We start from the raw sequence: 72,089 nt of genomic DNA, 5'->3' as shown, positions 1-72,089 counted from the left end.
TTAATTTTGAGGAGTTCCCATTTATTTATTTCCTTCTTCAGTGCTCTTGCTTTAGGTGTAAGGTCCATAAAACCGCCTCCAATTGTAAGATTCATAAGATATCTCCCTACATTTTCCTCTAACTGTTCTATGGTCTTAGACCTAATGTTTAGATCTTTGATCCATTTTGAGTTAACTTTTGTGTAGGGTGTGAGATATGGGTCTTCTTTCATTCTTTTGCATATGGATATCCAGTTCTCTAGGCACCATTTATTGAAGAGACTGTTCTGTCCCAGGTGAGTTGGTTTGACTGCCTTATCAAAGATCAAATGTCCATAGATGAGAGGGTCTATATCTGAGCACTCTATTCGATTCCATTGGTCGATATATCTATCTTTATGCCAATACCATGCTGTTTTGACCACTGTGGCTTCATAATATGCCTTAAAGTCAGGCAGTGCAAGACCTCCAGCTTCGTTTTTTTTCCTCAAGATGTTTTTAGCAATTCGGGGCACCCTGCCCTTCCAGATAAATTTGCTTATTGGTTTTTCTATTTCTGAAAAATACGTTGTTGGGATTTTGATTGGTATTGCATTGAATCTGTAAATCAATTTAGGTAGGATTGACATCTTAACTATATTTAGTCTTCCAATCCATGAACACGGTATGCCCTTCCATCTGTTTAGGTCTTCTGTAATTTCTTTTAGCAGTTTTTTGTAGTTTTCTTTATATAGGTTTTTTGTCTCTTTAGTTAAATTTATTCCTAGGTATTTTATTCTTTTAGTTGCAATTGTAAATGGGATTCGTTTCTTGATTTCCCTCTCCGCTTGTTCATTGCTAGTGTATAGAAAAGCTACAGATTTTTGAATGTTGATCTTGTAACCTGCTACTTTGCTGTACTCATTTATTAGCTCTAGTAGTTTTGTTGTGGATTTTTCCGGGTTTTCGACGTATAGTATCATATCATCTGCAAACAGTGATAGTTTTACTTCTTCCTTTCCAATTTTGATGCCTTGTATTTCTTTTTCTTGTCTAATTGCTCTGGCTAGAACCTCCAACACAATGTTGAATAATAGTGGTGATAGTGGACATCCTTGTCTTGTTCCTGATCTTAGGGGGAACGTTTTCAATTTTTCCCCATTGAGGATGATATTAGCTGTGGGTTTTTCATATATTCCCTCTATCATTTTAAGGAAGTTCCCTTGTATTCCTATCCTTTGAAGTGTTTTCAACAGGAAAGGATGTTGAATCTTGTCAAATGCCTTCTCTGCATCAATTGAGATGATCATGTGATTTTTCTGCTTTGATTTGTTGATATGGTGTGTTACATTAATTGATTTTCTTATGTTGAACCATCCTTGCATACCTGGGATGAATCCTACTTGGTCATGATGAATAATTCTTTTAATGTGTTGTTGGATACGATTTGCTAGAATTTTATTGAGGATTTTTGCATCTATATTCATTAGAGAGATCGGCCTGTAGTTTTCTTTGCTTGTAATATCTTTGCCTGGTTTTGGTATGAGGGTAATGTTGGCGTCATAGAATGAATTAGGTAGTTTTCCCTCCACTTCGATTTTTTTGAAGAGTTTGAGGAGAGTTGGTACTAATTCTTTCTGGAATGTTTGATAGAATTCACATGTGAGGCCGTCTGGTCCTGGACTTTTCTTTTTCGGAAGCTTTTGAATGACTGCTTCAATTTCTTTACTTGTGATTGGTTTGTTGAGGTCATCTATTTCTTCTTGAGTCAAAGTTGGTTGTTCATGTCTTTCCAGGAACCCGTCCATTTCATCTAAATTGTTGTATTTATTAGCGTAAAGTTGTTCATAGTATCCTGTTATTACCTCCTTTATTTCTGTGAGGTCAGTAGTTATGTCTCCCCTTCCATTTCTGATCTTATTTATTTGCATCCTCTCTCTTCTTCTTTTTGTCAATCTTGCTAAGGGCCCATCAATCTTATTGATTTTCTCATAGAACCAACTTCTGGCCTTATTGATTTTCTCTTCTTTCTACGTTCTTGATGAAGTTCTTCGATGCACAAAAGTGTTAATTTTGAGGAGCTCCCATTTATTTATTTCTTTCTTCAGTGCTCTTGCTTTAGGTTTAAGGTCCATAAACCGCCTCCAGGTGTAAGAGTCATAAGATATCTCCCTACATTTTCCTCTAACTGTTTTATGGTCTTAGACCTAATGTTTAGATCTTTGATCCATTTTGAGTTAACTTTTGTATAAGGTGTGAGATACGGGTCTTCTTTCATTCTTTTACATATGGATATCCAGTTCTCTAGGCACCATTTATTGAAGAGACTGTTCTGTCCCAGGTGAGTTGGCTTGACTGCCTTATCAAAGATCAAATGTCCATAGATGAGAGGGTCTCTATCTGAGCACTCTATTCGATTCCATTGGTCGATATACCTATCTTTATGCCAATACCATGCTGTTTTGACCACTGTGGCTTCATAATATGCCTTAAAGTCAGGCAGCGCGAGGCCTCCAGCTTCGTTTTTTTTCCTCAAGATGTTTTTAGCAATTCGGGGCACCCTGCCCTTCCAGATAAATTTGCTTATTGGTTTTTCTATTTCTGAAAAATACGTTGTTGGGATTTTGATTGGTATTGCATTGAATCTGTAGATCAGTTTAGGAAGGATTGACATCTTAATTATATTTAGTCTTCCAATCCATGAACACGGTATGCCCTTCCATCTATTTAGGTCTTCTGTGATTTCTTTTAGCAGTTTTTTTTGTATTTTTCTTTATATAGGTTTTTTGTCTCTTTGGTTAAATTTATTCCTAGATATTTTATTCCTTTAGTTGCGACTGTAAATGGGATTCGTTTCTTGATTCCCCCCTCAGCTTGTTCATTACTAGTGTATAGAAAAGCTACAGATTTTTGAATGTTGATCTTGTAACCTGCTACTTTGCTGTACTCTTTTATTAGCTCTAGTAATTTTGTTGTGGATTTTTCCGGGTTTTCTACGTATAGTATCATATCGTCTGCAAACAGTGATAGTTTTACTTCTTCCTTTCCAATTTTGATGCCTTGTATTTCTTTTTCTTTTCTAATTGCTCTGGCTAGAACTTCCAACACAATGTTGAATAATAGTGGTGATAGTGGACATCCTTGTCTTGTTCCTGATCTTAGGGGGAAAGTTTTCAATTTTTCCCCATTGAGAATGATATTAGCTGTGGGTTTTTCATATATTCCCTCTATCATTTTAAGGAAGTTCCCTTGTATTCCTATCTTTTGAAGTGTTTTCAACAGGAAAGGATGTTGAATCTTGTCAAATGCCTTCTCTGCATCAATTGAGATGATCATGTGATTTTTCTGCTTTGATTTGTTGATGTGGTGTATTACATTAATTGATTTTCTTATGTTGAACCATCCTTGCATACCTGGGATGAATCCTACTTGGTCATGATGTATAATTCTTTTAATGTGTTGTTGGATACGATTTGCTAGAATTTTATTGAGGATTTTTGCATCTATATTCATTAGAGAGATTGGTCTGTAGTTTTCTTTTTTTGTAATATCTTTGCCTGGTTTTGGTATGAGGGTGATGTTGGCTTCATAGAATGAATTAGGTAGTTTTCCCTCCACTTCGATTATGTTGAAGAGTTTGAGGAGAGTTGGTAATAATTCTTTCTGGAATGTTTGATAGAATTCACATGTGAAGCCGTCTGGTCCTGGACTTTTCTTTTTAGGGAGCTCTAATGACTAATTCAATCTCTTTACTTGTGATTGGTTTGTTGAGGTCATCTATTTCTTCTTGAGTCAAAGTTGGTTGTTCATGTCTTTCCAGGAACCCGTCCATTTCATCTAAATTGTTGTATTTATTAGCATAAAGTTGTTCATAGTACCCTGTTGTTACCTCCTTTATTTCTGTGAGGTCAGTAGTTATGTCTCCTCTTCCATTTCTGATCTTATTTATTTGCATCCTCTCTCTTCTTCTTTTTGTCAATCTTGCTAAGGGCCCATCAATCTTATTGATTTTCTCATAGAACCAACTTCTGGTCTTATTGATTTTCTCTATTGTTTTCATGTTTTCAATTTCATTTATTTCTGCTCTAATCTTTGTTATTTCTTTCCTTTTGCTTGGTTTGGGATTAGTTTGCTGTTCTTTCTCCAGTTCTTCCAAGTGGACAGTTAATTCCTGCATTTTTGCCTTTTCTTCTTTTCTGATAAAGGCATTTAGGGCAATAAATATCTCTCTTAGCACTGCCTTTGCTGTGTCCCATAAGTTTTGATATGTTGTGTCTTCATTTTCATTCGCCTCTAGGTATTTACTAATTTCTCTTGCAATTTCTTCTTTGACCCACTTGTTGTTTAAGAGTGTGCTGTTGAGCCTCCATGTTATTGTGAATTTTCTGGCACTCCGCCTATTATTGATTTCCAACTTCATTCCTTTATGATCCGAGAAAGTGTTGTGTACGATTTCAATCTTTTTAAATTTGTTAAGACTTGCTTTGTGACCCAGCATATGGTCTATCTTTGAGAATGATCCATGAGCACTTGAAAAAAAGGTGTATCCTGCTGTTGTGGGATGTAATGTCCTATAAATGTCTGTTAAGTCTAGCTCATTTATAGTAATATTCAGATTCTCTATTTCTTTATTGATCCTCTGTCTAGATGTTCTGTCCATTGATGAGAGTGGTGAATTGAAGTCTCCAACTATCATGGTATATGTGTCTATTTCCCTTTTCAGTGTTTGCAGTGTATTCCTCACGTATTTTGGAGCATTCTGGTTCGGTGCGCAAATATTTATGATTGTTATGTCTTCTTGTTTAATTGTTCCTTTTATTAGTATATAGTGTCCTTCTTTGTCTCTTTTAACTGTTTTACATTTGAAGTCTAATTTGTTGGATATGAGTATAGCCACTCCTGCTCTTTTCTGGTTGTTATTTGCATGAAATATCTTTTCCCAACCTTTCACTTTCAACCTATATTTATCTTTTGGTCTAAGATGTGTTTCCTGTAGACAGCATATAGAAGGATCCTGTTTTTTAATCCATTCTGCCAGTCTATGTCTTTTGATTGGGGAATTCAGTCCATTAACATTTAGAGTTATTACTGTTTAGATAATATTTTCCTCTACCATTTTGCCTTTTGTATTATATATATCATATCTGACTTTCCTTCTTTCTACACTCTTCTCCATACCTCTCTCTTCTGTCTTTTTGTATCTGACTCTAGTGCTCCCTTTAGTATTTCTTGCAGAGCTGGTCTCTTGGTCACAAATTCTCTCAGTGGCTTTTTGTCTGAAAATGTTTTAATTTCTCCCTCATTTTTGAAGGACAATTTTGCTGGATATAGGAGTCTTGGTTGCAAGCCCTACTTTTTATTATGATTAAAACTTGTAAAAAAATAATATCTCAATCAAAGCATGATTATTAAACATCTAAAGCTCATGCTTTGGATTTTTTTTTCATAGAATTAAAGAATTTTTTAGAGAAGCTGATAGGTTGTGAGTTTATCATCAAAAGGTCACAGAATCCCATATTCTTTTAATTGCAAATATCTCCATTAGGACTTTGGAACACTCCCGCCTTATTGTTATTAAAAGTTTTTATATAAGTTGAGTAGTAGCTGATAAAGGACAAGAAGGAGTATAGACAAGTTTTAATATAATATAAAATAAGAGCTAACATTTACTGTGGGCAGATTTATGGAGATTATTTCATTTATTTCAAACAAGGTCCTCATAAGGTAAGATACCATCACTAGCTTTACTCTCTAGATGAGAAAACTAAGATTTAGAGAAGGTAAGCAATTTGTTCAACATCATTGTATGACTCTAAGGAAAATTTTTCTATAAAGGCCATATTGTCGTAGCTACTCAATTCTGCCATTGTAGGGGTGAAAGCAGCAATAAGCAATAGTTTAAATGAATGGATCAGGCTGTGTTCCAATAAAATTTTATTTACAGAAAAAAAGTCCAGCTAGATTTGACTAGCAGACCTAGCCACTGTGAATGTTGTTTCCTGTTCTTAGGTGAGAACAGGTTTATGCTATTAAGTTGTGAATCACATAGGTTACTCTTCCAAATAAGTACAGTTGGAAACCTACAGAAAAAATTATAACCAAGTTGGAGCTATTTAAAATATAAACTTGTTCATTTAGCAAATACAAGTTCTGTGTATACTAAATACCATTACTGCTGGGATTGTGAAAATATGATATAATGGATATGTTAATGGAGGTTACGGTGGGAAAAAAAGGTAAACACATAATTACTGTTTTAATACAATATGCAAAGTGCCATATAATAGAAGCAGTGGTTGGATGCCAAGGGAACATAGAGGAGGGGTAGCTAATATGGCCTGGGGAACTAGGGAGCTTCTGGTAGAATAGGCCAAAGATTGATTTTTTTCAAGATGGCAGAGAAGGGAGTTCTAGGATTCAGTTTGTCTTCCAGGAAAGCTGGTTAATAGCCAGGAATTATCCAAAACAACTTTGGAGGGCTCTGGCGACCAGAAGAACACCATACACCATCTAGGGAAGAACAGAAGGAAAAGTCTGATAAACTGCAGTGAAGATAAGCGAGTAGATTCTTCCATGCTGCAGAGGCTGGTGTCCATCCCCCAGAGGCATAGCAGGCTGCCTCAGGAGCCACTCCCGGCCTAGAAATAGAAGCCATTTTTCCCAAGAACAGTAGAGAGTGACACTGAGCACTAATTGCAGCTTTTTATTAACACATTCGGAGTGCTGCATTCCAGCTCTGAGAATAGCCACAGTCTCAACCCACCCAGGACAGAAAACAGCTGGCAGTCTCCATTTCAACCCTGTCCCAGACAGGGGTGGAGATGGGGCTGATCGAGAGACACAGTAACTTTTCAGAGTGGTAAGGAACAGTTGGCTGGATGGCAGCTCTTCCGCAAGAAAAGGGGGTAGCATGAACCAGCACAGTTTGTAGCTTTGATTACAGAATTCAGATCACAGGGTCTAGTATCTGACCACAATTTTCAAACTGGCAGCCACTATTTCAACCACATGACCAGCAATGGCACAGTCAGCTGAGAATTAAAGGCACCACCACCTTAAGTCTGTGGTAAACAGTTGACTGAAGAGCTAGGACACACATACCAGAAAAACACAATTTTGGTGGAACCATCATAGAGAAGATTGGCACCCTTACAGATCTCCTTTCTGTGTACTATGGAACTGACCTACACCCCCTTCATGGGTCCCTGGGCCTGTTTTGACTGGGAAATGCTGACTTGGGAAAGTCCTTTCTGGGGGATCCCCCTCCCAGAATTAGCCCTCCAGGTAGAAACAGATAGAGAGAATGAAATGAATTAAAAACTTATAGAGGCAAATAAAAAACTAACAGAGTTGATCAACATTCCCGGAAGAAAAATAGGGGAAATGAAGGTTTCCCCAGTGTGTGTGTGTGTGTGTGAAACAATTGAACAAACAGCACAATCTCAAAAATTGTACCATATATCTAGGGCAAGAATTAGATAAATAAGAGCTAAAAAATTTGGATTAGTTAAACCTGAGCTATGCTAAAGATCTAAAATAAGTTGATCCAAGTGTCAAAGAAGAGCTGTAGCACAAAGCCAAAGAAAACCCTGGATAAGAGAAAGACACTGGCTTACAGAATAAATTCATCAAGAAAATCAGATGTCTAAAGACCAGCAAACAACTACAAGCCATACTAAATAATAGGAAGATATGGTCCGGTCAAAGGAATAGAATAAAACTTCAGATGAGATACAGAAATTGAAATAACTAATAAATGACATTCAAAAAAATCTCCTAAATCAATTAAAGAAGATGAAGAAAATAAGGATATTAAGAAAATACTGGGTGAGCATAAAGAAGAATTTGATAGCATGCAAAAACATAACAGAACTTATGAGAATGAAAGGCACAATTGAAAAGAAAAAATTACACTAGAAGCATACAATGGCAAATTTGAACAGGCAATAGAAAGGATCAGTGAACCAGAAGCAAGGATCAGTGAACTTTTGAACTGTTACAGTCAGAATAACAGAGAAAATAATGGAAAAAATGGAACAGGGTCTCAGGAAATTTTGAATGACAGCACAAAGAATATAAATATACATATCACAGGTGTTCCAGAAGGAGAAGAGAGGGGAAACTGGGGCAGAAAGAATACCTGAAGAAATAATAGTTGAAAATTTCCCAACTCTTATAAAGACATGAGTATATGTCCAAGAATCACAATGTTCCTCAAACAGAATAAATCCTAATAGACTTACTTCGAGATACATACTAATCAGAATATCAAATGCCAAAGATGAAGAGAGAATTCTGAAATCAGCAAGAAAAAAGCGATTCATCACATTCAAGAGATGCTCAATAAGACTAAGTTTCAATTTCTCATCAGAAATCATATCAATAAGAAGGCAGTAATGTGATATATTTAGGGTACTCAAAAAGAGAAACTGCCAGGCAAGAATTCTTTAACTGGCAAAACTGTCCTTCAAAATTGAGGGAGAGTTTAAAATATTCACAAACAGAAACTGAGAGAGTTTGTTAACAAGAGATCTGTCCTACAAGAAATACTAAAGGGAATGCTACAGGCTGAAAGAAAAAGACAGGAGAGAGAGGCTTGGAGGGGAGTGTAGAATTGAAGATTATCGGTAAGGCCACCTAAAGGGTAAAAACGGGGGTGAGAATAAGATATGACATATAAAAGCCAGAGGACAAAATGGTTGAGATAAGTACTGACTTTATAGTAAAAACATTTAATGTTAATAAGTTAAACTCCCCAATCAAAAGACACAGATTGACAGAATGGATTAAAAATATGATCAATCAAAATGCTTTCTGCAAAAGACTCATCTTAGAGCCAAAGACACAAATAGGTTGAAAAAAGATACTCCACACAAACAGTAACCAGAATAGAGCTGGGGTAGCTGTACTAATATTGGACAAAATAGACTTTAAATGCAAAATTGTTCAAAGAGACAAAGAAGGACATTACATAGTAATAAAGGGGAAAATCCACCAAGGAGAAATAGCAATCATAAATATTTATGCATCTAAGCAGTGTGTCTCAAACTACACAAGGCAAAAATTGGCAATATTGAAAGGAAAAATAGACATCTCTACGGTAATAGTTGGAGACTTCAATACACTGCTCTCATCAATAGATAGAACATCTAACAGAGGATTAATAAGGAAACAGAGAACTTAAATAATTTGATTAATGAAGTAGACCTAACAGACATTTATGGAACATTGCACCACAAAACAGTAGGATATACATTCTTCTCAAGTGCTCATGGATGATTGTCCAGAATAGACCACATATTGGGCCTCAAAGCAGGTTCAATAAATTTTAAAAGATTGAAATTATACAAACGCTTTTTCTGATCATAATGGAATGAAGCTGGAAATAAAAAGCAGGTGAAGAATTGGAAAATTCACAATTACATGGAGGGTAAACAACACACTCTTAACAGTCAGTCAAAGAAGAAACTACAAGAGAATTCAGTAAACATTTTGAGACAAATGAAAATGAGAACACAATGTCTTTAAACTTTTGGGGATGGGCAGTGTAACAGTGGCTTGGTGGTAGAATTCTCTCCTGCCATGCCAGAGACCCGGTTTGATTCCTGGTTGCCTGCCCATGCAAAAAAAAAAAAAAAAAAAAAAGACCAACTAATGAGGATGCAGTAGAAGTAGTGCTGAGAGGAAGATTTATAGCCCTAGCTAAAAGTGAAGACCTCACTGCATACCTGGAGGAACTAGAAAAAGAACAATAAACTAACACCAAAGCAAGCAGTATGAAAAAAAATTATAATCATTCAAGCAGAAGTAAATGAAATTGAGAATAAAAAAAAAGAATCAACAAAACCAAAAGTTAGTTCTTTGAGCAAATCAATAAAATCAACAAACCCTTAGCTAGACTAACAAGGAAAAAAAGAGAGAAGATGCAAATAAATAAAATCAGTAATGAGAGCAGTGACATTACTACTGACCCAACAGAAATAAAAAAGATCATAAGAGGATACTATGAACAACTGTATGCCAACAAACTAGACAAACGAGATGAAATGGACAATTTCCAAGAAATATATGAACAACCTATACTAACCCTAGGAAAAACAGAAGACCTCAACAAACCAATCATTAAGTAAAGAGATTGAAATGGTCATCAAAAACCTACTAAGAAAAAAAGTCCAGGACCAGATGGTTTCACAAGTGAATACTACCAATTATCCAAGAAAAATTAACACAAATCCTGTGCAAAATCTTCTAAAAAATCGAAGAAGAGGGAATACTACCTAACTCATTCTATGAAGCTAATATCAAAGCTAATACCCAAAGTCCAAGTACCCATAAAGACATTACAATGAAAGAAAATTACAGGCCAATTTCCAGAATGAACACAGATGCAAAAATCCTAATCAAAATACTAGCAAATCAAATTCAACAGCACATTAAAATAATTATACATCACAAACAAGTGGGTTTTATCCCAGTTATGCAGGAAACACAAGAAAATTAATTAATGTAATACACCACATTGACAAATGAAAGGGGGAAAACACATGATCATTTAAATTGACATGGAAAAAGCATTTGACAAAATCCAGCATTCTTTCTTGTCATAGAAAAACTAGAAGAGAAGAAAACTTCCTCAACATGATAAAGGACATAAAAACTCACAGCTAACATCATACTCAATGGTAAGGGACTGAGAAATTCCGCTCTTAGATCTGGAACAAGACAAGGATATTCATTGACACCACTGTTATTCAACATGGTGTTAGAAGTTCTAGCTAGAACAATTAGGCAAGAAAAATAAGTAAAAGGCATTCAAATGGGAAAAGAAGAAGTAAAATTTTCACTATTTGCAGATAACATGATCCTATATTTAAACCCCTGAAAAATCTACAACAAAGCTGCTAGAGCTAATAAACAAGTTCAGCAAAGTGATATGATACAAGATCAACACGCAAAAATTAGTAGTGTTTCTATACACTAGTAATAAGCAACCTGAGGAGGAAATCAAGAAAACACTCCATTTATAAGAGCAGCTAAAAGAATCAAATATCTAGGAATAAATTTAACCAAAATTGAAAAGGACTTGTACACTGAAAACGACAAAATATTGCTAAAAAAATTTAAAGAAAACCTAAATAAATGGAAGGATATTCCATGTCCTTGGATTGGAAGTTTAAATACAGTTAAGATGCCAATTCTATCCAAATTGGTTTACAGATTCAATGCAATCCAATCTAAGTTTCAACACCTGACTTTGCAGAAATGAAAAAGCCAATTATCAAATTTATTTGGAAGGGCAGGAAGCCCCAAATATCCAAAAACATCCTGAGAAAGAAGAACAAAATTAGAGAACTCACATATCCTGACTTTACACTGTGTATATATGACACAGTGGTCAAAACAGCATGGTCCTGGCAGAAAAATAGACATATTTATCAATGGAATCAAATTGAGAGTTCAAAAATAGACCCTTACATTTATGGTCATTTATGGTCAATTGATTTTTGACAAAGTTGCCAAATCCACTCAACTTGGACAGAATATTCTCTTCAACAAATGGTGATTGGAGAACTGGATATGTATATTCAAAAGAATTAAAGAGGACCTCTATCTCATACTTTGTACAAAAAAATTGACCCAAAATGGATCAAAAACCGAAATAGAAGAGTTAGGACAGAAACTCCTGGAAGAAAATGTAGGAAAGCATCATCAAAATCTTGTGATAGGAGGTGGTTTCTTAGACATACACCCAAAGCACAAATAATGAAAGAAGAAATAGATAAGTGGGACCCCCTCAAAATTAAATACTTTTGTACTTCAAGGACTTTGTCAAGAAAGTGAAAAGGTAGCCTACTCAATGGGAGAAAATATTTGGAAACCACATATTTAATAAGGGTTTAATATCCAAAATATATTAAGAAATCCTACAACTCAATAATAAAATAACAAACAACCCCATTTAAAAGACATTTGCATACAAATGTTTATAGCAGTATTATTCACAATTGCCAGAAGATGGAAGCATTCCAAGTATCCATCAACTGAGGAATAAATAAACATAGTATGGTATGTATATATTTTATATACATATTATATATATATATATATATATATATAATATATATATAACGGAATATTATTTAGCTGTAAGAAGGAATGAGATCCTGATGTATATGATAACATGCATGAACCTTGAGGATATTTTGCTGAGTGCAATAAGCCAGACACAAAAGGACAAACATGGTATAGTCTCCTCAATATGAACTAATTATAATGCACAAAATCTTGGAGTTAAAATCTAGGGCACAGGTTATCAGAGATAGAATGAGGGTAAAGAATGGGGAGCTGATGCTTAATTGGTACAGGATTTTTAATGAGGTTCACACTAAATGTCTGGAAATGGATCTAGCTGATGGTAGCACATTACTGTGAGTGTAACTAACAGGGCTGAATTATGGGTGTGATTAAGGTTGAAAGGGGAAGTTTAGGGTCATGCATGTCACTAGAAGGAAAGCTAGAGCATAAAACATGGGACTGTATAACCTAGTGGACCTTACTGTGGATGATGACTGTGGTGAATTGTACAAATACAAGAACAATCTTACATGAACTAGAACAACTGTACATTGCTATACTAAGGTGTTGGAAATAGGGTGGTATGTGGGGACTGTATTTAACAGTAATACTGTAATATTCTTTCATAAATTGTAATAAAAGTACTATACCAATGATAAGTGTTAATAATAGTGGGTATGAGGGGTATGGGAGTTTTCTTTATGGAGCAGTGAGAATGTTCTCAAACTGATTGTGGGGATGAATGCACAACTCTGTGACTATATTGAGAGTCACTCAGCATATTCTTTGGATGGATTGCATAGTGTGTGAATACAACTTAAAAAAAAAAAAAATTGGCCTGTGATGTAGTGCCAACTCTGCTCCATTCTCCAGGAGCAGAGATTATACGAGTAACAATAACTGGAGCATGGCTTCAGCTTGCAGTACAACCTCCATCAGTTTCAAGTTCATTTTCTTAATAGTGTAAATGCCTTTTGTACCAGTGCTTGACAATGCACCAGTATCACTTGGGAGGCTGTTCAAAGAAATCACGAGTTTCTTTTTTTTTTTTTTTTTTTTTTTTTTTTAAAGGAAAGACAGAGAGAAGGAAGGAAGGATAGAAGGAAGGAAGGAAGGAAGAAAGGGAAACATTTTTAAACATTTTCTTGTTTTATTGTATTCTGTTTCTCCGTTTTTGTTACATGGGCTGGGGCCGGGAATCGAACCGAGGTCCTCCGGCATAGCAGGCAAGCACTTTGCCCGCTGAGCCACCGCGGCCCACCCACGAGTTTCTTTTTAAGGATCTTAGTTTCTCTAATTTTGTCTTGGATCCTGATCTTCTCTGAGAAGCCATCAACCACATACTCATTTATCATCTATTCACCCAAAGAAAAGCCTGTAGAGCAAATGGGTAACTATGGATTGGTCTACCAGTGGTTCTAAACCCTGGCTATGTATGAAATACTTACTTGAAAGAGAATTCTTGAGCTCTGGTCCTAGAGTTTGTGATTTAGAAAATCTTTGTTCATTGTCTGAGAATCCAGTTTTTTTAAGAAGCCCTACAAGTGATTGCAATGCGCATGAACGAGGTTTAGAAACTGCTGGTCGGGAAGATTTCTAAAGTTGCTTTTAACCTTTTCCATCTGCTATTCTATGTTTATTGCCATGACTACATTTACAAACATCCTATCAAGAAGGAAGGGAAGATCGAAATGGTTTTAGGGGTGTTTACCGTGGTTTCTACCTTCCATCACTGCCATTTAAGGAAGATGATTTCTTTGATATGCTGCTGTTGTGTGGGAGTCAACTTTGATGCCCTAATATGCTGAATAATGGTCAGGAGTTTCTCCTTGTTAGGTAACAGAACAAAAATGTGAATCTTGGAGGGATCATGCCTGCATGCTTACTTCAGACATGCTTTACATAGTAACAGAGCGGCACCTGAATGTCAGTCGAGCGTAGCAAAATACAATCAAGATTTTTCCTGCCTCCAAGTTCTGAACCAGCAGGATTTGGCAGCCTCCTTAGCTTCAGTGCTGGTTTAAACTTAAAGGCATGTCCAGTAGAGTCATCAAATGCTAGTTGGCAAAAAGTATAAGCAGGGGAAGTAAAAGGGTATTGGAAAAGGAGCATGTAAGAGAAGGAATATTCAAAGACAATCAGAAAGAAAAGAAACACAGAATTGGTAGAGGGTCTTCTATTTCCTGATTCTGTTTTAAAAATTAAGCCACAAGACCAGCAGTAGGGTTTTCAACCTAAGAAAGGCTCTGGAAAGCAATTTGGATATTAAATTATTGCATTTGTCTCTTTAGTTGATATAAGGAAGGGATCATCTGCTTAAACTGAACATATATAAATAAGATGGTCTAATAGAGACAACCTTATAAAGTTATGAAATGATATTAGGCTTAATAGTTTCTTCATAGGTTTGTTTTTAGAGATTTTTAAAGATATATTATTATTAGGAATTCCTGAGTCTCAATTCTCCATTGTCACAGTAGTTCCTATTATTGATGTATTGGAAAAAGTGCCCATCCTATATGTGCCTAAATTTCTTTATTGTAATATTTGCCATGCTGCTCAATCATTAAGGCAAAGTAAGCTTTGTAAATGGCCAGCTTATTTTGCCTAATGATTATGACTTAAGACTCTTAGGGATTAATCAGCCAGTGAGTTCAACTACCATAGCTACAGCTCCAAAATTGTTACTGAGGCTACTATGAATACTGAAAATGAAAACTGGCGTGATTTCAACTGGTTTTGAACAGCAAGTACTTTTCCAAACAGTCTACTCTTAAATTTCCATGTTTTGAAACAGACTGCACTTTTTCATATTACTTTGGAATGCAATTTTATTCTAACATTTGAATATGGATGTTTCCAAAATTCTGGGAATTCATTAGATTTTAAGTAAAATAATGTTGGCCTGCTGGGAAGCCTCAGCTCTGAAAAAACAAGAAAGCAGGCTAATTCTCCATTCTTAAAGATGAGTTAAGTATGCAGGGGGCAGGGGAATAACGTTACAAAGTAATTGAAAGGTGGATTTGTCATGGATTTGGATAATCAACATTTGGCTTCAGTGAAAGAGATAGTTTAGACCTTGTTTTTCCTCAGAGCATCCCCCCCTAAGTTACTACCCAAAGTGAAAACAAATGATCATTTTCGACCAGGATTTTAACTGTATTATGAAATACTTCTGTTTTTTTAAAAGTACCACTAATATTTATAGGCACTAGCTGGATCAGGTTCAGCATTTTATCTTATCATGTGTTTTTGTCTTAATATGAAAGAGGGGAAATAGGGGATTGTACTTTCCGAGTCTGCCTCAGAAAGAGAAGGGCCATTCATTTGTGGAAAATAGTTAATATTTCCTCTTTCCCTTTCTCTGATCTCTCCTTTACTTCTCCTCCAAGGTAAATTTCCCACAGTGGGATCTGCCTGACATCATGATAGGAGAATGAAGGGAAATGGACATCATTTTGGTGTTCCCTAAGATCCCTCCTGGAGAGAGGCAGATGGTGGAAGGCATTCTCCATCAATGGCTGACAGAGTGCTCCAAGGTGTATCTCCTAGAGGGAAAACAACTGAGTCCTCAAGAGCAGACAGCATAAGTAATTTGGGGAAAATAAACACATCCTGGTAACACCAATGGTCTACAAATTTTACCTGTGCATCAGCCAGCTAATAAAACCTTTCAAGGAAACTTCTTGTGCAATGATAATATATCTTATCCTAATTCTGTAACTTTATCAAATTGTTTGAGAGTCATTTAAAACAACACATATATGCATGCATACAGAGTGTGTTTTGCACAGTTCAAGAAACTCTCCTTCCCTAAAAGAAGAGTACCCACAGTAGCCATTCATCGATTGCATTAATAAAAGTTAAGACTTGAGAGGAACTTTAAAAACCTTGTCTAACCCATTCGTTTTTATAGATAAGGAAAAAGCAGCACGGAGAACTTTAGTAAATTTCCCAAAGTTACACAACTAGTACCTGGCAAATCAAAGAAGAAAATCCAGGCCTGGCATTGCATGCTTGTATGAGGGTGTATGTGAATGCATATTGTGTCTGCTTGTCTATGTGTGACTCTGCATATGTGCATGTGTTTTCTTACCACATCCAGGGAAGAAATGTCCTGAGAGACATTTCAAAACTCATTAAAAAATTAACGTTATGGAAGTTGAAATTGAAGTTGACTTATTTATTAAATTTATTAAACCCAAACTCTTTGCTGAGGATCCTCAGGGCACATTCACATTAAAATAGTTTAAGCCATATAAAAGCCCCATTTTAATTACTAAGTACACATGCCAACTAGGAAAGACGGACTTTGGAGCTGCAGCTACTGTCAATAAACAAGAGCAAATGCTTAGCACAGCTTGAGTCCTGTCTGCTATGTAGAACTCCCCCTGCTATGGTTTAGCACTGGCCTCAGAGGAAGTGCAGTGATGAGGATTATATTCAAGTTCATTGGGGAAATGCAGGAATGTAATCTCGGTGATGATTCAGAAAAATAACTAACTTCTGATGCATAGGAGAATAAGACTTTATACATATAAGAAATCAAAGTAATGTCTAACAACTTGGCATCAACTGGCTAACATTCCTATGAGTGTTAGGTGACTGCATCCTACTTTCTAGCTTTAATCATTTTGGCCAGGTTTACTATTTCTCATGGTTCACTTTTGTCGGTTAGCACAGTGGTCCTCAAAGAGCAGCTGTGAGGGTCTACCAGATGGTTAGTCTCCAGCAGTATTAGTATTTCCACATAGCTTAGTGGGCAGCTGCTTGAACTGTGAACCCATGCTTTACTCGCCATGCAATTTCATGCCCCTTCGTCTGCGCTGTACCCTCTGCCTTGCATGCCTGCTCCCCTTCTCTGACTTCTATACTATGTTTCAAAGACTGGGTCTAAATGTTTTCTCCTCTATGAAGGTTTTCCCTGACCCCTGAGGGGTGGTACTAATCTCTCCTCCCAGAATGTTCCCTTATACTTAGTATATAACCTCCATTACAGCACTTTTCAGATAATATCAAAATCACGAATTTACCTTTCTATTTTTCAGAGTAGAATGGAGCTCTGTGAAGACACAGACTGCCTTATCCAGATCTGTGGCCACAAGCTCTGGCCCCGAGAAGGCTTTAGTCCATGTCGTTGAATGCATACTGTCGCTTCATTGTTTCATGACTCACTCAATAAGGATGCTTGCAGCTTCTTTTCTCTGGTCTAAATGTATTTTAATTCTTGATCCCCACTTCCACCCTATGTCCTGAGGGCCTCTTAAAGGTAAGTTTGGCTTGGGCTTTCACTATATTTATGGTCATCTGCTCAGGCTTTGCTTTCTTTTCATTCTGGTGGAAACTCCGCAGCAATTGGTCTTTCTGGCTGAGGCTTTCTCCATCTTGATTCTAACCCTGCCTCATAGCATCCTGTTACGACGTTCCACTGCATATCCTGGCCACAACCAACTAGTACGCATTAGTCTTCAAATTTCCCTTGCACTTTCACAGGTCCCAGATTTTGCTCAGATTTCACCCTCATTTACGTATTCATTCACACCTGCATGCATTTCATTCAAAGACTATTTCCTGAGCTCTTCCTTCATACCAAGCATTGTTCTTCCCTGTGCTCTACCAGGATGACTCAGCTCCTCCTTTGGAAATTCTGTTACTCTCTTGACCTCCTCTAGGTAGAAATCATTCTTTCTCTTTCATCTTCTTTCTTTCTTTTTTGGCCTCTCCTTTAGTTTGTTTGACAATTAGTTTTTTTTTTTTTCTGGGTTTCTCTTCCAGCAGATGAGGAATTCTGAGACGGCATGAGGTGGTCTTCAGCGTTGTATCTTCTACCTAACCCGGCACTGCCTTTTTCTGGTATCCTTCCCACAGTGACAGCCTCTTGAATTAAAAAGTAGGCGAACCAGTGAGGAAGCTGTAGAGGAAAATGGAAAGAGTGGATGTTTCCCGGGTCCTCACTAGTTACTCTCTTGTTAATCTCTCTCACAGTCCACATAAACTAGCCACAATGAACAGGGTAGACTCATGGAATTCACCATTAAGAGGTTCAAAAGTAATTTGCCATGGAGTTTGAGAAATGAAGAAGAAAAGAAGACTAACAATTTGGGGAAAGTGGCAGAAAGAGGGGCTGTTCCAGGAAGGAAAGAAAGAGCTGGTTTTTGCTTATCCTCATTTTTTTCTGGAAAGTACATTCCAGTTCTCTAGCTATTGCATGGCCCATTTCCCTACCATAACTGGGAGGCTAGGATGGACTTGTCAGATTGTTTTACATAGAAAGTAATGGTGGGATAAGCAAAGAAAACTGGTGTCCTCCCTTCCATTTTGCTGTGCTATCAATTCCTGATTTCTAGGAGTCAATTCCCAGCTATGAATGATGACGTTCAATGACATAGAACCATTTCAACCCTTTCAGAGGTTAATTGTACCTCCACAGGTGACAATGACCATATTCTATAATGATTATTACATATAGAAATGGCCATAATGTTATTCTTTGATTACAAAAATACAGTAGACTATTTGTGACTTAGTATATTGGTATATACATGAGCCTTAATATTACATATACTCACACACTCTTATACACGCAGATGCATGTAGCCACATAAATGCATTTGTAAAATATTCAAATAGATATGTGTGTATACACATTTAAACTTTCTTTCTAAAACAAGGATCTGTAATTTTCTAAAGTTACACTAAATCACTATGTTTGCCAAACATGGCAGTGTGATAAGGAAGGAATTGGGGCCTTTGCGCTATCATATCTCACTGGGAAAGCACAGGCAGGAGGTGTGCCCAAGCCTGCTCTTTCTGGAAACAGCCCAGCACTTAAAGCTAACCCTGAGATCAACACCGCCAGTGAGACGAGTTACAGGACCTCGTGGCAGCTCATCACAGAGACCCAGGGACATTTCAAAGCATTAGTCACTCTGGTGGCAGGAAATATGCTGAAAGAATTTAGAGAATTACAATCACACATAATAGCGGTATCATTGGGAGCTATAGAATTTGAATTATGGGAACACAGCCTTCTTCCTTTTAAATGGGTGCCTCCAGCAGGTACTGCTTACAAGCACTCAAGGGAAAGGAATTCTGGATAAGATCAACTGGGGAGTCAGCAACACACAGTTGGACAAATGCTATAAAGTATAATCAGTGGGGTGGGGTGCAACTAGGATGGGTGGAGAAATTCTGGGTGAGAAGTGCAGCACTGGCAGTATTGTAGGGGTTTTCTTTTTCTGGGGATGTGATGGCTTAGGACAGTCATTTCGATGGCTATATAATCACTGGGGCTTCTGCTTGGGGTATTTGATGACCTAAAGGTTTGTTCCCCTCAATATGGATGCAGGCATGGTGTATGTGTGTATACACAGTGGGGTGGCAATGGGGTGCAGCAGGGAGATGGGAGACCTCTGGTTCTGACTTGGAGCTCTCTCATCACCAAAAGGATCCAAGCCACAGCCATGGCCTTTTTATCAGGGGCAGAGACTATAGTGGCCTGCAACCCAGCAATCTTCTCAATACTTCCCAAAGATGGCAGATAATCAGAATCCCTGAGGAATGTTTGAAAAACAGATTGCTGAGCTTTACCTCCCAAAGAATCTGATTCAATATGTCTGGACTGGAGCCCAGAACCGTGTAAAAAAGTTCCATGAGTGGGTCTATAAGCCAATAGGTTTGGGAACCCATGATCTCATTGATGGTCCATTTTTGTTAATGGTTAGTAAAAATGAAAGAAAGGAGAAAGAGGGAAGTGAGGGAGGGTGGGTCTGGGATTTGAGTGTCCCCTGCTATCATTAAGGGAACTGGTCTCTAATGCTCTTCTCTGAAGTTTGGGTGTCCAGGGACCCTAGATTAATGGATTATGACAGGGGAAGTCTGGCAGCCTAGAAAGCTATGCTGAAAAGGAAGAACCAATAATGGGCCATGTGTTAGCTGATTACCATGATTTCCCTCTGTGTGTAGTCTGTCCCCAGGCCACAATTCAGACTGAACATTTGAGTGAATTCAAGTCTGGTTTAAATAAGTATTTCTCCTTCTCTGAGTAAGGAAGGATGCATTCATTTCCCTTCTGTGGACTTGGTCTTTATCTCACTTTTTCTCTTCTTCAACAGTCTAGGCCCTAATATTTATTTATTTTTAATTGTTTTTAATCAGAGAATTTGTAGGCTTATAGAAATATCATGTAATAATACAGTATTCCTATATACTCTCCTATTGTTGACACTGCATTAGTGTGGTAACTTTGTTACAATTGATGAAACAATATTAAAATTGTACTATTAATATAGTCCATAGTTTACATTAGGTGTATTTTTTCCCCATATACCACTCTATTATTAACATCTGGCATTGGGGTGGTGCATTTGTTATAATTCATGAAAGGACACTTTTATTTTAGGGCTCATTGTGTTATACAGCCCTATTTTTATCTTTTCATTTTTATTCTAATAACATATATATGACCTAAAATTTCCCGTTTAAACCACGGCCATATATAATCCAGTACTGTTAATTACACTCACAATATGCTACCATCAATACCATCCATTTCCAAAACCTTACAACCAATCTAAATAGAAATTCTGCACACATTAAACACTAACTTCCCATTCTCTAGCCCCCAACCCAGCTCCTATATTCTAGATTCTAACACTGTGAGCTTGCTTATTCTAATTATTTCATATCATTGAGACCATACAATATTTTTCCTTTCATGTCCATAGGCTCTATTATTTAGAGCTTCATAAATACCAAGGTAAAGCAGGCTTAGCAGGAATCAAAAGTTTAGCAAAGACATAGACCAGCAGTCAGCAGTTTTTGTTTTCTAAGTTAAAAAAAAATGTATAAGGGCATTATTTTAAACCCCCATGCCAATTCTGTAAGACTTGTTATTGATCGTATTTCAATGAGATTGCAAATATGGCAGGCTCTCTGCTTTTTGTGCCACATGCATGGCCATTAGTTTGAACAACAGCCTGGGTTAGCTGCTTTCCATCTTCAAAGCACTGAAAATTCACAAAGGAACTTCAGGACAGGATGACACTGCCCAGGAATCATGACTGTCTTGAACCTGGTGTAGACACGGTTCACAGGAATGAGTGGCTCAGAGAAATCTAGGAAGGTGCTGCCCATGTGACTTCTGAGCATCACTCCTGTCCCTCACTTCAAAGTTTTCTTAAGAAGTTAAAGGTTATATATGGGGAGATTTATGACAACCTTAGAATATGTTCCCAATTGCATACTGAAAAAAAATTCCACTTGAAACTCACATGGTTCCATATATTTAAATAACAAAAATCAAATACTCCACAGCAATAATTTCAAATTTCAATAAATATGGAATTTCTTTTAGTCAGCCTAGACTATTAATACAGTCTAGACTTGTAATGAAAAAGCAGTAAGTTATTATTCTACATGTTTTCAGTGGATGGATCCAGAAGCAATATTACCAATATTACCAACATTAGTATAACTCCGGACCTACACACCAAGACAGACAACTATGCTCTTTGCTCTGACACTATTTAATGGGAAAATGGTATGGAAATTTAACAAATAAGATGCATTTTAAAATAAATATCACCAAAATGAAACTATAAACCTAGAAAAAGAATGGATGCTGTGGTGTGATAACATAAAATACCCCTTCCATTTCCAAACGTCCTTATCAGCACCAAGAAATTCTCTAGGTGGGGAATTTCTAGTGGTACAAAAAAAGGTGTAAGTCATGACCCTGTACCCAGTTGCTTACAATCTTATTTGGAAAACAGACCTTGAACATGAAAAAGTCAATTTAAAAAAATCTTAGAATTTTTATCCGATCTATTTCTTCAAGGATTAACTTGATTCTGGCAAAAAGTTGAAAGGCAAGATGGAAAAAACATCAAGTCAGTGCTGGAAATGTGGTTCAGGCAATTTAAGTGTGGTCTTCAAAGAAAAAAATTAAAGGAAAAGATAATTAACTCACTGTACTCTTAAGTGCTATAAGAATTTTGCTTACAGTAATTTCCTACTTGGCATATCAGGATTTTTAAACTATTAAAAGTATTTGAACTGAAATAGCTACAACTTCTTCACAGACTACAATGTGCCAAATACTTGCCATACATTATTTTGCATCTTTGACTCAGTCTGGCAATGCAGAGATTATTATTAACATTTTACAAATGATGAAAATAGGGTTTCAAATGGATTAAGTCACATAATATGGTAGACTACATTGGTTTACCTTTATTTGCCTCTCCCTGTATGAAAACAGGCCTAGTCATGTGACTTGCTTTGACCAATGAAATATGAGCAGAAATTGCATACGTCACTTCTGGGCAGAAGCATCAAGAACCAGTATATGGTTCCAGATGGAGAAGCCTGGGGTGTGGAGTGAGGACTATATGGATACAGCTGTAATCAATCTGTGATAGACATGGAGTAGGAATGAGAAACAAAACTGGGATGCTGTAAGCCACTGATATTTTGAAATTGCTTGTTTCTGCAGCAAAACCTAGCCTATCCTGACTGATACACACAGTAAGTGGCAAAATCTGGATTCATGCCTAAGTCTGTTTAAAGCCATGAACATAGAAGAAAAGATGCTTGGCACAGGGTAGGCATACCTAAAACATTTTTTGAAGGAAGGCATGTGTGGCTGCTTCTCAGTACGGAACATTATACTTCAGATGAGATCTGATCCATATCAGAGTCATTTGAGTCTAGAGATTAAGAATTAATCTAGAAATTAATTCATTAAGCAGGGTCAATATGAATATTATCCCTGGGATGTTTGAAAGTGGGAGTGAGGGACACGGAACACTGCAGTCTTTAAGTTGAGTTATATTAATGACAACCCTAGAGAGAGCTGTACAATCCTAGTGCACAGTTGGCATGAGCATCAGTGGCAGCCCTGATTAAGGTCCTTGAATTTCTGCTGTTGATGTCCTCAAGCTGCCCTGGTTCCGGTTCTTCCTGTTATTTGGTTATTAGATTACTCCCTCAATTCCATGAACTTTTCCAATATCTTTTAATAAACTATCTCCTTTTATCTTGAGTTAGCCAGAGGCTATTTTTTGTTCCTTGCAACCAAAAGAACTTCTACTAATAGGGTTTATTATGTCATGCTACTGCATCTGGATTTTCCCCTGAGGATAGTGGAGAGTCACTGAAGGTTTATGTGAACAGAAGTAACATTATAAGACTTTTTTGGTAATGATCATTCTGTCGGTGATATGGAAGATGACTGGATTAGAGTAACAGAGATTGGTTAGAAGGGTGTTGTAACATTCTAAGTAAGAAATGAAGGCAGAAGGAATAGAAAGGATAAGTGGACTCTAGAATTATTGAGAAAGAAGCAGAATCAACAGAGCTTGGTGATCAAATGAGTGGGTAGAGATTGGTGTGTTAAGAGTCAAAGAAAACTTCAGAGCATTGGGTTTCACTGACTGGAAAATGGAAAATGGTGCCATTCAATAAAGGAGGAAGACTTGGGCAGAGTGTAGAATGGAGAGGAGTATTAATCATTTAACTTGGAATATGTTGAGTTCTGGATATTGGTTAGATATATAGTCAAAAGTCTTAGCAATTAGATATACCGGGTTAGAACTCAGGAGCAAAATTTGACCCCAGACATAGGGACTACTGGTGTATAGGCTGTTTATGATAGTGACCCCTTGGCAGTGGATTAGAGTACCTAAAGATATAAATGATAAGAAGGAGCTGAGAAGAGGGAAAGGATGAAAACTTGAGGTAATACCAACATTTAAGAGACAAGAAGAATACAGGAGATAGTACCGTCCTAGAAGGCAAAGCAGGAGACAGTTTCAAGAAGGAAATTAGACAAGTGCCAAATACCTTCTAGAGGCCAAATAAGACAAAGACTGAACATTCAACTGTATTAAGAAAGTAGACATTTATTTCTGACCATGGCAAAAGCAACTTCAGTGGACAGTGTGAGAGTGAAACAGGTTAGAGTGAATTGAGATAAGAAAAGAGGAAAGAAAGAAAAAAATGACAAGTATAGATCCCTCCCTTCAGTTTAAGAAGAAAGTTTGAAATTGTATTGTCGAGGGGAATGAGAGAAAGTGCTGACTAGAGATATCTATTAGTACTGGAGGCAGAAAAGAATAATGACCCCAATGCGTACAAACGTGTGTTCTTCTTCATCAGTTTTAGGTATAGAAGAGAGAAAGGACAAAGCTGGATTAAAACTGGACTGGGACTTTTCCAAGTGGGTATGTAGAAGAATGAGAGGAAAAGGAATTGAGAGTATTGAGCAGAAGAGAACTTGAAAGGATGGCTCTTGGTTTTTTATTTTACTACCTGGAGAAAGAAATAAGGGCAAGAAGCAGCTAAGAAATTGGAGATAGAGTTATGAGTGGAGGAGTCATGGTGCTTACTGACATCGATGCAGGTGAAAGGGTAGGAAATTGTACTCAGATGTTGGAGTTTAAGAATACAGAGATGGAACAATTCCAGTTGATGACAAGAACTAGGATGTGATCAAAAGTGTAGGATGGACATTCCCTGAATCTTCAGGTATTTATGTGACACCTCAAACTCAAAGTCAGAGCACATGAAACTCTGAAAGTCAGCATTACCCCATTCAGCAACTGTTAAAAAGCTGAAAATGTGATCAAACTTTGTCTAGAGACATGAATGAGGCTGATCTGGAAAGGAGTAAGGTAAATCAGAATACTGGGTAAACGATGAGATGGCCCATATTTTCATACTTCAACTTCTTGTGCGAGATCAAAGGGAGAGAGATTTATCTGGTGCAAAATTTGTATTTTTGGTGACACATTGTCTAATTTAACTTGTATGGTCAATTTACTTGGAAACCACAATTACATGGAATCTTGAATAGGGCGTGTGATCTTGTTGGTTTGTCCAGGTTAGTGTGATGCCCCAATATATCCCAGAGTAAGTCTGGCAGAGAATAAAGGAATATTTCTAATCACAATGGATGCAGGAACAATCTACCTTGTCTGGCCAGATTTGGGTGGCAGAGGAGAGAGGGTGCAGAGGAAAGAGGAGCATTATAATTGACAGGTTTTCCAGAGGTGAACGAAATTTCTCTGAACAAAACAGAAGTGTTAAGAGGACAGCAGCAGCAGGTGTCCATTACAGAAAAGGGACAATAAGTTGAGCATGGTAGAAGCATTTGAGAGCTCACTTAGATTCTCCAAAAGCTTTGCAATGACAACTCTCATATGTATATGTTCATTGAAATCTCAATACTTTTTAGTCACACATATTATTCAGTTCTTAAAATTCTACAGAATGGCTAGTGAGAGTAAAAACCCAGCATATATTGATGTCTCCAACAATAGCTGCCACTTTTTGAGCACCGATTGTGCACTGGGCACCATGCAAACTGTTTTATATCCGCAATATTATTTATTCCTTGTGATAACCTCTGTGAATTACAGCACTGGATGGTCTTTGGTTGTCTTTCCACTATCCATTCCCCCTTCTCCTTCCTAGCAGTACCCAGATTTTCTTTAAGGAAATAGAAGTTCCCCCATTCTTAACAACTTTGTGAAAGTATGATGGATTCTACTCTCAGACCCAAGGATGGGCTCTGATTAGTTTAAGCACAACGAAGTCACCCATCTCCCTGGTCTTAGTCATTGATCCAAGGCTGAACACATGACAGAGTCTATCCAATCAGGGACCTTGGAGGCTTTGGATGGGAATGCCGGGACATGAACTCTCTCTTCCTCTGTATTGTGTGGTATGAACACGTGAGGCCTGGAACTGCTGCAACCATGAGACGAGCCATTCTAAGGATGCAACATGCACACACAACAGGAAGGAATTGAGAGAATGTTAGAGATGTTGAGCTTGGAGCCCAGATGACACAGTGAGCCGCTGGATCAAGTCACACTGGGGCTGTCCTTCCTCCAAACTTCTCAGTTGCATGAGTCAATACAGCCCCCCTTCTCTGGGGAAGTTATCTATTTTCTCTGAGCCTCCATTTTTTGATGTTTGAAATGGTAATGATAACAATAATTTCACTGACTTGTTCTAAGAGCTAAATTAAGTAATGTATGGCAGGGCAAATAATGATCCTGCAAATATTACTTGCAATAGTAGATAGTGACATTGTATTACCCCAAATATATTTTTATGGGGTTGATTAGTGTGTAGCTCTTTAAAAATTCATTTAACTATACTTTAGAAAGCTTTATCCTGTGTAAGTATAAATAAGTAAACTTTTTAAAAATAACATGTATTAGATTTTTTCTATTATAAAAATATGCCCACTGTAGAAGGTATGTATATGGTTTATATCACTTAGTATTGGTGTTTATTTCTATAAAGATTAGGAATCAGGTATTTAGTCACTCACAAAATTCCTCATTATTTGTTGTTCCATGTTAAAAATCAACTTAGGCAGTGCCACGCCCAAGAATTCCCAGTGACAGAATTCTTGCCTGCCATGCTGGAGGTGAGAATTCCCGGAGCCTACCCATACCAAAAAAAAATCTTGACTTTAACTCTTTCAACTTAAATTACCTTATTCAGGAGCATCAGGCGCGGTAAACGTGAGGACTCGTTGTATTAATTACATCCTTCAGTCTCTCTTACTCTGTTTCTCGCTCACATTCTTTCTTTAGACTTATGTTTATTTGTATTTATAGCATCTTAATCAAAATGAGTTAGGCATGATCCTTCAGTTTTTCCCCTACAACATTTTCATAAAAACATTTGCCAAAGAGCAATGAGATATCTCTGTTAAGAACCGGGCAGGCAGCAGTGGCGCAGTGGCAGAGTTGTCACCTGCCATGCCAGAGACCTGGGCTGAATTCCTGGTGCCTGCCCATGGAAAAAAAGAAAAAAAGAATCTGTGATACTACTTGTCACAAAAAATAGAAATGAAGAAATGGGAGATAAATAAATACATAATGAATCCATTCGTACAGTTTCAGGTATTTAATTTTGCAAACCCCACTCAGGACGATAAGTTTATGAAAATAAAACATAAAACTTTAGTAAGTAATAATAAACTATAAACACAATGTTGCTGAAGCTCTCACTTAGCTACGCCACATGCTCAGCTCTGGCTTGGATATAACACAAGCATTTTAAATTGCAGTGGGTGGAGGCCCTGGCAGGAAGGAAGCATCGGATATTGCTGGAACATATCTTTGTTTGAGCAACAGCTAATGAGAAAGGTCACCATTATGCTGTGCCTTCAAACACTGTGTCTGTTTTGAAATTAGTACTGATTATTTCTTCACAGATGCTGGTTTGTATTCATTGAGGTACACAATCTTGTAGTATTAATTTTCTTTCTCCTGAATGTTTTCTTACCACTATTTTGATTAGAATATGTCAGCAAAAGATACAATGGTATCCTATTTCTGAGCTCTGGCCTTCCCGGTCATTTATAAAATTCCAATGGTAGATTTAAAGGAAATTTCGTCGTCTAATTTCTTTTGTCCTGCTGTTTTAGTTTTATTTGTGCTCATATTAAACTAAATTCCAGTGTTCGTGATACAAGGATTTCTGGACTTTGTTTCCTAACATTTATCACATTTGTTTAGTGGATTAAATCAGTGGCACTGAGATGCTAAGAAAGGACAACTTTTTTCGTGCAAAGCATTTGCTCACAAGTTAATAAACCTCAGAAGGCCTTTGCTCAGAAAGGGCTAACAGTAAAAGCAGTAATAGCAGATATTTCTGCCACGATTTTGGCAGGGTGAGACCTACTAAAGATTGAAGTTTATGTTGTCGGTTTGCTCTGTTGGCTAGGTTTGTTGTATTCCCATGTCTGTACTGTGGGAGCCTGGAGTTCTCGAGAATAAACTTTTGGGAAAGGCTGGGTTCACTCTCTGGGGATAAGGGAACTAGAGGGAGGAAGGGGAGGAGGTAAAGGAAAAGGGAAGGGGACGGCAGTCTTCCTGTGTTTGGATGACCTTTCCTTATGTTTATCTGGAGACACTGGGCAGCTGAGCTGTGTTTGGTGTCATCCTGCCATGTTGTTCCTCATGTGATCTCTTTCTTAGCTTTATATGGGTAAGTACCGTTTGCCTCTGCTGGAATTATTGAGTTCAAATCTCTTAGTTGGGGAAGTGGTAGATGTACAAGTTTGCCAGGGGTGAGGAGGGGTATGACCTAGATAAAGAGGGTTTAACAAACATATACAGTATGCATGCGTCTAACAGATTCCTTAAGGGAAGAATCTAGGTGTCTCTTGCGGACATCCGAGGAGAGCCCAAGCTGGGCTGTTGCCCTCCTTCTTAGAGCTGGCCTGGAGGCTGTCTTTCTTTTCTGGAATCTTCATCATTTAGGATAATTCCCTGCACTTGTGGTTATCCCATAACTATTTCCTGAATGAGTGAATGAGTGAATGAATGAATGAGTGGACTCATTGAACGGTGAATAGGCAAGAGGCTGTGGGGTTCCTCCAAGACCTAATTTGTGTGCCAGTCCCTGCTCTGAGGGCTCCCTGAAGTAACCAGTTTCAATCCTCCCTGTCTCACATTCCTGATGGATGAATCACTTGTTTCTGAGGAGCAGTGGGCGGATCAACTCCTCTTTCATTGCTGACCCCTTGTCCTGGTGTGGCCTTAGCTTAAATGTTATTTCCTCAGAGGAGTTATTCCTTAATCCCCCTCCCCTCTCTCCTCCATCTAAATTAGACTCCCCAATATACTTCTCATTAAGGTCTTTCCATTTTCTTCATAACACTTAACAATTTCTAGCTCTATCCATTTGTGTGATTATCTGTTTTATGTCTGTTTTCTCCACCAGACAACAAGGTCCTTGAAATCTAAGGGGATAAGGTGTGGTTGATCATACATAAGATAGCTCAGAGCACAGCAATTGAATGTGAGGCTGCTGGCAGCTCTTAAAAAATGTGGTTACCCCACCTGATCCCATTTTGGTTTAGTGAGAGTCTAGACTGGACGGACTATTCATTTAAAATGACATGAGTCCAGCTTCCATGGCTGAAGGAAATATGGAGAATGTTCTGAAGGCTGCTAGGAATAGTGATCAGCAGCCAGATAGATGTCTTTGGAAGAAGTCATTTCATAACCAACTTTCAGGGCATCATTCCCTTTTCCTTGAGGTAGTTGGGCCATAGGTCCCATTGAGATTGCTGCAAGTTCTTTGGGTCTTTTGCCACCAACCAGGCCAGCAGACTGAAAGCTGTAATGGGAATAGGGAGCATTCCAGAGTCCAGGAAGCCTAAAGAAAGGGCTTGGAGCTGTTGCCTCAGGGTAAGGCAGGAAACCATCTTGCTGAAGGCTTGGTTCACAGAGAGGGAAGATGTCAAAAAAAACCTTGGGTTGACCCATGATTCCCTTCTTTAATAGTTTTTAGCTTTGATTGTCCAAGTAAAGGAAAATATAACACATCAATAGGTAATTTGAAACATTAGGAGACTATTATATTTTATCTGGATTTTAGGCCTTCAGTGTTCTAACTCAGGATTTTAATTGAATGAGGGTTCCTGAAAGATAGCAGAAATTTCTCCTCTCAGTGAAGACCAAGACTAATGTATCTTTATACTTCTAAAAATAAACTGTGCTTTGGACCTGCAAAGATATAGTCAAATGTCATAACCTGAAAATAACCTCAGAATTTTCCCACACTTTAACCAATCCCTAAACAGTCAAATGGATATGTGCCAATTTTGCCCCATTCCCCTGGGAATACATCTGAGATTGCTTAGTTGAAAAGAGAGAAAACGTTAAGGAAAAATATATACACTTAAAAAAAATAGGGATTTACAATGAAAGTGTCACAAGGAACATATCTCAAGTATAACGTGATAAAATATACGATACATATGCAAGATGAATTATTTATGCAACTCTCAGTTGTAATTTGGCTTCCTTGCAGACAGTTAAAATGTTTATTTTATGGAAGTTCACAACAACAAAACAGAAGAGTTGCACCTCTCTTCTTTTATTCACATATGTTATTTGGTGAATAGAGAGCATAATTATTCCTATTCTATGTTTAGAGAAAGAAGAAAAGGAAAATTAAGATATCTTCGATTTTTTGCCTCTCTCTCCCCTTGTTCAGCAAAACACAATCCCAGAGTGAACACACTCAAAGTATTCCGCCCTTGAGCAGCTGAGCATTGATGAAGAGATTCGCAGCGCAGACTGATGCCATTATAATTCCATGGTTTTCTCCTCATCTGCAGGATAATCTGATACATTAGCTCTTCTATTCTCCATCACTGTTTCATACTTTCACTCTCTTCAAACATCAGATCTTCTCCCCCCTACCTTATTTCAAATGGATGCCTTTGAATCATATTTCTACAGAAAATATTTAAGTCACTCATGATCAAAATCCCAACGGGATTTTGTAGTGGAATGTCAGCTGATTCTAAAGGCTGTCTAAATAAGTAAATACATAAAAATAATGAGAGAGAGAGAGAGAGATAAGAACAATAGGGGCAATATTGTTCTAGATGTTATCAAACTATAAAGCTACCATAATTAAATAATGCAGAACTGTTGCTGGAATAGACAGTACATCCATGTCACAAACTAGATTGCACATAAAATAATATACTATAAGATAAAGGCAGCGTTTCAAAACTGTGTGAAAGACTAGAATATTTAATAAGTGGTGCTGGAACAATTGGCCATCCATTTGGATAAAATAAAGTTTCATCTCCATTTCTCACCAATTCCCACCTCCACTAAAAATATTGGATTGATTAAAAATGATATATGCTAAATATAAAACAAAATTATTATAGTACTAGAAGGAAATATAGGAGGCATTTATTGGTTTGGCGTGGGAATGGCCTTATAAAACAAGACATGAAACCAAGAAATAAACAAAAAAGATTAAGGGTAACACTGGCATGGGCCTTTAAGGAAGGCGATCTGGCAATATTATCAGAATGTTCCTGTCTATTCATTTTCAAGCTTCTCTGCTTAAAGAATACTCATATTTGTACACAGATGTGTTCATTATAGCACTGTTGGAAATGGTGAAATATCAGAAACAATTAAACTGCCCTTCAATAGGGGAACGCTTTAAAGAAATTGTCACACATTCATAAACAGAAAGCTATGAATCTTTGTGAGATGGATAATAATGCACTGGCATAAAAAAATCTCAAAGATTCACACAAAATGTCAAGTCTCAGAACAATAATGCATTATACGATCATATTTACAAAACACAAAACCAAAAAAACAACCGTGTGTATATATGAATGTGAGTAGGGCATTTGGGGATTATATTTCTTAATTCCATGGAATGACACTGTGTCTGAAAGAATAGGATGGAAAACTAATGTCTCAGGTCTGCCTTCTTTCCCTACAAAGAGATGACACATAATACCTGCTATAAATACCCAAACTAAGTCATATATCATGTTTGTTTTCCTTTTTGTCAGATGAGGTTGGGTTGCATCTTGCATACCACTTCAAATCTTCTCAATCCTGGGTCTTATTCCAGCCACTTCTGCAGCCAACCATTCTGAGCAAGTTTTGAAGGTAGAAGCTGACATGGCCTTGCCTCACCCCACACCTTTTACCTCTCACTTCCTCCTTTGAGGAATCTGTGATGTCCAAGCAATCCACTTGGCACTCATGAGTGTGCAACGTTGAAGAGAGGGGAGTCCACACCTGTGTGCTACTCTTGACGTATGGCGATGGGAGCGTATGGATGAACGGCCCCCTTTCTGCCCCCCAAGCGAACAGTTCTGAGATGCACCTCTGCACATAGCCCTGATCAACTGACTTTCATTCGTTCCCTGTTTCACTCCTTTCCCCCCACCCTGTTCCCTGGAATCACATCCCCAAATGCACAATAGGGGAATACAAGTCTTCAGCACAGGTTCTGATTTGGCAGGGAGGGTGAGGAGGGGGTGGATGGGGACCCAGACTCAGGTTGAATTCAACCCCTTTTCTTTCAAATGGAGGTACATTACTGGACCATAATATTCCCTAACATTTCTTTCTCACTTTCAGGTATTCTCCTTCATTATCACAAGAAATCGATGAGAGAAATGTCACTACTTCCATTTGATAGATCAGGAATCAGAGGCTCAGAGAAGTTAAAGAATTCGACCAGGGCCACAACAACTAGAGAAGGGCAGAGCCAGGGTGCAAGCAATGACCTTCTGACAGAGGTCAGTGCAGGCTTTGCTATAATACAGCTGCCTCCTATCAAAATATTTGCAAAGGGCTTTGATCTCAGGGCCTGACACCCTGGAAAGTGCTCTTCTCCACTTATCAGCTCTTTGTCATAACGCTCACAGCTGTTCCAAACACGTCGGTATTTTTCCCAACCTAGACGTACCGTGCATTTCCAAGCGGTTTTGTTACGGAGAGTTACAGAGAAATGAACCAGTAGCTACAGAGGAGAATGTGGGTCAAGGGAAAGTTTTTAAGGGTGAAAAGTATTCCAGCAGATGAGCTTGCTGAAAGTATCACCTAGCAGAGAAAGAGAGATGGATGATGCAAGAGAGAGAATAGGTAAGAAGGATGGACCCCAATGTAGATGTGAAAGAGTGGCTTTTTATGGTAAGTTGAGCTCTCTGTTATAACCAGAGGGAAGAAGAAATTCCTAAAGGTAAGTTCAGATCTCTAGGTAAGCTGAGATCCCTCTCATCCAACACACATACACACACACACACACAACAACAACAACAACAACAACACAGAAAGAATCTTCTTATGATCCTATACTGTACAGTCCAGGAAATCAGGAACCATCTCTTCTGCTATATTCCAAGACTGACATTTTAAAGGTCCTTAATATAGATTTGTGTTTGTTTCCCTTCACCACCAAAAACTTCTGAAACTAAAAATAAATGATAATTACTAAATGGATAGCAATGTCACTAAGTAAGAATTGAAATGACCCACAAATAAATCACTCCCCAAACTGTCGTTGTATAATATGGATACATTTACACATGAGGTCCAAAAAACCCAGCTGCCCAGCTATGGGGTGGCAGAGCTATTGCCTGGCAGAAGGATATGGGCAAAAAAAGACACAGGGGTTATAGTAGACAGAGAGCTCAAATTGAGTTAGCAGGAGGAAGGAATGAGAGCTGAGCCTTCCTGTATCTGTGAAGGAGGGTGTCTATGACCAGGGAAGATGTCCCTTTCCTCTCCCACTGGAGGGAGTCTGTAGTGGTCTCCAGATGTCATTCTTTCAAAGGGGCACATGGAGCATACTTGATAGAGAGCAACCATGCTGTTTATAAATGTACTTGAACCTTCTCATGTGAGGACTAGTGAAGGGGCTGGGTATATTTAATCTTGATAAGAGGAGACTCAAAGTGACCAAGGTAGTAATTTTCAAATATGTAAAAGACTGATCTTTCCAGCATGTTCTCTCTAAAACCCCAAAGCAGGCCATTCTATAACCTCTCTTGGGCCTCCAACAGATTGCACCTACCTCCTTTTCACTATCTCAATCCCCAACTTGGCTAGCTCAGATTTCATAAGTCAACATGGCAAAAAATTCCTTGCTTATATCTTCAGATATCTTGCTCCCTTTCTGTCTACCTCCGGGATACCAAGGCCCAGGCATAGAACTGGGCAGACCCCAAAATCCAAGGCCTCACTTTGAATTCACAACTATTGGGAGATGAATCTTCCTTTCCCAAGCCTGATGCTTACTTCCGTGTGGGGGACATAAACTAGTGTCACACTTCTCACCACCTTCTACTCTTTTCACTCACCCTTCCCCCACCCCCACTGAACCCCCAGTGGAATGACTTACCTGATAGGTGACTTTTGAAGGAGAAACTGGGTCTGGGGAGTCCTGCACCTTCCTTGCCTCTCACCTCTTGGTAGTGAGTTTCCTACAAGGGATCACATATTCTCTGTCCTTTCTCCTGTGCGTTGTAGGTTTCAGGCAGGATCCCTTGGGGAAGTCTGCCATGATCCATTGAAGCTTGGGCCTGAGTAGATAGGCCTGACCAATTTAAGGGCTCAGTGTTTGGAAGGTCACTTGATCTCAAATCTATGCCACATTCTCCAGCTATTTTTTCCCTCCTTCGTGGGAGCTGCTGCCTTCAAAAGATGTTGATTCCCCTCTGTTAATGGGGGGCAAAGGTAGAACGCCCAATGAAATCATCTTTCCTTCTCTCTCTCTCTCCTCCACCCCCATTCACCCCCTGTCTGTTTCTCCATCAGCCAGTCCTGCCCCTAGAGAGAAAATACCTTCGACTACAACTGTGCAGCAAGCACTTGGTTATATGTGACAGGAAGGTTTGTTAAATCAAATAAAACAATAAATTCTCCATGTTTTAAAGAAAATTGCATGTTTATGTAGGCATGGGGGCAAAGGGAGGCCTAGAGTTTGTGAGTTTAATCTTGAAAACCCAACAATGACTTCAAAACTTAAGTGACTTCAGACGCTTAGGGCTCCCTGGAAATCCTGGCCAATTTCCTCAGCCTATTCACTCTCCCATTCTCCTAAAACGTGATTTCCCTCTTCTCCTTTCTCTTCAAGCCTCCTAGATTTCCAGATGCTGGGCTTTCTTATTAGTTCACTAAGAAAAAAGAAATCATAAGAGAGTTACCATATATGTACCACTAAGTCTATCAAATGTCTGCATTTGTAGCCCTATACTCAGCCTTCCCTCCTTTTCAAGGCTCCTTCTGTAACAATCCATCTTCCTCTCTAATGCCAACCTTCACCTAAGCCCCTTCCTCCACTTAAAAGCCTTACTCTTGCAACTGTCCCCTCTCCCACAGCAATTTCCATCTCTCTATTGGCTCATTCTGATCAACTTGCAGAGCTGCTGTAGCATCCGCCATCTTTAACAAACAGTTTTTTCTCACCCTTTAGATATTGCCTCATTTTCTGGTTCTCATTATGACAAAAAATTCCTTCAAAAAGTAGTTATGCTTGCTGTCTCCACTCCCTCCTGTATTATTTTCTCTTGAGCATATTCCAATCAGACTTTCTTCCCCATCATTGTACTGACACTGCTTTTATCAAGATAACAAACTCCATGTTGCCAAATCCAATGGTCAGTTTTTGGCCCCCATTTTACTTGACCTGTTAGCATTGTATAAATCTGATCCCTTCCTCCTTCTTCAAGTACTTGTTGTACTTAATTTCCAAGACATCATTCTCTGTAAGTGCTTTACCCTCATTGGCTGTTTCCCAGTCTCCTTTGCTGGATGCCACAGCTTCCTGAATTCTAAATGTGAGAGCATCGCAGGGCACAGTCCTCAGACCTCATCCTTTCTCCATCTACACCATATTTGATCTACGGATTTACCTAACATTTACATGTCAATAATGATAAGGTGCAACTTTAGCCCCCAAACCCAGACTCCAACCACCTTTGCAGTATATCCACCTGGATAACCAATGAGCATGTAAAATCTAATATGTCAAAACCTGACTCCTGATCTTTGCCCCCAAACTTGCATCTTCCCCAGGCTTTCCGATCTCAGCAAATGTCAGCTTCATATTTCTAGTTGCTCTTGACAAAATCCTTGGTGACAGAAGAGCTTACTGTGGTTTTTTAAGGCCTTATGTGATGTGTCCGTGTCCCCCTTTCCCCATCCCTCTCTGATCTCACCTCCTATTGTCTTTCTGCTGCTTCTGGCCTCCAGGACTTTCTGCTCTCTGCCTGAAGTTCTCTTCCCCCGAGTTGTCCATCCATTTGGTGTGCTTCTTCATTTTACTTGGTTCTCTTCCTAAACAGTATCGTTATCAGGGATCATTCCCATGACCATTTAATCTAAAATAGCCGCCCCCTCCCTTGCCACAATCACCCCATGCTTTATTTTTCTTCACAGCACCTCTTGCCACCCAATATCACCCTTATTACTGTTTGATGCATAGCTCTCCACCAGAAGGTAAGTTTAGGAGGGCAGAGTTTGAATATTTTGTTTACTGTTTTAACCCCAGCACTTAAAATGCTGCACTCGGTGTAAAAGTGAACTCCCAGGGAGTCAGTTGTTCAGAGGCCAAGCCTGTCTCAGGGAGACCCTCTTCAGTGCCCTTGAGTGGGCAAGAGGCAGTCGGAGAACATGGGGTGACGATGTCCGGGGTGGGGATGAGTCTAGGGTAACTGAACCTGAGACTATAGTTTGGTGAAATTATGCTCTCTGAGGTCATCAGTAGCTCCTTGAACATCAAACCCGGGACTCTCTTCTCACTTGATATCCTTACAGACAAGTTTTCTGTCTTTCCTCCCTTATCTTAGGAGGAACACAGAGCATGCCGGGTCCTCTGCCCCTTCTCTGAGCACGTATGCACTCTCCACTGACTTTTTTTTTCCTCCACTGGTCCTTTAAATTTAGATGTTACCTAAGGCTGTTTTTGACCTTTTTAAACATGCCCTCTAAATTCCTGTTAATCATTATCTTTAGATGATACAGACATTACCAGAAAGAGTAGCAAAAATTCTAGGACACTTAAAAAGCAAAACACATTTTGCTTTGTGCTTTAGCAGAGTCCTGATTTTGATTCAGAGATCTAGGTTTTAGCCTAGCTCTGCCACTGACTAGTTTTGTGTCTGTGTGCAAGGCACCTGGATTCTGCATGTATAAAATTGGAAAATATTAATGTCTTGCTATATACATTATCCTAAAGTATGAGGTTCAAAGGATGTATGCATTTTGTAAATGATAATAAAGGGTTTAGCTATCTATAACCGATCTATAAACACAGATTCTATCAGTATAGACCATAAAAAGGGTTCACTAAGCCATTGCCTATAAAGAGTAATAATCGGTATGAGGGATTTTCTTTTCTTTTGGTTTCTATGTACTTAGAGGGAGAAGGTAGTACTCATAACCCCAAGATAAACTTTTAGGCCCTATAGCAAGACCCAATCAAATCAATAATGTACTATAACTGCCCATGTACCTAGGATAGTATTCTCAAATAATCTAAAAATATGCAACTAAAGTAAAAGAGCTGAAATGCCTCTTTTGCTTGGGTCAGGTCTCCATTTCACTTCTACAAGTTCTCGCAAAACCCTCAAATCTTCACTGACTTTCTTTACTCCAGCTCTGCCTGTTGGCTGATGGTAGTTGGAATGTGGCTGAAATCACCCTCTGCAGGAAAGGGGACTCTCGAGTTTCGGGCAGGCCTAGCAATGCATTCCGCCATAAGAGAGGGGGAGGTTTCAACATACTCCAGGCTGAGCTTTCCTTTTAGTCGCAGGATCAGACAAGTAGTGGACCTTAATTTTGTTTATTGATGTTTTGTTTCATTTTTTCCCCCTCATGTCATAGAAGTATGCCTTTTGAGGAGAAAAAAATTCCTGCCTGTTTTACTGTAGGTCCCATGAGAAGTCAAGCTAGTTATTTAAAAAGTAAAAAGCACTTTAAGTTGATCAGCTGAGAGTTTAACACCTCCTGGCTAATCGTTAACACACAAACCTCCCTTACCAGAGCATTTCTGAGGGATCTAAAATCAGCCCCTTTCCAAAAAACCTGATAAAAATTACACATTTGGAATCTTGTCCTAGTCTGACTTGGCTGCTAAATTCCCTTTTGATATTTCCTGGGGGGTGGGAAAGAGGTGAATAGCCTTATTCCATTTAATCAAGTACATTTAAAAAAATCTGGTGTCAGGTTTGAATACTTGCTGAAAGGGGGCTGCCCAACCATCCTAGTTTTCCTGGGACTGAGGGGTTTTCTGAGACCCAGGATTTTCTGTGCTTCTGGCAAACTGGGATGAGTTGATCACCGTAGAAAGGAAATCATAGCCCAAATCATTCACCATACAGATTGGGAAAATGAGGCCCATCAAGATGAACGGATTTGCCCTGACATCACATAATTAGCTAACACTGAGAGTATTGCTGGGAAAAAGACCTAGATCTCCTAAGCCTAGCTCAGCTCTCCACTGATCCATGGACTTGTCCTTGGGAATGAAATACAGGGTCAGTCACAAGGAAGGACTTAAGCTTGATTACTGGCTTATGGACATTTGACTGCTTTATTTAATTCACATGTGAGAAAAGGAAAAAGATAATCCAACTATATTCTAATCAGTGATTATGGTGTTGCAAATGTTCTAAAGCAATGCATAAATACTGGCCACACATAGTTCATCTATTCCATTGGCACAGCTTCTTTTGAGGTCTGTAATAGTGAACTGTGGCCATTTATTAGCTTTGGGATATTTTGTCAAATCAAACCACATTCTTTAGATAAGAAGTTTGGTTTGCTTTGATACTTAATGACCTTCTCTCTGCCAGGGCATAGAATCTCCAGATGTCCAACATGTCCAACATCCCTAACGCACAGCTGCAAGCTCACTGCCTGGCACATACTAAGCGCTCTGTACACACTTTTCAAATAAATAAATGACAGCAAGAGCGGACGTTCCTTTTGAACAATTATCCAGAGAGGGGGTTTACCTTGAAGCAGATGAATCCTGTCCTGGACCCTGGGAGGGAGGGCCTTTAATGTGTACATGCAGTCATATGTTTATATACAATTTGCAAATGTAAGATTTGTATTCTTTTTATTAAGGGAGGCTCCCAAGCATACACAAGTTTAGGTCCCACAAAACCTGACTCCACCCTTGTAGTTACTGTCTTTCAGAGCACTCTATAAGCATTTTCCATGGTTACAGAATTCTCACAATGATCCTATGAGGTAGGCGATATTGATATCTCCATCTTTCAGAGAAGGCACCCAGGTGACCCCCCCACAAGGATTGCATGCATGTGCGAGGATTTGAGGTCCACTCTACTATCTGCTGAGCACTAGAGGTGGCCAAATCTAACTCTAGAGTGTATTAACTTAGACTTATACTTGGTAAATACTATAATTTCAGCTAATATAACTGTAATAACAACAATGATGAGGGCTGGTCTTTCAAAATAACCTATCATTTGAGGAAAACATTCATTATACTGGCTTTCCTCCCCCATCCCCATTGAGTATTCTTGTTTAATAGATGGAAAGAGGAGGAATGCAAAGGGAGAGGTTAAAGAGGGTTGGGAAAGGAGCAGAGGTGAGATTCTGTGTTGAAGAATATTCTCCCCAGGTTTTTATACCCCTCCACCTTCCTTTTTAAGAGTTGTGCATCCTGGGAAGGGTGATTTGTCTTTTGGGAAGTTCTGTTCAGGTTTTACCTAATGTTTGCATCTGCTCTGTCTCCTTAGGACTTCTTCTCAGGAGTCCCTATTTCTAGCTTAAAAGCTCTACAAGTCAAAGGGCAGAAAGGAATCTTTCCTGTAAACATCCTCCGGGCCACCTCCGGAAAAGGTAACCAGCAACCACTGCTTCCTGTCTTTATCCTGACTCCTGGTGCAAAATAATACAATTTTCAATTCCTCCAAGATCTCTTGGGGCCAGTAGGAGAGCAGGATTGAAAATGTCACCAGATTGGAAATGCCCTCTTATTAAGGGTACTGTTTCCTTCAGATTCAGGTTCCCTCCCTTAGAGAGGTATGTTCACTCACATACCCAGCTTCAAACAAGATGCTGACACTGGCCCTGTACTAAGCACTTAATGACTTTGGCTAACTGTCTCTTTCCTCCTCAGAAAGATGCTGCCATCCACCCAAAGGCAATACACCTTTATTTTTCTGCCTTTCAAACATCTTCTGTCCTATTTTCTGATCTCTGGCTGCAGCTCAATTATTACCCAGCCACCCAAACCTCAGTTTCATCGCTGATGTCTCCTTCCCCTGTTCAGAACCCATGCTCATCAAGGATTGTGTACTTTTCCTTCCTATTGATGCCCAAACTCATCCCCTGTTTTCTCTGTTGACACTTTGTTCTAAACTCTTCTCCTCTTGGGCCTGGGATATTACAATTGCTTTCTGCTTGAGTTCCCTGCCTTCAGATTCTCTCCCTTCCGGAAATGGCTTTATCATGAAGCTAATGAACCTTTAGAAGACCTTGCTTGCAGAGACCCCTTTTAAGTTGTGCCCAATTTTTTTTTTTTTTTTTTGCAGTTGTATATTCTGTTTTCTTAAATAAGTCTCCCCAAACTATATCAACTTCAGGCCTCTCAAAATACGATCTGCCCCACCTCCTCTCCATGCTGCACTTGGATACCAGATTAATCTTTCTAAAATAAGATTCTTTAATGTGACCTTTCTGCTTTAAAACTTCTAATGGCAGCCATACCTCTCAAGTCTATGTCCTTGGACATTCAAAGCTTTCCATAATCTGCCCCATTTTTACCTTTCAACTTTTTTCCCCAATAATCACTTCCACACACTTCACAAAGATTGACCAACTCCCAAGCAAACTATTCCTAATCAATGGCATTGTTCCTACCTTCTCCACAAAGAGTTTTGGTAAAATGCAGGGCACCAAAAAATGTGCTGAGACTTATATAGGTTGTCCAACTTCTTCCAGGCTGACTCTCAGACTCCTATCCAGTTCATCCTACCCAGTCCACAATCCCCTCCTACCCACCCTTGCTTGCTGTGACATCCTGCTTACCCTGACAGCAGTAGTGTCTAGTTTGGAAGATTAAATGCATCAGTGAGATCTTAAAAATAATAATAAAATCCAATATAGGATTGCCAAAAATAATAATAAAGTCCAATATAGGATTGTCAATAAAAGAAAAGATATTTTACTGCTAAAAAAAAAAAGATATAATCTCAGGAAAATTATCAGTTCTATAAATACAATAGCTTTAGCCTTGGAAAAATTCACTACATTTTTTCTTTACCGTGTGATTGCCTGTGTTGGTGGAAACTACTCAGCCTGGCATTTGGGAGTTGTTCTAAACCACTTCTGGTCTCCACCACCTGTTTAGCACTTAATCACAAACTGCCTGGGGGCAGATTTTGCATTGTTGACTCTGATTGAGAGTGTACATTATGTCATTTCCTCAACTAGAAGTAAGTTGGATTACGCAAACCTGTAAGGATTGTGCCTTTAACTCTCCGGTAAGGCCATACACAGAGAAAATGTTTGATAATTATTTGTCAGATGAATATATCAGCCTGGAGTAAGTAGGCTTCCTAAGCCTATGCAACTAATAAGTCTCCTCTTAATGGGGTATGAGTGCCCCATCCCAAGGCAATTTCTTTCAACAGACTTCTTAGAGAAGAGTTAACCAGTACAAATTGCTTGGCTTTGAGTGAAACTTGAAAATTTAAAAAAAAAAACTGGTATGAAAAGTAAACAGTTTCTTCCTCAAGGCAGAAGCAAGCCCTGGCAAAGAGAATCAAGACACAAACAGACCTTTTGTAGCCTGTCGTTTAATCGGTTCCAGTTCTTCTGAGCTTTATTGACAGGCAGGCATGCCGTCTGTGCTTCTGCCTTGACTTGGCTTGATGGAGTGATTGGCTTGGCTTTCCTTCTGGGGCTCTTCCCCCGCTGCCAAAAGCCTCCTAACGCCCTTGTCTCTTTCCCTCTACCTGGGTGATTTAAAAGCAGAATGAAAAAGAAGGAAAGAAAGCATAACATCTTCCTGGCCAACTCTAGGTTTTAGATTTGGGGGTTGACATAAATCAACGCAGAAAAGTGTCCTGTGGATTTAAAACACTTGTTCCACTCAGCACAGAGCTTTCTTTCAAAAATATAAATGAGATCAAAGCCAGCGCCTGCTTCAAAAGTTTGTTGCTTTTCAATTCAATTCTATCCGACTGCTACTGGTTGAGCACCTACTGTGTACCAGGTCCTGTTCTGGGTATTGGGGATATATTAATGAACAAAAGCCCTCCTGAAGTCTATGTGCTAGTGGGAAAGAAACACAAAAACTATAATAAACAATATACTGTACTATGTTGGAAAGTGATAGGTACAATGCAAAATAATTGGGAGTTACAATTAGGATGAGGTCAGGGATAGTCTCATTGAGAAAGGGCATGGAGCAAAGACTTGGAAGAGGTGATGGGAATGAACAATAAAAATAAGAGGGAGAAGAGGCAATGCTTTCCTAGGCATGACCTCACCCCAGGTATCTCTCACCTCGTCTCACACATAACCGGTCCTCCTTCATAAATAAATCTTATTATCAAGGGTGGATGTAAGATGAGGATCAAGTTATAGTTTGCTGAAATGTTAGCTCACTAGTACTATAAGCAAGATAAAGTAGGCCTTGGTTCTAGCACAGGCCCACACAGGGCATTTTCAGAATAATTTCTCACCCAGTAAGGTGGCATATAGGACCTTTCTAACTTCCTCTGAGTCCTGGTTTTCTCAGCAGGATGCTTTTGCTTCTTCTTCCTTTAAGTCTGAGGTCCGCCTCTCCTTACTGCCCTCTGGGCCTGAACCAACTTAATTAAAAATAGCTTTGTCCTAAGGGTTTGTTTATCAAGACATCATAAATCAAATTTTCGATTATCTGGGGGTTACTAAGAAAATCTTAAATTTTTTCCCCATAACCATTCTTAATTTAGGGGCATCTCCAAGGGTATTGCTGATGTTTGCTCGGGAAATGCCTTAAGAATGATCGCATCAATGCAATGCATCCATTCAATCCCCACCTCATTTCAAAATGCGTCTTAAGTGAAATAAAAATCATACAGTATGATGGGAACGAATTAGACAAATCAGAACAAAGAGAAAATAAGAGCAAGACAGTAAGGTGAAGCAAGAAATAAGCCACCACACAGAAATTCCAACCATAAAGCTTAAGCAGCTACTAAAAAAAGAACCCAAATTTGGTTCTAAGCCACAAGGGAAAGAGACCAGTTACAGGATTCACAGTGTTTTGTAGGATATATACCAGTCGTTCAGGACCCTGGAAGCTTGAAAAAAGCTCCTTCCATGCATCCTCAAAAGAGGTATGAGATCATGAATAACACTTAAAGGAAGGGAGTTTCCAATAGCTTTTTAAAATAGTGTTAGTCCAGGAGTAACTCAGGAACTAACACCTTAGGGAAGCACTCTAAAAATCAGTTCCCTCAGGGGATAAAGTTTAAAATATCCAAAATAAACTCTGGACCAATCCCTCCATAAATGTTATTTTTTCCTTATTAAGCTTTGATATGCATCAAGCAGCAAGAAATCAAGGATAAATTATCTGGCAGGACTTAACATGTTGAAACTTTGTATTTCTGATTAGATGCAAGTCTGCACCTAGGAATTTGGCATTCACAGATGAAAATGAAGATTTCAAGCCAGGCCAGGTTACCTCGGTAAACCTACCTCTGTGAAGAGGGAGACTGAGGCATAAGCCACCGGCAGGGCCAGATTTCTTTCAGAGAGCGGTTCACATTTTTCTCTAAAACAACAAACGGGACAGTCAAGGCCCCTGAAGTGTGGCCACAGTTTGTGACATAAATAAATAACAGCCCTCCCACAAACATAACATACATTCCACAGTTAACTATGAATTTAGTTTTCTATTATCCTGATTTGGTTTATTCATCCTGTGTCTCCCCACCCATTCGAGTAGATGGTTGAGAACTGACTGTTAGAAACAAAACCAACCTGCAGAGGAAAAGTCATTTGGGATTAGTGACTAGAGCCCTAAACTGTTGGTCTATTACTTAATTTGGCTCCTTCCCAGCACGGCCGTCTGCAGGAGACAGGCCGCCACAGAGAGCTTCCTCTGACTGCAGGATGATTTTGTTTTGGGGGCAACGAGTACGCTTGGGAAACTGTCAACGTGAGTTGTACTTAAAGCATGTGTTATTCAGCGGGAGAAAATATTTCTTGCACTACTTGGAGTTTTTATACCTGACAATGCATTAAGGATTCAACACAGTAATCTTGTTGTTTTAGCTGTTGCTTTTACCATTACTCATGCAACATGACTGGAAAAAAACCAATGAAGATTTTTTTCCCCTGCAGTGTTTTGTGCATACGATTTTTTTTTTAACTTTTGGTTTGGGATGAGTGCACCTAACAATCCACCATCTGGTGTGCAAATATTTTTACTGACGAGAATCTAAATACCACAAAACCATTGACATGGCTCAGGTTATCGGGGGCTTTCTCTCAGACAGGTTTATTATTATTGTTGCTGTTGTTATTATTATTAAATTAGGCTTTTTTTGAACTATGGGAGTCTTGGTTTTTATTAATTTATTTATTATTATTTTATTTTTTTGCATCTTGGTTTTTAAAGAAAAGTTGCCTGTTGACCCGTATAAAAAAAGATGGATGGGAGAACTGTGCCTGGAGCTGATTTCAGGGAAGAAGAAAAACCTAAACAAAACACTTTTTAAAAAAGAAATTAACATCCTAAGCAGTTTACCAACCAAATCAAAGCGACAACTGCTGTTACATTCCTGCTGGAGTGTTTACTGGGAAGAAGATGAGAGGTAAGTGCAGCAAGGTATCAAATTTCAACCCCGGTCAGGTGCAATCAGAGCCCTTGTCTTAAAATAAAGCCTCAGCTCCACCTCCTTGGCACACCTAGGACAGTTCATTTTCCCATCCCCCAGGGACTAAGAGGAAAAAGAGGGATCAATCCTGCAAGTGCAAAATGAAACAAAAACTGGCAGCAGCAAGCATCTATGATGCCTCACCGTATTTACACCCTAGGATAGGTAGAAAGTTAGTCGGCATTTAATATTAGATTTCTCTCTTAATGTAGGAGTGGCAATAGATCTTTAGAAAACATCATTTGTGATATAATTCCCCTCTTAACCCTGGGCAAAGAGACTTGACTAGTGCATCTGTGCATTATGATGGGCCAACACCATATGACAAAGACACAGGGTGGAAATGTCACGCAGGATTTTAGAGCACAGAGATAATTGCTTTGGTCAGCGGATGTGCCAAATTATAAATTATAATTATGAAACTTATAAAAGTTGAAAAGAAGGACAACGAAAAGGCTGTTTGGGAGAATGTAATGATCTGGTGACTAGAGGGAACACACATCTTTGCAGCCTCTTTCTTTGCTAGTGAAACCAGTCGGAACACCCATTAAAATAATCTCAGAACTCAGATCTCAGAATGGCTGGGTTTGATGCAATTGCCTTGGAAGAAAGGGAGAAATCATACTCCCGTTAAAGTGAAGGACAAACCAAGGTACAGCGAAATGCAGCAGCCCTACGAGCATCACCGAGAGTCAGCGGTGCGCTGGAGGTAGGTGAGAAAGAGCCAAGGAAGTGTAGACATTGGTGATAAGGCAATAGCTTGAGGAAATTAAAACCCTGTAGCGTGGGAAAAGCGTGATTAGCCAAGACAGATGAGCAGGAAGGAATACAGAATGAATTACAATCGGAGGAAACAAGCTAATAACAAAAGAGAGGACTGGTGGGGTGTGGGTGTAAGAGGATCCCGAGACTTCCTTTAGGAATGCCGGCTTTCTTTCTGGTTCTGTCAGGGCCATATTGTTTGGTTTGCGGCTCATAATTTAACCCCTTTAAACCGCGTGGGTCAGACTCTAAAACAACTGTCATTATTCACGAAGTTCTTTGAGACTGTTAAACGAACGTTATGAATCCCAGATAAGAATGACTTCTTAAACTACTTTAGAAAAATCTGCTCCACCCCAATCCACCCCCCCACACACAAATAGAAAAATGATTAAGCTTCTAACAGCTAGCAAAATATTACCATCAGAGACATAAGAGGAAACACTTAAAGCATGAGTATTAATTAGCGAGATAGCTGGTTTAAGACCACTAAGAGAGTATTCATGAAAAGGAAATAATTTTTATTATGGAAAGCATGTAAAGACATTTAAGAATAATTTTGGTGACTATAAAGATTAATTAAGGGCATGAAATATTCTGAAACAAGTAGCAGATGATAGAAAAAGTATGACTGGCTTATGAAACTAAGAATTCACTTATTTTTAAGTCAATGTATTCATCACACATGATTATTGGCGCAAGAGAGAAAGATTTACTTTAGGCCCTAAATAAAATTGTTTCTGACATTCAATCCTAAAATTAAATTGGCAGAAAGCTAAGAAGAAGCTTGACTTTCATCAGTCAAGAAACCAAAATCATGGAGGGAAAGGCAAGTAGAAGGATGAACTCACAACAGCAGTGTTATTCAAAAGAAGGAGGAGAGTTGATTATAACGCAGCACGAAGATGCTAAATAGGATTAGAAGAAGCAGATACTATTACAAAGAGTTGACTGAGGGGACAAAGTAGATAATAAGACAAATTAAGGATTCTGAAAAACCCTCTGTGTCCAGGAAATGAATTAACTGCTCAGGCAAACTAGTAAACGGAGAAGGATCACATGAGAGAAAATAACCAGAAGTTACCATGAGAAAAACAGAAGGTTCCTGATTTATAAAACCAGCACATTTAAAAAAGAAAGGATTAAAAAGGTGGGAGTGGAAGGAGAGTTGAAATAATACCAAGAAGGTATAAAAGTGAACTGAGAAAATATAAAATAGAGAATGATGCAAGGATGGCCTTAGTAAAAGCTGCAACAATAAATGATTCTTAAAATACCTTAACGTGATCATGATGGGGGGAAACATTCAATAATTTGAAAAATGGAATGAGGTTTTCTTTTAATTTATTATAGTTCAGGTTTTTGGTCTTGCCTCCATAAGGCCAAAGGAATGTATCAGAAATGGAAACAGTGTTAGAAAAGTGATGAATGAAGGGCAAGTAAGGATTCCCCTCTAATAAATTCAGATGACTAGAGAAGAGACAATCTCTGAGTGGGAAGAAAAAGCTACAGAGATTAGTACTGCTTTAATGCAGCGTTTAGATAGCTGGAAAAATATAGATAGTCAGGAGAAATTCCAGCCAAGTAAATTTAGCAGATTTCAAGAAAATGGACCAGAAAAGAAGCCAAAAATTGCGAGCTTTTCCCTTTTAACTCAGGAGCAATTGAAAAAAAAATTAAATATAGAAAAACATCAGGGTGAAATTACCAAGTACCTAGAAATAAATGAAATCACAAAATAAAACAATTTGACTTTAAGAAAAGTTGACTTAGTTAAAATCCTTATGAAAGTTTTTGTGCATTTAAATTTTAGCTACTGTATTAAAATTTATAGAGGCTGGCAAATGAATTCTTATTGGCATCATTATCATATTCTGCAAATGGTATTTATTAACTAATCTCATGGAATAGGGACTGATAAGGAAGTAATGGGAACAGATAAAATAACCAAAGAACTTGGCATCAGTGTGGACACAGAAGTAAACATGGCTTTGACAACCAAAATGGGTATTTGGGCATCTATAGATTGGAAAGCTAGTAATGTCCTCCACACATACATTGTGCAGTATATGAATGAGCAAGAGAATTTCAATCTCAGATTCTTCTAAAAAAGAGAAGGTATCATAGAGAAAGTGTACATGAAGAAATCCTTGAAAGGTGATGACGGAACTGTGCTCTTGGTAGACAGAGAACGGAAGACTGGATATTTCTGATACAGGAAGGCCCAGAACCAGGAGTGGAAAAGTCATACTGAGGACTCATGGATGGGGCAGAGAGAGAGCGCAAGCACATTAAGTTGATAAGTAGCAATGGGAAAGGGTAGGTATTCTAGAATAAGGGGTGTTTTGAACATGTGCTTTAGAGTTAGACAACTTGGGATAAAGCCAAGTTTTATAAGCTTTTTTTTAAAACCTCTCTATTTTTGGTTTCCTTATCTCAAGAAAAGGATTTTATGAACTGAGTAGATTGAAATACTAGTGATCAATGAAAGGGAGTGGTAAGGGGTATAGGCAAAACAAAAATAGGGGGAACAAAGTTTAAAATATATTGGGTAGGTGGAAATACTAGTGGTCAATGAGAGGGAGGGGTAAGGGGTATGGTATGTATGAGTTTTTTCTTTTTTCTTTTGATTTCTTTTTCTGGAGTGATGCAAATGTTCTAAGAAATGATCATGGTGATGAATATACAGCTATGTGATGATGTTGTGAGCCGTTGATTGTACACCAAGTATGGAATGTTCGTATGTTAAGAATGTTTGAGTTTGTATGTTGTTTTGTCAATAAAAATATTTTTAAAAGATATATATAAAAAAAGGATTTTAGTAGAGCCTACCTTAATTGTTTAAAGCTTAAAAGGGATGATACATGTACAAGTGCTTTGAATAATAAGAACCCAAGTGTTAGCTATTGCTGCAAATGAATTGTAGACAGTATAAGGATACAAGTGCACACCTTCCTAACTTTTGGGGGTCATCTCTGGCTGGCTTTCTATTGCCTTTCTGAGTCTTTTACACTCCTACAGTCCCATCTGGTGTTCTCACTCTAAGATGCTGGGAAGGCCAACTTCATCCTCAATTTCCCTTTTTGTCACTCAAAACAATTCCAGTTCTTCTCAGCCTGATTTCTTTTCCTGTTCCTGAAGACACTCTGCCCCTGCTCCTTTTCGAGGCAAATGCCTCACTTGCACTATGGATTTGATTTCTGTGGATCTCGTGAAGGATGATGTTTCATCAATAAGCCCATCCGCTCTCAGCTCCATTAACTCCTTCTCCATTGGCTCCTTCCTTTCAGCTTCTAAGCATGCTAAAGTTATCTCTGGCTTTGCACATCTCTTCGTCTAATGTTTAGAGCCATCACTACTCACTTCTTCCCTTCCCTGCATAAGCTAAACTCACCCTTACCTGATTTTTAAAAATAACTTCAAAGCCCTGGGTAACCTCTACTCTACTTTCTTTTCTATGAGTTGGCTTATCCTAGATATTTTATATTTATGAAATCATACAATAGTTTCCTTTTGTGTCTCACTTATTTCATTTACCTTAATGTCTTCAAAGTTCATACATGTTGTAGCATACATCAGAATTTTATTTCTTTATGACAGAACAGTATTCCATTTTTTAATTTATTCATATTTTGTCTATTCATCTGTTTATGGACACTGGAGTTTTTTCCACCTTTTAACAATTGTCAATGTGCTGTGAACATTGGTATACAAGTATCTGTATGAGTCCTTGTAAACTTGAAAATTAATAAATTCTATTTTTAAAAGCCATTCCATTTCTGGTATTTTGGCAGCTTTAACTAAAACAGATTTTGGTAGCAGAGAAGAGGGGTGCTGCTGCAGTTTGCAAATGGCTTTTTAAATGGATAAGGGGAAGATCTGGAAGAGTTGTGAGATTCTTGATAAAGAAGACCTAGAATGTTTTGAAGAGACTGTTGGTAGAAATGTGGATCCTAAATATACTTCTGACAAGGCTTTAGACAGAAATGAGAAATGTGCTGCTGTAAACTGGAAGGAAGGCATTCTTTGTAGAAGGAAGGCAGAATTTGAGAGTGATGAACTTGGATATTTAGCAGAAGAAATTTCTAAACTAAATGTAGAAAATACAGTCTGGCTTGTTCCTTGCAGTTTATAGTAAAATGTGAGAGAAAAGAGATAAGTTGAGAACTGAACTCTCATGTACAAAGAAAACAAAATTGGTAACTGGGAAAATTCTGGGCTTCCAGCAAGTGAGACCCTGGGGAATAGTGCCCCGTGTGAGGAGTTAACGAAACATGGATGTAGTTAGTCATTATAGGACAAGTGAGGATTTTAGATGGAGTTATCCAGGAAGGATCTGTGGAAAGTCCCTTTTGTCTGGTGGTTATGATCCCTGCATACTACATAGAAAACCAACAAGAGTGTTGTGGCATCTATAAATGGAACCACTGCCAGTCTAGACTAAAAGGGACAGTACAGTGACAAATTGAAGGAAAAATAACTTCAAAGGCAGAACCATGGAAGCTAATGTCTGAAGCCAAGAAACCTCAGACTCAGAGAGTGGACCTACCAATGTACTGGAGAGGGTGCATTTGCCCTGAAGGCAGAGGGTGGGCCTCCCACCTTGATGCTTTGTAAGAGTTGTGGTGCTTCAGGCCTTGGAGAGGGTGGAACACATTCCTTGGGGATTGGGAAGAGCCTTGCTGCCACCACATTGTTCTGAGGGGGTTGAGTGTGTGCTCTGGAGATGGTGGTGATCCTGGGTGCTGCCCCAATGTTTGTAGAGGGTGAAACTGAGAAAAAATGTGGTCTCCCCACTGTCCCCCAAGGTTGCATTTGGAGACAGTTGAACCACTGCATAGGCTCTTGAAAAGGGTGATACTGCTGCTTTCTAAAGCCCTGAGGATAAATGACTCTCAGATTTTGAAATCCAATGGGGTTTACCTTGCAGAGTTTTGGAACTGTTTGGGACCTTTGACCCCTATTTTCCTTCCAATATCACCCTATGGAAAAGGGAATTTGTATTCTAAGACTTTCCGTCCTTTGTATATTGGCTGCAGATAACTTGTTTCGAATTTTACAGGTCCAGAGCCAGAGGAGAATTTTGCCTTAGGACAGACCATGCCTGTAGCTCACTTTGATGAGATTTTACACTTTTTCTGATTTTTGTATTGTCACTGAAATGGTTTAAGGCTTTCTGACATTGTAATTGCATGAATGTATTTTGTATATGGAAAGAACATGTCTTTTTTTATTAATTAAAAAAATTAACAAACGAACAAAACAATAAGATATCATTCCATTCTGCATATATAATCAGTAGTTCTTAATATCATCACATGGTTGCATATTCATAATTTCTTAGAACATTTGCATCGATTTAGAAAAAGAAATAAAAAGACAACAGAAAAAGAAATAAAACAATAATAGAGAAAAAAAAAGTTATACATACCATACCCCTTACCCCTCGCTTTCTTTTACCACTAGCATTTCAAACTAAATTTATTTTAACATTTAGAACATGTCTTTTTGGGATCAGAAAGTGGAATGTGCTGGTTTTAAACTTTGTGTACTCAGAAAAGCCATGTTTTTTTAATTCTCATTCAGTATTGTTGGGCGGGATCTTTTTTTATTGTTCCCATGGAGATGTTACCAACCCAATTTGTGGGAGGGGCCTTTTGATTAGGTGGTTTCCATGGAGATATGTCCCCACTCATTCAAGGTGGGGTCCCTTACTGGAGCTCTTTAAGAGGGAACCATTTTGGAAAAAACTTAGCCCACAACAGCCAGAGACCTTCAGAAATACAGAAGGAAAATATCCCCAGGAAATCCATATGAAGAAGCTCGGAGAGAAATTTAGCAGATGTTGCCATGTGTTCTGGACCCATTGGCCTTTCTTGAATCAAGGTATCTTTCCCTGGATGCCTTAGTTTGGACATTTTTATAGTTTTTAGTACTATAAACTTGCAACTTAATAAATTCTCTTTTTAAAAGCTGTTCCATTTCTGATATATTGCATTCCAGCAGCTTTAACAAACTAAAACACCATCCTAGTGGCTGTGAAGTGGTATCTCATTGTGTTTTGATTTGCATGTCCTTAATAGCTAATGATACTGAGATCTTTTTTGTGTGCTTCTTGGCCATTTGTTTATGGAGAAATGTATTAAAGACCTTTGCCCATTTTTAAAATTGGGATGTTTGTATTTGTGTCATTGACTTGTAGGAGGTCTTTATATATTTCATATTTTAAATCTTTATCATGGGGGGATTATTTGCAACAATTTTCTCCTATTCTGTGTGTTGTCTTTTTTACTTTTTTGAAGATATCTTTTGATGCATAGAAGTTTTTAATTTTGAGAAAGCCCAATTTATTTTTTCTGATTTTTACTCATGCTCAGAAATATCTTCATCACTCCATCTGAATGAGAATCTTGGAAGTCATCTTTAGCTTCTCCACCTAGATACCTCATCAATCATTCAGTCAGTAGGGCCATATTCATTGGATCTTTCCACATATTCTGTCTCAAGAAGGTAGACGCTAGCTTATTTCTTGGGAATGGAAGCTAATCTTTATTCTATTTGCAATCTCTCAAAGTGACTGGTACCGTTTATAGGACTGAATGGAGCTCAATCAATATTGTTGAATTATATTAAGTTGGAATCATATGTGATGCAAAAATTGACAGTTATGGTAAGGATCTTAGACAGCATATCTATTACTTCTTTGGCAAAAACAAATGCACACAGTTATCAATTAATACCTGTTCTAGTTGCTACTTGTCAGAATTTGATATACCAGAACTAGAATGGCTTTTTAAAAGAAGAATTTAATAAGTTGCTAGTTTACAGTTCTAAGGCCAAGAAAATGCCCCAATTAAAACAAGTCTTTGAAAATGTCCAAAGTAAGGCACCAACAAGAGGTTACCATCACTCAAGAAAGGTCAGTGAAGTTCAGGGTTTCTCCCTCCACTGGAAAGGCATGTGGCAAATATGGCAATGCCTACCGGCTTCATCTCCAGTCCTTTTGCTTCATGAAGCTCCCCAAGGCCATTCTCCTTCTTCATCTCCAAAGGTTGCTGCTAGTGAACTCTGTGGTTCTCTTGTCTTTCTCTCCTCTCATGGCTGTGTTGTCATTCTAAAGCTTTCTCTAAAACGCTTCCTCTTTTAAAGGATTCCAGTAAACTAAATCAAGACCCACCTGGGATGGGGGGAGTTGCATCTCCATCTAATCAAGTTAATGCCCACATACAGATGTCTCACATCACCAGGGAGATAATCTTATCAGAAGATTCCAATTTACATTGTTAAATAGGGATTACAGAAAGAGTTGCTTCCACAAGATTGGATGAGGGTTAAAACACGGCTTTCTCTAGGGTACATAATCCTTTCAAACAAGCACAATTTGAGATTCTGAAATTCTAAACAAATGGTGAATAAAAATTATGTAATGGGCTTAAAAACAATAGTTTTAAACATAGAAGTAGAATTTTTTAGTGATAGGACTATCTTGTGCAGCAAAAGACCTTGGATATGAAAGATGAAATCACAAGCTTTAATTGCTTTGCCTAAGTATTAAAACTCGGTGGCTGGCAGCTAGAAAGGATGAGTTGATGACAAAGAGGAGCTGATGGAAAGGAAGCAAGGTGGTGATGCTGTCAAGGACACCCAGTAAATGGCTGTTATAGTTAGGTTCAGGTGTCAACTTGGCCAGGTGATGATGCCCTGTTGTTCTGTTTCTGTGGCCTTAAATCATCAGTATGTGAAATTCATCTATGGCGGATTACATTTGCAGTTGGCCAGCAGGAGTGCCTTCCACAATAAGAAGTTTAACTTAATTAGCTGGAGACTGAAAAGAGAGAGGTCAGAAGAGATCTCAGCAGCTTAGCATACCCTATCTCAGCACTCACAGCTCAGCGCAGATGTTGGGAGATACAGAAAAGTATTGCCCCAGGGAAAGCTGTTAGAACCTAGAAGCCAGGAGAGAAGGCCAGCAGATGTTGCTGTGTGCCTTCCATTGTGACACAGAAACTCAAATGAAATCTAGCTGCCTTTCCTCCAAAGAACTACACATCTTTTTTAACTAAATAAATCCCCTATTAAAAGCCAACCCTTATACAAAGAAGGTTGGGTTTAACAAATGAGTATGAGTGCTGAATCATTATACTGATAGTTCTTTTAGCTTCCAGAGCCTTAGAATGGCTAGAAATAAAAACCTAAAATTGTGGAATTGTAACCCATACCAAACTCTGAAATCTGTTCTACAACTAATTGTTGCGATGTACTTTGAAATCTATTGCTTTTATGTATATATATATTATTTAAAGAAAAGGAGAAGTATAACAGAGAAGACAGAATTTAACAAATGAGTATGACCGCTGAATGATTATATTGATATATCTGTTGGTTTCCAGTGTCTTGCAGCAGCTAGAGGAAAAAACGAAAAATCATGGAACTGTAACTGATACCAAACTTTAAAATCTGTTTCTATAACTACTTGTTAAAATGTACTTGGAAATTTATTGCTTTTTTATATATACATGTTATATTTTGCAATTAAAAAGTTTTAAAAAAAAGCACACACACACACACACACATGTATACAATGCCGATCATCTCTGGTGTGTTCCATTCTGGCAGCTTTAGCAAACTAAAACAGTAGCTAAGGGTGCCGGAGAGGATTTTAAACACAAGAATGTCTCATATTTGGTTTTAAGTTACTGGTTGTTCTGTGCCATGACTTGATGTAACGCCAGTCTTTCTTATATTCCAGAACCTCAATAAAAGCCTTCAGCCGGCAGCGCTAAGTCTGTGGGTGTGGTAGCCAGGTGGGTGTGCTGCTCAGATCTGTCTTCAAGTGTACCTTCTGTAAGGAGTGCAGTCACCACCATCGTCCTGCTGCTGCGCCCTCAGGATCCACCACCAGGCTCATGCCAAGGCCACCTTCTCCCTGGGCTGCTCCAGCCAGTGATTGAACATAAGCAGGAAACTACAGCTGGGCCATTCCTGCCCAATTCAGGCCTCCTCCAATGGGTAGTCTTTGCTCTAGTCTCTCCATCTGCTTGTTCAAGACTTTCTCAGGGTGGCACTGCAGTCTGAAGCTTTTCTTTGATCCTATTCCTTCTTTTCCCTTCTCTCTATACAGGTGTCAGAACAGCATTGTGAACTGAGGTTCTGTCTACCTATTCCTGCTCTCTCTCTCCTTTTTACCCATAACAAGCATTTTCCTCAATAAAACTCTTGCATTTCTTTTTCTGTCTTGGTAACTGATTCTCAGAGGCCCTGAACTGCTATTGTGGGAATTTTTTGTTCTTGGATGTAGGAGGTACAGGCATTGGAGCAGTTTCCATTGTGGTGACTTGGTGTGGAAGAGGGACAACTCATACAGGAGATGAGGGGCTGAGCAGCAATTAAGGATTCAGTAGAATCCAGAAGTTGGAGCCCAGAGAGACTAGAAGAAGAATAACCCGCCAGGAATATTTAGAGGTTTGGAGAGAGATGCTAAGATTCCCATTTCATTTTGATCTTAAAGGATCAGATGACCTAAGTGACTGGAAGACTTCAGGATAGCCAGGCATCTTACTGTATGTGCGAAGCAAGAAGCTCATAATGCTCTGTGAGAAGGGAGAGCTGCACACTGAGGTGAGCAGAAGTGGTGTGTGTGTGTGTGTGTGTGTGTGTGCATGTGTGTGTGTGTGTGTGTGTGTGTGTGTGTGTGAGAGAGAGAGAGAGAGAGAGAGAGAGAGCACTCTCTTAGAGCTTGCCATTGTATCCTCAGTACCTGCCATAAGGCTCAGCAGAGACCTGTGAAATGAGTGACATCTGAATGAGCTCAGATCTCCTGATCTGGATGAATTACTTCCCAAAGTACCCAATGAACTTGTGAAGGATGCCACCAAATCTCACTGAATGTTCGTTAAGAGATTTGGAAGAAGGAGAAGGGTTATGAACCCGGGATTGAAAAATATCAGTGTGATATTCCAAATGAAGCCAGGACTACTTGTTTTATTAACTCAATACTATTACTTTTACATTTTAACTTAATTTCTTGATTCTGCAAGATGATCTGTATCTCTCCCTTAAGGCTAACTTTGCCTAACTTACCTCCAAATGTCCAAGTCTAAAGGGAGTGTGGTGGTGAGTCCTGATATTATGACTGCCTATGCTAGGTGTTTTCCATGCAGTATATCAAGCTATGTTTACAGAACTATAAGGATCCATGTGCTGGTTTGAAAGGAAGTATGCCCCCTAAGAAAAGCCATGTTTTAATATAAATCCCATTTCATAAAGGTAGAATAATCTCTATTCAAAACTGTACATTTGAAACTGTAATGAGATCATTTCCCTGGGTGATGTGATTTAGTTAAGAATGGTTGTTAAACTGGATTAGGGGATGACATGTCTCCACCCATTTGAGTGGGTCTTGATTAGTTTCTGAAGTCCTATAAAAGAGGAAACATTTTGGAGAATGAGAGATTCAGGGAGATTCAGAGAGAGCAACACTACAAAGCAGAGAGTTCACCAGCCAGCGACCTTTGGAGATGAAGAAGGAAGACACCTCCCAGGGAGCTTCATGAAATAGGAAGCCAGGAGAGAAAGCTAGCAGATGATGCTGTGTTTGCCATGTGCCCTTCCAGCTGAGAGAGAAGCCCTGACTGTGTTTGCCATGTGCCTTCTCACTTGAGAGAGAAATCCTGAACTTCATCGGCCTTCTTGAACCAAGGTATCTTTCCCTAGATGCCTTTGATTGGACATTTCTTTAGACTTGTTTTAATTGGGACATTTTCTCGGCCTTAGAACTGTAAACTAGCAACTCATTAAATTCCCCTTTTTAAAAGCCATTCCGTTTCTGGTATATTGCATTCCAGCAGCTAGCAAACTAGAACAATCCATTAAAGTGACTTTTCCTGAGCAAATAAAGTCTGCCTCAAACTCTAGTATAGAATTTTAAGCATACCCTCAACATCCTATTACTAACAAGGGTCAGGTGGATTCTACCATCTAGTGACCAATTAGTTATTTACTGAGCTATTCAATCAAATTCTAGAATTCGATCAGATTTACAACTGCCTTTATAACCAGTTGTAAAAACCTGTCACGTGATGAATAATTGAGAGGTGTTTAAACCGAGGGTCTCTCATCCTGTATGGCTACTAGACATGTAGGAATCACCAGGTAAAAGGGCGCGCATTCTGAACTGCCTTCTGGACCTGTTCCTCTGACCCTCTGAACTACCAAATTCACTGTTTGACGTTCTGATTGTGCTCCCTGTTCTCACTTCGGACATACACCCCATTTTCTCAGATATGAACTTGTCTCCTCTCAACAATGACTCTGGTTCTTCTCTTTGCACAGCTGCATTCAGCCATCTCAGGCAAACACCCCTCCCAGGTAAACTCTAGGACCTTTACACCCAGGCCCTGCTCCCCATGGGGGAACACCTGAAAGGCTTGCCCAACTCTTGGCACTGGAACTGGATGCTAGGAAGGCATGAGCCAACATAGTTCTGCCTTCAAATACTTGGAGAAGGTATTTTGTTTATTCTCCATGGCCCCAAGGGATAGAATGAGGAATAGTAGGTGGAAGGATTAAAAGGACAGGTTATAGCTTTAAACAAAATGTACTTGACAGCAGTCAGAGCAGCCACAGCCATTATTTCCTTCACACTGAAGGGCACTCAGGCATAGGCTGGTGTTCTAGTTTGCCAGCTGCCAGAATGCAACACACCAGAGACGGATTGGCTTTTAATAAAAGGGGATTTATTTTGTTGGTTCTTCAAAGGGAAAGGCAGCCAACTTTCCACTGAGGTTCTTTCTTACGTGGAAGGCACAGGATGGTCTCTGCTGGTCTTCTCTCCAGGCCCCTGGGTTCCAACAACTTTCCCCAGAGTGACTTCTTTCTGCATCTCCAAAGGCCTGGGCTGAGCTGCAAGTGCTGAGATGAGGAATGCCGAGCTGCTTAGGCTGTGCTACATTGCGTTCTCTCATTTAAGCATCAGGCAATTAAGTCAAATGTCACTCATTGCAGCAGACATGCCTCCTAGCCGACTGCAGATGTAATTGGCAACAAATGAGGTTCACGTACCATTGACTTATGTCCGCAGCAACAAGACTAGGTATGCTCACCTGGCCAAGTTGACAACTGAATCTAACTAACACAGCTGGTTACCCATCAAGGGAAATGTTTGCAAACAGAGTCATGCATCCTCTGAGTCACTTTACGAGGGGGTCTACAGGTTCCTTCAGTGCTGAAATTCTCAGGTTCTAAACTTTCATGATTCTTAGAATTTTATAATAAAAAGTCAGGTGCTGGACTAGAAGGAAGAATCAGGAGTGAGAGCCATTGGAGAGCCACTGCATGTGGTTGTTCCCAAGAAGGAAAGTAGACATTAAGATGAGAGTAGGGGCATGGAAAGAAGGAACCAGATCCTCAGAGGAGACCTGTGAAGCTTTCTGGGTTTTTCTGTGCCCAAAGAACGCAGCAATTTTCATCCTCCCACATGGCTGCTCTGTAATAATTAGTTTTCCTGTGCTTTTCACAAGCTATTACTTAATGATTTTAATTAGATTGCCCATGCACTCAAGTTGTTTACAAGCACTTTCCTTTTTATTGCATATTTATAACTGTAGAGGGAAACTACCACCTTGGAGGAAACCAGGCAGTTTTTACTAGATAGGCCATGGCATAGAGCATGGAAAGAACTTCTGCTCTAAACTGGAAGTTGTCCGACATCTTGGGACCTTCTTAGAGAGGAGGGGAGCCCCTCCCTTGGACAGAACCTATATTCACATGTATATCCTCTATGGTCATTGTCCCTTTGGTCAAGGCAATGGAAAGGAAACAGCCTGTTTTCAGTACCCTCTTCTAACAACACTCACAGAGTAAATACTAAAGGTTATGGATGGTTAACTTTAGCTTTTATTAAAATCCACATACTTGGCATTTCTTAACTACCTGGTTTGATTCCTGGTTCCACTGCTTGCTAGCTTTATTTCTATTTTTTATTTATTTATTATTTTTTTAATTTTTAAAAATATAACAACAAACACAAATTCTGAACATATGATCATTCCATTCTACATATATAATCAGTAATTCACAATATCATCACAGTTGTATATTCATCATCATGATAATTTCTTAGAGCATCTGCATCTCAATTCAGAAAAAGAAATAAAAACAGAAAAAATATTCATACATACCATACCCCTACCCCTCCCTTTCATTGATCACTAGCATTTCAATCTACTAAATTTATTTTAACATTTGTTCCTCCTGTAATTTATTTATTTAATTCAATTTTTAAATTAATTAAAAATTTTTTTAAAAAATATGACAAGAAATAAACACAAACATTCTTAACATATGAGCATTCCATTCTACATATATAATCAGTAATTCACAATATCATCACATAGTTGCATATTCATCATCATGATCATTTCTTAGAACATTTGCATCAATTCAGAAAAAAAATAAAAAGACAATAGAAAAAAATTCATACATACCATACCCCTTATCCCTCCCTTTCATTGATCACTAGCATTTCAATCTAAGTTTATTTTAACATTTGTTCCCCTGTTATTTATTTTATTACATATGCTTTACTTGTCTGTTGATAAGGTAGATAAAAGGAGCATCAGACACAAGGTTTTCACAATCACACAGTCACATTGTGAAAGCTATGGCATTATACAATCATCTTCAAGAAACATGGCTACTGGAACACAGCTCTACATTTTCAGGCAGTTCCCTCCAGCCTCTCCATTACATCTTGACAAACAAGGTGATATCTATTTAAGCGTAAGAATAACCTCCAGGATAACCTCTCGACTCTGTTTGGAATCTCTCAGCCATTGACACTTTATTTTGTCTCATTTCACTCTTCCCCCTTTTGGTCGAGAAGGTTTTCTCAATCCCTTGATGCTGAGTCTCAGCTCATTCTAGGATCTCTGTCCCATGTTGCCAGGAAGGTCCACACCCCTGGAATCATGTCCCATGTAGATGGGGGAGGGCAGTGAGTTTTTTGTTGTGTTGGCTGGAGAGAGAGAGGCCACATCTGAGCAACAAAAGAGGTTCTCTTGGGGGTGACTCTTAGGCCTAATTTTAAGTAGACATGATCTATCCTTTGTGGCTTAAGTTTCATATGAACAAACCCCAAGATTGGGGACTCAGCCTAAAGCTTTGGTTGTCTGCACTGCTTGTGAGAATATTAAGAATTCAATTTGGGGAAGTTGAATTTTCCCCCCTTTCTCACCATTCCCCCAAGAGGACTTTGCAAATACTTTTTTATTCACTGTTCAAATCATTCTGGGATTTATCGGGGCATCACTCTGGACAAACCAACAAAATCTCATGCCCTACTCAAGGTTCCATGTACTTATGGTGTTCAATTAAGCTGTCTACGTAAGTTACATTAGGAAATGCACTAGTCAAAATATAAATTTTGTACCAAATAAACATTTTTTTGCTTTAGTCTCACACATAAGGCAAAATTTTAAAATATTAATTACTATGAATTTTCAACACCTTGCCGTAATGATATTTCTATGTTCTTCCTCATGCAAAAACAGTTTTTTAAATTTGTACATTTAGTCGCTGTCATTATACACTCTAGGCATTTCTAGATTATACCATCTCAGACTTTGTCTATCTTTCTTTCTGATTTCATTTGTGCCCCCAGCCCTCCTTCCCCTAACATTCTCACATTCAGCTTCATTCAGTGTTTTAACATAACTGTATTAGTTAGGTAGTATTGTGCTATCCATTTCTGAGTTTTACAATCAGTCCTGTTGCACAATCTGTATCCCTCAGCTCCAATTACACAATATGTTACCCTATTTCTATCTCCTGATGGTCTCTGTTACCAATGAAATTCTCCAAGTTTATTCACTAATGTCAGTTCACATCAGTGACACCATACAGTATTTGTCCTTTTGTTTCTGGCTAATATCACTCAGCATAATGTCCTTAAGGTCCATCCATGTTGTTACATACTTCATAACTTTATTCTATCTTATGGCTGCATAATATTCCATCGTATGTATATAGCACAGTTTTTTTAGCCACTCGTCTGTTGATGGACATTTTGGCTGTTTCCATCTCTTTGCAATTGTAAATAATGCTGCTATAAACATTGGTGTGCAAATGTCTGTTTGTGTCCTTGCCCTCATGTCCTCTGAGTAAATACCTAACAATGGTATTGCTGGGTCATATGACAATTCTTTATTTAGCTTCCTGAGGAACCGCCAACTTACTAGTTATTTTTGACTTCTCAAATTCTCAGTTTCTAATTTGTTGAATGAAAGTAAAAGCATTGTTCTAGTTTGCTAGCTGCTGGAATGCAATATACCAGAAACGGAATGGCTTTTAAAATGGGGAATTTAATGAGTTGCTAGTTTACAGTTCTAAGGCCGAGAAAATGTCCCAATTAAAACAAGTCTATAGAAATGTCCAATCAAAGGCATCCAGGGAAAGATACTTTGGTTCAAGAAGGCTGATGAAGTTCAGGGTTTCTCTCTCATCTGGAAAGGCACATGGCGAACACAGTCACAGTTTCTCTCTCGGCTGGAAGGGCACATGGCAAACACGGCATCATCTGCTACTTTCTCTCCTGGCTTCCTGTTTCATGAAGCTACCCAGGAGGCGTTTTCCTTCTTCATCTCCAAAGGTCGCTGGCTGGTGGACTCTCTGCTTCGTAGTGTTGCTCTCTCTGAATCTCTCATTCTCCAAAATATTTCATCTTTTATAGAACTCCAGTAAACCAATCAAGACCCACCCAAATGGGTGGAGACATGTCGTCCCTTAATCCAGTTTAACAACCATTCTTGACTAAATCACATCATCCAGGAAGATGATCTGATTACAGATTCAAACATATAGTATTGAAGAGAGATTATTCTACCTTTACAAAATGATATTTTGATTAAAACATGACTTTTCTAGGGGACATACTTCTTTCAAACCAGCACAAGCATCAATCCAGTAGGGTTATTTTGAGGATTAAAAAAGCTATGTTGTGAGAGTACTAAGACTGCCATCATAGAAGAATTATCTCCTTCTCTGTCTTGCCTTCTTTTCTACTACTCCTCCCTCTTGTACTATAGTTCCTCAGCAATTTTGACTCAAAATTAGGGTTCTTTAGTCCCAGAATTCAAGGCCTTTTCTTTCTATTAATTTTGTGTGTGTGTAGTAACATACATGAACATTTTCCACTTTAACCAATTTAAAGTGGCATTAAGTTTTTTACAATGTTGTTCTATCATCATCACCATCGTTTACAAAAACTCTTTCATCACTCCAAACAGAAACTCTTTGCCCATTAAGCAATAATTCCCTAATCTTCCACCCCACTCCCCAGTCCCTGGCGTCCTCTACTGTACTCTGTCTATACGAGTTTGCTTATTCCAGATATTTCATATTAATGGAATCATAAAACAGTTTTCCTTTTGTGTCTGGCTTATTTCATATAACATCATATTTTCAAGGTTCAGGCATGTTATAGTATGTATCAGAACTTCATTCCTTTTTTTTTGCTGAATATGTTGTATGGATATATCACATCTGTTTATGGACACTTGTGTTGTTTCCACCTTTTGACAATTCTGAATAATAGCACTGTTAATATTGGTGTACAACTTTATGTTTATGGTAATTCTGTGTACTTTTTGAAGAACCACCAACTATTTTTCATAGCAGCTCCACATTTTACATTCCTCCCAGCAATGCATGAGGCTTCCAATTTCACATGAGAAGGTTTCTCAATCTCTTGGTGCTGAGTCCTGGCTCATTTTAGGATTTGTCCCATGTTGCCAAGAAGGTTCACACTTTTGGGAGTTATGTCCCACATAGAGAGGGGGAGGGCAGTGAGCTTGCTTGTCATGTTGGCTGAGAGAGAGAGGCCACATCTGAGCAGCAAAAGAGGTTCTCTTGGGGGTGACTCTTATGCCTAATTTTAAGTAGGCTTAACCTATCCTTTGTGGGGTTAAGTTCATATGAACAAACAAACAAATCTATCTTTCCTTCTCATTTCATTTGTGCCCCCAGGCTTCCTCCCTCTATCATTCTCACATTCAGCTTCATTCAGTGTTCTAATACTATTATTTTTTTCTTTTCTTTTTTCAACCACGTAGTTGTTTATTCATAATCATGATCATTTCTAAGAACATTTGCATCAATTCAGAAAAAGAAATAAAAAGAAAACAGGAAAAAATTCATACATGTTTTAATTGGGTTGCTTGCTTTTGCATTGTTGAGTTAGGAGGCCTTTAATATACTCTGAATATCAAACTTTTATCAGATATATAATTTGCAACAATTTTCTCCTATTCTGTACATTTTTGTTTCAATGTCTTGATATCCTTCAGTGCACAAAAGTTTTTAATTTTGACGAAGCTCAATTTATCTATTTTTCTTTTGTTGTTTGTGCTTTCAGTGTCACATTTAAGAATCCATTGCCAAATACAGGTCCTGAAGATTTCCTCCTATGTTTTCTTCGGAGAGGATTATGGTTTTACCTCTTACATTTAAGTTGTTGATCCATTTTGAGTTTGTTTTCGTAGATAGTGTGAGATATGGGCTCACTTTCATTTTTTTACATGTGGATATCCAGTTTTTTTTACGTCATTATTGCTTTTTAAGCCTATTCTTTGCATAAGTTACAAAAAGGAAATGAAGTAAGTTGAGGAAACAACTTCTAAGAACTTATCACTTTTAATAGTCCAATAATTCTGAAAGACTTCAAGTTCACTTTTTACATGGCAATTATCAAAAGATGTGTATACCTGCTACTCTGATTACATGCCCCTTAGTCCAATTCTTCTCTAACCCTTTGGGATAGATCGGCCTGTGCGAATGTGTGTTGCAAGCACCAGACTACCCGCCATCTCATTAGCTCCAGGGAAGGAGCAGCAGGACAGGGACAGGAGCTCTTGCTAACCCGAGGTTCTGTGTATCATTGATTTTTGTTGTCTAAAATCATGTTTTGAGCTTTTCGTTTGAACAAAGGCCAGGACTCCAGAGAAGTTCTGTCCTGAGCTCCCCTCCACCCCCACCCCCCACCCCTCATTGTTTCTCATTTGCTTAGGTGTAAAGGAAAAGAAACCAGAGGTTGCCAAGGCAGCTCTTCCTTCATAGTAATCCTTCAAAGCAGGGAGATGAGACTCTTGAGAGCAGATCCCGAGAACCTCATCCTTTCTATGCAATGGTGTTGCTCACTTATCACTAGTGAAATGTGATTTTTAAAAAACACTTTCTTTAAAACTTTACTACGTTAGCAGCAACAGAAATTGTTTCTCAGGTCCCTTCCTATGCCCGGGATCTAGAACAGAGAAAAATACTATTTGGTCTATGTTTGAATTGACATGTTTGCACTTGACCTCATGTACCGTATTAGTCCAATTAAATAGGATAACTGAAGGGCTATTTTAGGTCCAATTTAAACAAACTAAGAATTGGCCACTTAGGATTTCAGAAGAAATCTTTTGGCACCATCTCGTGACCGTTTTAGGTACAATTTAAATAACAATATCCTTAGCTGCCCATTTAAGATACAAAAGGAATCTTCTGCCACCATCTGGTGGCACACCATGGAATTGGGAGAAACAAAGTTACAGGATAATGCCTCTTGTCCCAGAAATTGTGCAGATATTTGCTCCTCCTATGGTCATAACCATTACTGATTCCCAGAAGAATTACAGTTTAGCCACATTTTAACTAATTTGATGTGTGTAAATTTGGAGTACAATACAAAAAGTATTGATACAGTATTATTCTAACCTGAAAAATGGGAATAAAGGGAATCCCTCCAAAACTGAAAAAATTGTTAACATTTTAAAACTGATTGGTCAAAGAAAATATAAAATATTAAAAAATATTTATATTGTATATAAATTGGAACAATAAACTATATTCATATTGCCCCATAACAGCACCACTTTGACTAGTAAATAGAATTAGCCCCCATTCTGGTAAGCAAGCTATTTATAACATGTTTTGAAAGGATAATGACTAACATTTATTAAATGCTTTCTGATCTCTTTACATGTATTAACAGTTAGTTCTCATAACAATCTTAAGAGCTAGTATTTTATTGTAGATTTCCCTAAGAGAAAACTGAAGCACAGAAAGGCAATTGCCCAAGGACCCTTGGGCTGGGACATGTGGCAAAGACATTTCTCAGAGCCCTCACATCCCACCTAACTTCACAATACCTTGAGCTACTAGAGGGCATGATTTTAATACTATAACTTTCAGTGTCACAATAGCCCATAACAGTGTCATCTAAGTGCTTGTTTTAATGGTGGAGTTTATGTTAGCCTTATAAAGAGTGCCTAAAAATTCCACGTTTCATGGGACAGAGATCCTGGAATGAGCTGAGACTCAGTATCAGGGGACTGAGAAAAACTCCAGAATGAGCTGAGAATTAACATCAAAGGATTGAGAGAACCTTCTCGACCAAAAGGGGGAAGAGTGAAATGAGACAAAGTGTCAATGGCTGAGAGATTCCAAACAGAGTCGAGATTATCCTGGAGGTTATTCTTACGCATTAAGTAGATATCACCTTGTTATTCAAGATGTAATGGAGAGGCTGGAGGGAACTGCCTGAAAATGTAGAGCTGTGTTCCAGTAGCCATGTTTCTTGATGATGATTGAACAATGATATAGCTTTCACAATGTGACTCTGTGATTGTGAAAACCTTGTGTCTGATGTTCCTTTTACCTACCATATCAACAAAAGAGTAGAACATATGGGATAAAAATAAATAATAGGGGGAACAAACGTTAAAAGAAATTTAGTTTGAAATGCTAGTGGTAAATGAAAGCAAGGGGTAAGGGGTATGGTATGTATAACTTTTTTTTCTCTATTATCATTTTATTTCTTTTTCTGTTGTCTTTTTCTAAATCGATGCAAATGTTCTAAGAAATGATGAATATGCAACTATATGATGATATTAAGAATTACTGATTATATATGTAGAATGGAATGATATCTTATTGTTTTGTTTGTTTGTTGTTAATTTTTTTAATTAATAAAAAAATTCCATGTTTGAAATAGATTTTAAATGGAATGAAATTTGAAGTACAATATAAGATGTATCAATTGTCTCATTTTAACCCCAAAAGTGGAAATAAGAGGCCTCCCAATATTTTACATTTGTTGAGAACCACGAACTTAAAGCTGGCCAGCCGAACAACTGCCATTGTACCCAATGATGTCAATTTAGGATAGACTTTGCAGGGTTTCTCAGCCTTGGCACTATTGACATTTGAGGCCTGACAATTCCTTGTTGTTGGAGGCTGCCCTGTGGATTGTGGGATGTTTGGCATCATCTGGCTTCTACCTAGTAGATGCCAGAAACAACTCCCTAGTCATGGCAGTCAAAAATGTCTCCACATTGCCACGTGGCTCCTAAGAGGGGCAGGGAAAGGAGGGGTCCCAAATTGACCCTGATTGAGAAACAGTGAGATCGAGTAAAATATGTAGAGAAAATAAAAGTATAGCCAGTATAACTTTAATTTCTCAAAAGAGTCCTGAAAAAGGGGAAGAAAAATGAAAACAATGGTAAATGTGGTTGGTTTGGCTGCAAGATCAGCATCCAGAAAAAGCCACAAAGCTACCATGTCTATATGTCATCCAGGCTAAGAACGCCATCTTTTACCTTATATTTGTTTCTATAGAAAAAAGTCAGTCTTAAATATGTAATATATTCAGGATTGTGTCTCTCTATAAAATGTGACTGTTGTGTTTTCAGGAAATCTAAGAGTTATCCCCATGTTTTCCTGACTTCAGGTCCTTTGTGGGCTCTGGCTTTCAATTTAACCTAATATTTTATCTATTTTTCTTTGCAGTCTTTTTCTTGAGCTATTTTCAGTTGATGATTGAGATTATGTCTTATGTTTAGTATTAGGTCAAAGTTTTACAGATACAGAATCTTCTAAGTTTCCAAGGAAAATCTTATCTCTTCCATCATTCTCTATGAATGCCCCAATATTTTGACTTCAATATTTCAAGACTTTACCCAGTTCTGCTTCCAGTTTTAGACTCCACCTTTTTTCATGATCGATATTTCATTCATTTATTCATCCATTAACTCACTTATCACTCATTTGATGAATACCTATTATTTTCCAACTTAAGTTGCAATTAAGGTGCTCATCCACAGTCCAGGCCTTTGAGGAGAACAGAGGAAATGATGAGGCATTGTGCATAGCAAGTGATCGAATATAGTTGTAAATGAAGGGCTATGAGGTCCTAGAAGAGGAACTAATTCTGCTTGGAGGTATTAAGATTTCACAAAAGAAGTAGTAATTAATCTGGGTGTAGAAGGATAAATAGGAGTTTGCCAGGCAAAGGAAATGGTTGGACAGAATGAATAACATATGCAAAGATCAGGTCTGTGTGTGGCCTCTCTTTCCAGCCAACACAACAAGCAATCTCACCACCCTCCCCCTGTCTACGTGGGACATGACTCCCAGGGGTGTGGACCTTCCTGGCAAAGTGGGACAGAAATTCTAGAATGAGCTGAGACTCAGCATCAAGGGATTGAGAAAAACCCTAGAATGAGTGAGACTTAGCATCAAGAGACTGAGAAAACCTTCTTGACCAAAAGGGGGATGAGTGAAATGAGACAAAGTGTCAATGGTTGAGAGATTCCAAACAGAGTCGAGAGGTTATCCTGGAGGTTATTCTTACGCATTAAGTAGATATCACCTTGCTAGTCAAGATGTAATGGAGAGGCTGGAGGGAACTGCCTGAAAATGTAGAGCTGTGTTCCAGTAGCTATGTCTCTTGATGATGGTTGTATAATGATATAGCTTTCACAATGTGACTGTGTGATTATGAAAACCTTGTGTCTGATGCTCCTTTTATCTACCTTGTCAACAAACGAGTAGAACATATGAAATAAAAATAAATAATAGGGGGAACAAATGCTAAAATAAATTTAGTTTGAAATGCTAGTGATCAATGAAAGTGAGGGGTAAGGGGTATGGAAGGTATAATCTTTTTTTTTCTTTTCTGTTTTCGTTTTATTTCTTTTTCTATTGTCTTTTTATTTCTTTTTCTGAATTGATGCAAATGTTCTAAGAAATGATGAATATCAACTAAGTGATGATATTGTGAATTACTGATTATATATGTTAATGTTTTATTTGGTTTGCTAAATTTTTTTAAATGAATAAATAAATTAAAAAAAAAAAAGATCAGGTCTGTGAAAGGTTCTGATTAGTTTCTAGTCTTCCCTTCCATATACACTTTTCAAAGGTGGGAATCCTTTTCCTTATACCAACGTGGGTGTGCTCCGTGTCACACACAGCCAGCATGCCATGGAATTCCTTTTCTTTAAACATACTACTGCTCTTGCTCCAGGCTCTGCCACTCACTCATTCACCTGTTTATTATTTGACCTCACATTATGATAAGACCTAGTTGCCAGAACATGTTGATTCCATCTCTGTCATCTTCGACACATACAACCCTCATCTCTTGACCTACCACCATTACCCCTATTCAGATACAACTTAAATCTGTCCTAGAATCTGGAGAAAGCCTCCCGACTGAGCTCTTTGCTTGCCACTCTTTATGGAAACTTCAACCTTATGGAAACATAGTTGGGATCATGAATCATTTGTTCATGCTCCAGCTGCAGGGGAGGCAGGAGATGCAAATATCTGATATTTTTAGCCTTTTATAGGAAGTAAGCACTACAGCAAGGAAGAAGTGCAACAGGGATTGGCAGTGACGTAAGGAATCAATGAAGTGGTCATAGCCCATAGAACACCTAATTGATTTCCTCCTTAGAATCCATTCTTGCAGTCCTTGCCATGTCTTACCAAATCTCACATGACTGACCCCTAAATCCTTTCTGAAACCCCTTGCTTCATTCCAGTCACACTAACCTCCTTCTACCTCCTTCCACAGGTAAACCAAGCACACTCCAATCTCAGGTCCTTTGCACTTACTTTACACCCCCTGAGCATTCTTTGCTCTCTTAGCTGCATGGTTTTCTTCCTTATTTTCTCTAAATGGCTTCTCAATGTCACCTTTCCTGACATTTTTTCACCTTTCCTGAGAAGTCTCTCCAACTATCCTCTGGAGAATAGCAGTCTCCCATCATTACCCATCCACTAGTCCATTCATAATTCTTCTTTTACCTGAGAGATTTATGGGTTTGTTTCTTTTTTGTGTCACCTCCATGCAAGCAGGGACTTTGCCCATTTTGTTCTCTGATGTTTTCCCAGTGCCTTGAATAGTGTCTGGACTTCTGTTGGTATTCAGTAAACACCAGTTGAATAAATGATAGAAGAATAAGTTCCCTTTTCCTTCCTCCCTAGGAGTGTCTGTACTTCCCAGCCATAGTATTTGGGTAAGGTTTCCCCATCTCTAGGTGCTTGAGTAAAATAGGAAAGGGAGGATTTGTTTGGTCTGGAAACCACTTGGTATAATCCCATCTTCTTGGCAACAGTCACTGGTTTGGAGGTAGGCATAACCCCAAGCCTAAATCGAACAGTACAAGGTGGTGGTTGGTTTAGGGTTGAGAAGGTGAGCCAGGTTGGTGTGTATAGCTGATGTCCCTTTGGTTTGTGGTTAGGGAAAGAGAAGCTCTCCAGTCTCTGGGTGGCGATGGTAACTTCAGGGAAGAGTTGAATGGCTTCAGGTACTTTGGTAACAGGAGACACCTCAACCAAAGGACCAGGTTAGAAGCTGAGTTGAGAGAATCACAGACAGAAACAGAACCCTTATCACAGTATTGCCTTCTAATCCAACTACATCTTTAACTATCTCTGGACTCCTTGTTTTGTGAACCGATTAATTCCTTTATTGTTTAAATCAGTTTGAGGTAGGTTTTTCTCTTTTTTTGCAATCTAAAGCATCTTAACTCATAAGCTATTTTTAAAATGCCACTGTCCCCTGGTGATGTTTTAAGAAGGACATTCCCAAATTAGAATATCTATTCATTATTTAATGAATTCATTCATTCAACAAGTATTTATGGATCACACAAGTACTTTTCAGAGTGAGCAAAGTGACAAAGGATATAAAACTCACCGCAATTGAGGAGAAAAGATAAGACATGGGGGTGTTTAGTCTCAAGGAGAGAAGACTTAGAAGTTCATGATGGATGTCTTCAAGAGAGATGTATTCTCATATGTTTGAAGCGGATGGCATGTAAAAACATGGATTTATCTAGGATCTGCTGAGAATACAAGATTATCTTAATTCTGCCTTAGACACTGCGGTAGTTAGGTTCAGGTGTCAACTTGGCCAGGTGAAGGTGCCTAGTTCTATTGCTGTGGACATGAACCAATGGCTTGTGAAGCTCATTGTTGCTGATTACATCTGCAGTAAGGAGGAGTGCCTGCTGCAATGAATGACCTTTGATTTAATTAGCTGGAAGCTTAAATGAGAGAGCTCAGTGTAGCGCAGCCCAAGCTGCTCAGCATATCTCATCTCAGCACTCACAGCCTGGCCCAGGCCTTTGGAGATGCAGAAAGGAATCACCCCGGGGAAAGTTGTTGGGACCCAGAGGCCTGGAGAGAAGACCAGCAGAGATTACCCTGTGCATTCCCACATAAGAAAGAACCTCAGTGGAAAGTTAGCTGCCTTTCCTCTGAAGAGCTATATATTTTTAACTAAATAAATTCCCTTTTATTAAAAGCCAGTCCATCTCTGGTATAGTACGTTCTGTCAGCTAGCAGACTAGAAAGACACCAACCCTTTCTCTCAAGGTACCAGAGAGAAACACAGTCACAGAGGACAAAGCAAGTCAAGGCAAGACTTCACTTAGCTGAACTTTGGCTCCAGATCACCATGTTTCCTTCTGAAAGGAGCAGAACTGAGTAGAGATCTTCTTACCTAATCTGACCTTCTGAAGAGAGTAGAACCACGGTAGGACAGAAGCCCTCCTCTGGTGCCTTCTGCTCTGAAGACCAAACCTTAGTCATGAATCTTACCACTCCAACAGGAAGAGAGGCCACCAATGCCAGGGGTCTGAACAAAACAGGGAGCTCAATGCAGGATTAATTGATGCATATCTGTATTGATATCTACATTTATCTATATCTACCTAATATATATATATATTTTATTACAGAGGTGTCATGTGTACTTTGCAAAAAATTCAAACATAGGGCTATAAAAAATGAAAAATATTTATTCTCTGTGTAATCCCACTTCTTAGTTAGGCACTCTTTAACTTACTCTATTTCTATTAGAACAGGACTTCTAAACTTCTCTGTGGAGGAGAAACAATTATTGTTATTATTCTTACTTCCACTCTGTCTTAGATGAGTACTTTCAAAAAATATGTTTAAAATGTATATAAAATGCATATAAAATACAAAAAATGTCCAATTAGATTCGATAACTTTCTGGGATAGAAGCTGTGTTAAAAATCTAACCAGTTCTAGGTCATTCCTTAAACCATTCTTTTTTTAAAATTTTTTTTAGTTAATTAAAAAAATAACAACAGATAAACAAAAACATTCTTAACATATGATCATTCAGTTCTACATATATAATCAGAAATTCACAATATCACCCCATAGTTGCTTATTCATCAGATCATTTCTTAGAACATTTGCATCAATTCAGAAAAAGAAATAAAAAGACAACAGAAAAAAATTCATACATACCATACCCCTTACCCCTCCCTTTCATTGATCACTAGCATTTCAATCTACTAAATTTGTTTTAACATTTGTTTCCCTATTATTTATTTTTATGCCCTGTGTTTTTTCACTCGTCTGCTGATAACATAGAAGGTTTTCACAATCACACAGTCACATTGTGAAAGCTATATCATTATACAATCATCATCAAGAAACATGGCTACTGGAACACAGCTCTACATTTTCAGGCACTTCCCTCCAGTCTCTCCATTACATCTTGAATAACAAGGCGATATCTACTTAATGTGTAAGAGTAACCTCCAAGATAACCTCTTGACTCTGTTTGGAATCTCTCAGCCATTGACACTGCATCTCATTTCTCTCTTCCCCCTTTTGGTTGAGAAGGTTTTCTCAATCCCTTGATGCTGAGTCTCAGCTCATTCTAGGATTTCTGTCCCACGTTGCCAGGAAGGTCCACACCCCTCAGAGTCATGTCCCATGTAGACAGGGGGAGGGTGGTGAGTTTGCTTGTTGTGTTGGCTGGAGAGAGAGGCCACATCTGAGTAACAAAAGAGGTTCTCTTGGGGGTGACTCGTAGGCCTAATTTTAAGCAGGCTTGACCTATCCTTTGTAGGGTGTAAGTTTCATATGAACAAACCCCAAGACTGGGGGCTCAGCCTATAGTTTGGTTGTCCACACTGCTTGTGAGAATATCAAGAATTCAACTTGGGGAGGTTGAATATTCTCTGGGCTTCCTTTTAAGAGAGATAGTAAAGTTTCTAAATGTTTCAGTCTGAATTGGGGGTCCTGTTACTTAACATTTATTGAGTTATGTTCCAGGCACTCTTTTAAGCACTTTAAATGAATGGATATATTTAAGACTCACAACAAACCTATCCGATTGTTATTTACCTCATTTTGCAGATGAGGAAACTGAGATACAGAATTCTTAAATTTTTTTCCAGGTCACACAGCTAGTTAAGTAAATCTGGCTCAGAATCAATAGACTTAACCACTTCTCTATCACTTCTCACTGTGCAGTGATTTGCATCCTAAATGATATTAACTACACGTTGCTTCTCAAGGCCACCTCACTTGAGATTTAAGTTTTGGTCCTCCTCCTCCTTGGCCCGGAAAACTACAACTGTAGGCCAGCTTCAGTCTTTCCCATGTCCAGTTGCAGAGCCCATTGCGTCCTAGGAGAAGTCAGGCATTAATATCTAATTCTATTTCCTGTTTGAACATCTAGGAAGACAGCTAGAAGTTTACTAGTGAACTCTTATTTTATGTTCTGTGTACTTTAAGCACTATAGTGTGATCAATCTGCTCAAAGGGCAACTGTTGTGTGACAAAGCCACACCTTTCAGTAGAGAATTGCTCTTAAAATCCAGCTCACAGCACAGTGGGAGCGTTTATATTTCACTTGTTGCCGCTTGGGCTATAGAAAAGTGGCTTTCCAAAGCTGGCTCAGGGTTGTTTG

At 38.6% G+C, this 72,089-nt stretch overlaps 1 protein-coding gene across 4 annotated transcripts; it reads left to right on the top strand.

The window, feature by feature from the left end:
* Positions 1-27,970: 27,970 nt before the first annotated feature.
* Positions 27,971-54,247, top strand: LOC143649445 (uncharacterized). Of its 4 annotated transcripts, XM_077119481.1 has the most exons (5): positions 27,971-28,047; positions 31,983-32,143; positions 39,119-39,221; positions 44,002-44,197; positions 53,772-54,247. In XM_077119481.1, the coding sequence occupies exons 1-5, from the start codon at positions 28,044-28,046 to the stop codon at positions 53,803-53,805; spliced, it is 498 nt and encodes a 165-aa protein (XP_076975596.1). In that variant the 5' UTR covers positions 27,971-28,043; the 3' UTR covers positions 53,806-54,247. The 4 variants fall into 4 exon arrangements, 1 of the variants encoding a protein (XP_076975596.1); XR_013159003.1 differs by lacking the exons at positions 27,971-28,047; positions 31,983-32,143 and adding an exon at positions 38,614-38,722; XR_013159001.1 differs by lacking the exons at positions 27,971-28,047; positions 31,983-32,143 and adding an exon at positions 38,636-38,768.
* Positions 54,248-72,089: the final 17,842 nt, after the last annotated feature.

The sequence above is a fragment of the Tamandua tetradactyla genome, chromosome 11, assembly GCF_023851605.1.
Source record: "Tamandua tetradactyla isolate mTamTet1 chromosome 11, mTamTet1.pri, whole genome shotgun sequence".
Lineage (NCBI taxonomy): Eukaryota > Metazoa > Chordata > Mammalia > Pilosa > Myrmecophagidae > Tamandua > Tamandua tetradactyla.
This window is presented reverse-complemented; position numbering and strand designations above follow the sequence as displayed.

Excerpts from the sequence above, each read along its gene's own strand:
- LOC143649445 (XM_077119481.1), top strand. Across the intron at positions 39,222-44,001 it reads CCGGGCCACCTCCGGAAAAG|AAAAGTTGCCTGTTGACCCG; the intron begins GTAACCAGCAAC and ends TGGTTTTTAAAG. Across the intron at positions 44,198-53,771 it reads TACTGGGAAGAAGATGAGAG|AACCTCAATAAAAGCCTTCA; the intron begins GTAAGTGCAGCA and ends CTTATATTCCAG.